Source organism: Cervus canadensis, chromosome 21 (genome assembly GCF_019320065.1).
Source record: "Cervus canadensis isolate Bull #8, Minnesota chromosome 21, ASM1932006v1, whole genome shotgun sequence".
NCBI classification, from domain to species: Eukaryota; Metazoa; Chordata; class Mammalia; order Artiodactyla; family Cervidae; genus Cervus; species Cervus canadensis.
This window is the reverse complement of record NC_057406.1, coordinates 30309710-30381798: the sequence shown is the minus strand read 5'-3', so window position 1 is coordinate 30381798 and position 72089 is coordinate 30309710. Positions and strand designations below refer to the sequence as shown.

Genomic DNA, 72089 nt, shown 5'->3' with positions numbered 1-72089 from the left:
AAGAAACAAAAGACCTATACATAGAAAACTTTAAAACACTGATGAAAGAAATCAAAGAGGACACAAACAGATGGAGAAACATACCGTGTTCATGGATTGGAAGAATCAATATTGTCAAAATGGCTATACTACCCAAAGCAATCTATAGATTCAATGCAATCCCTATCAAGCTACCAACGGTATTTTTCACAGAACTAGAACAAATAATTTCACAATTTGTATGGAAATACAAAAAACCTCAAATAGCCAAAGTAATCTTGAGAAAGAAGAATGGAACTGGAGGAATCAACCTGCCTGACTTCAGACTCTACTACAAAGCCACAGTTATCAAGACAGTATGGTACTGGCACAAAGACAGAAATATAGATCAATGGAACATAATAGAAAGCCCAAAGATAAATCCACGAACCTATGGACACCTTATCTTTGACAAAGGAGGCAAGGATATACAATGGAAAAAAGACAACCTCTTTAACAAGTGGTGCTGGGAAAACTGGTCAACCACTTGTGAAAGAATGAAGCTAGAACACTTTCTAACACCATACACAAAAATAAACTCAAAATGGATTAAAGATCTAAATGTAAAGCCAGAAACTATAAAACTCCTAGAGGAGAACATAGGCAAAACACTCTCCAAAATTTATTATATAAATATTCTAAAATAATTAGAAATAAAGTAACCTTACTAATGGCAACAAAAATATCAAGTGCCTAGGAATAAATCTAACAAAAGAGAAGCAAGCCTACTGGAGAAAATAATATATAATGTTTATTGAAAGACATTAGAGAGTATGTAAATTAAAGGAAAGATATATAAATGATTCAGAAGATTCAATATGATAAAGATGTGAAGTGTCACCAAATTGATCTGAAGAATTAGTACTTTCCTAATAAAAATACCAAATGGCAACCCACTCCAGTACTATTGCCTGGAAAATCCCATGGACGGGGGAGCCTGGTAGGCTGCAGTCCATGGGGTAGCAAAGAGTTGGACACGAGTGAGCAACTTCATTTTTTCATTTCAGGATTTTTTTTTTTTTACTTATTTGATAAGATGGTTAAAATTTACATGGCAGAGAAATGGTTGAAAAATAAGCCAACTTGCTTCTAAATAAAATAAAGTTAATAAACTCATTCTATTTGTAAATAAAACAATATAAAGCTATGGTAACAAAGACTGAATATTGATGCAGTGCTATAAAAAGAACAGTAGAACAATATAATAAGCCTCCAAAAGATCTCATGTATATAGATGAATTATAAGAGAATGAGATTGTATATCAGAGGAGAAAGTATAGACCTTCAATAAAAGAGTTAAGGGCAATAAATTTGTCTCCTTACTGTCATGATAACAAAAGGGTGGGTAAAAGTCACTGTTAAAAAAAAATCACTCTGTAAAAGAACAAAGTTAGAGGACTACACTATCTGACTTCAAGACTTACTACTTAAAGCTACAATAATTGAGAGAGTATTGTATTGGTGTCAAAATAGACAAATGGACCAATGGAACGAGATGGAGTTGACAAATGGATGCACAGATCTATATGGTAAATTGATTTATGACAAAGCTGCCAAGGTTTCTAATGAAGAAAAGACAATCTTTTCAACAAAGGGTGCAGAAACAATAGGACCTTTGTATTAAAAAAAAAAAAAAAAAGAATGAACTTCAATCCTTAATTTTGCATCATAAGCAACAATTAACTCAAAATGGACCATAGACCTATTTAAAACCTAAATCTATAAATCTTCTAGAAAAAAAATTGTAGGAAAGAAACTTTGGGACCCTGGGTTAGGCTATAATTTATTAAATATAACTCCAAATACACAATACATAGAACAAACTGATACACTGGACTTCATCAAAATTAAAAATGCCTATTCTTTGAAAGAGAATAGAATAAAAAGGCAAGCCAAAGACATGTTTCCAGGCACTTACAACTCCCAAAACTTGATAATAAGAATTTAAATGTCATTAAAAATGTATAAATTTGAACAAACACTATAAAAATATATATACGCAAAGGATACATTAAAAGATGCTCAACATTACTGTCCACTGCTGCTGCTGCTTTGTCATATCAGCCGTGTCCAACTCAGTGCGACCCCATAGATGGCAGCCCACCAGGCTTCCGTCCCTGGGCACTAGGGACATGAAAGTTAGAGATATGTAAAGATACCACTATGCATCTATTAAAACATAAAAAAAGTCTTAAAACTGACCATGTCGAGTGTTGGCAAGGATGTGATGCCTGGAACTCTCACATACTACTGCTACAAATGCAAAATGACACAACCACTTTGGAAAATAATTTAGCATTTTAAATTAAATGATGCTTGCTCCTTGGAAGAAAAGCTATGACCAACCTAGACAGCATATTAAAAAGCAGAGACATTACTTTGCCAACAAATATCCATCCAGTCAAAGCTACGGTTATTCCAGTAGGCATGTATAGATATGAGAGTTGGACTATGAAGAAAGCTGAGCACCAAAGGGTTGATGCTTTTGAGCTGTGGTGTTGGAGAAGACTCTTGAGAGTCCCTTGGACTGCAAGGAGATCCAACCAGTCAATTCTGAAGGAAATCAGTCCTGAATATTCATTGGAAGGACTGATGCTGAAGCTGAAACTCCAATACTTTTCCACCCGATGCAAAGAACTGACTCATTTGAAAAGATCCTGATGCTGGGAAAGATTGAAGGCAGGAGGAGAAGGGGAAAACAGAGGATGAGATGGTTGGATGGCATCACCGACTCGATCGACATGAGTTTGAGTAAACTCCAGGGGTAGGTGATGGACAGGGAAGCCTGGTGTACTGTGGTCCATGAGGTCACAAAGAGTCGGACATGACTGAGTGATTGAACTGAATTCAATAAAATTAAACATATATCTATCATATGATTAAGGCATTCCACTCCTAGGTATTTATCCACGAGAAATAAAAGCATGTATCTAAACAAAAACATATGCACAAATGTTCATAGCATCTTCATGTGTTATAGCTAAAAACTAGATACAACCCAAATGTGCATCAACAATTGAATGAATGAATAATTTGTAGTAAAAACATCCAATTGAATTCTATTCAGCCAAAGAAAAAATGAACTTGTTATATACCATAACAGTAGATAAATCTCAAATTAATTATGCTGAATGAAACAAACCAAACAAAAAAGAGTACATGCTGTACGATTCCATTTTTATGAAAGCCTAGAAAATACAAAATAATCTACAGTATAGCAAGAAGGTCAGTGCTTGCCTGGGAATAGAGGAGGTTGGAACAGGATGCAAGGGACAGATTACAAAAAGTATAAGGGAATTTAAGGTGTTTTAGTATATTTATCTTGCCTGGAAAATCCCATGGACTGAGGAGCCTGGTAGGCTGCAGTCCATGGGGTCGTGAAGAGTCGGACACAACTGAACGACTTCACTTTCACTTTTCACTTTCATGCATTGGAGAAGGAAATGGCAGCCTGCTCCAGTGTTTTTGCCTGGAGAACCCCAGGGATGGGGGAGCCTGGTGGGCTGCCGTCTATGGGGTCGCACAGAGTTGGACACGACTGAAGTGACTTAGCAGCAGCAGCAGCAGTATATTTATTATCCTGATTTTGTTTATGATTTCCATATGTGCATATGTTAAAATTTACCAAATCATACTCTGCATTAGTTTTCTTTTTGGCTGCATGGGGCCTTTATTGCAGTTCACGGGCTCTGTTGCTCCACAGCGTGTGGGATCTTAGTTTCTGGACCAAGGATTAAACCCATGTCCTCCCCTGCGTTGCCAGGCAGATTCTTAACCACTGGACCACCGAGTAGGTCCCCTGTGTAAGTTTTCTATTGTTGCATAACAAATTGTCAAAAACCTAGTGGCTTAACATGACACTAATTTAATATTTCACCATTTCCATGGGTCAGAAGTCCTAGTCAAAGTATGGGTTAACTGGGTCAAGATCTCACCAGGCTTAAATCAAGGTGTCAGCTATAACTGTTATCTCATTGAAAAACTGGGGTCTAAGAATTCAGTGCCTTGTGGTTTCAGGATTAAGGTCTCTGTTTTCTTACTGGTTGTCAACCAGGGGTTCTCTTAGCTCCTAGAGACTGAGAGTTCTAGTCATGTGACCCTTTCACACATAGATACTTACTTCTTCAAAGCAATCAGGAGAATCTCCCTCCAGTCTATCCTGATAGAGTCTTCTATAACACAATCTCAGCATGATGATCTCATCGTATTCACAGGTCCTGCCCAAGCTCAAGGGAGGATTTTTAGTCAGCTGGGCTGCCATAACTAAATGCCATAGATTGGATGGCTTAAACAACAGAAATTATTTTCTCATAGTACCAGAGCCTGGGAAGTCCAAGATCAGGGCTGATTTGGTTCCTGATGAGAGCTCTCTTCCTGGCTTGCAGATGGTTGCTTTTTTATTATGTCTTAACTTAGCTTTTCTCCTCTCTCTTTCTTCCTGTTTCTCCTAAGGCCACTAATCCCACTAGAAGGTTCGCATCCTTAGGGCCTAACTGAATACTAATTACTCCCAAGGGGCCCATCTCCAAATACCATCACATTAGGGGTTAGAACTTCAACATATGAATTTTGTGGAGACACATTCAGCCCATAACAGAGGGTATTATATAGGGTTTGTACACTAAGAAGTGGAATCTTGGAGCCATCAGAGAGGGCTGTCTACTACATATTTTCTAAATACACACAGTTTATGTCAACAGAAGACATCAATATAAAAAAAGAAGAAATTATATAAGGGGAAGAAAATTAGATTAACCTCAGACTTTTTGAAGTAATGTTTTATTACTTAATACAAAATCGTGCAATACAAAATATAGAGCAATATTTTAGATACTCAAAGAAAATTATGTGAGCTACAGATTTTATACCTCATAAAACTCATATTCAAATATAAAGGGCACAAGCAAATTTTTATCAACATGCAACAACTCAGGGAATATTGTTTCTATTTGCTTCATTAGAAATCTACTACAGACTGTACTTTAGACAACCAAAATGAATAGAAAATTATCAGCATTAGAGCAGATAATGCGTATTAAATATATACAGTAGTTACTTGTAGAACTGACAGTGAGAAAAAAAAGAGAGTATAATATATAAAGTCAGTGAAGTTATAAAAATATTGGGTTTAATGTATAAAACATATTCAAAAAATGGTTTTAAAATCCTTAGCAATTTTTAATCATAATGGTTTTAGTATGCTATTTTAAGACTATTCTCTTTGTAACATAGGATAAAGTAATAGGGTAAATATGGGAAATTCTAATTTTACTTTCTCCTGTATTCGTGAGAACTGGGATACTTGATGTGGGAGAGAGTGGTTACAGTTAAGTAAAAACAAATAAACATAACCCACCATATGCATGCGTGCATGCTCAGTCGCTTCAATCCTGTCTGACTCTTTGCTACGTTATGGACTATAGCCTGCCAGGCTCCTCTGTCCATGGGATTCTCCAGGCAAGAATACTGGAGTGGGTTGCCATGTCCTCCTCCAGGGGATCTGCCTGACCCAGGGATCCAACCTGTGTCTCTTATGTTTTCTGCATTGGCAGATGGGTTCTTTACCACTAGTGCCACCTGGGAAGCCCACTAGATGCCAGGAGCACTCCCAAGTTGTGACAATCAAAGATTGCTAAAATGAGGGGTAGGCGAAATTACTCCTAGTTAAGATTAATTGATCTAGAAAAAGCACATGCTACTTCTGATATTTTCCTACTGCCTAGAATTTAGCTGTACAGTAGCCCAACAACGTAACAAGCTGGATAGCCATGCCCATCTAAAAGTTGGGAATTCTACTGTAAGAAAGAGAGGGAGAGAATGAATGTTTGGGGGCAACCAGTAGTCTCTACATCTGTTTCAGGCATGTGCACCATCAAATTTCTGAAGTCCCATTTCATGTCTGAGATGCCAGCTCAGAATACACAATGGGGTTGGCTTTGGAGAGGAGAGAACAAGGGTGGTCACCAGGAGGAATTTCTGGGGTCCTTAGCCAGAATTCAAAATCTATATATAGTACATGATTCAAAACAGAAGAAAGAAAAAAGAGAACGCTGATTAGAGATCTGAGGGAATCCCAGTTTGCCACCCATAGCCCAACCCTTGAAGTGAAGAATTAGATCAGTTTTATATAAGAGTTTTTAAAAATTCAAACTGCAACAAAGTTGGCCTGGCTTTTCCTTAAGCCTCCCAGAACAAAACCAAAAATGAAATACCACACCCGCACAGACCTTCCCACACCTGAATTTTAAGTGGAAATATATTGACATGATTTTCTAAACTAGTGTATGTAAATGTGTATGCACACACATATGTCTATGTGTATATACACTCGGGGCTTCCTCGGTGGCTCAGTGGTAAAGAACCTGCCTGCAATGCAGGAGACACAGGAGATACCAGTTCGATCCCTGGGTCAGGAAGATCCCATGAGGCGGCATGGCAACCCACTCCAGTATTCTTGCCTGAAGACCCCACAGCAGAGGAACCTGGTGTACTAGTCCATAGGGTCACAGAGTCGGACATGACTGAAGTGACTGAGTACACACACACATTCACACTCACATAAAAAGATATCCTACTTTTCTTCCCTTCTTCACAGAGGGTCTTCTGGCTACATGATCCTGCCAAGGCAATCAAAAGAGTCAGTTGTACACAATTCCTTGTGTAGGATCTAGTTCCTTACCAATGAGCTCAGGCATCTCCCCAAATGACGTGACAATTAGGCTCTACACCCTAGTGATCACACAGCCTTGGTTTCCCATTCCTATAAGGAAATTCTCGGGGGAGGGGGAACACACCTATACTCCTCCATACAACAGCATTTGTTAGGCTTGAGACAGTCTAAATCTAAACTCAGGGAGAAAAAAATTCTAACTTTGCAAAGACAGAGTTCAAACAATTTATATTATTAAAGAAAAACCTTAACACTGCAATTTGAAGTTACCACATTTGGTCTCCTCACTGAATTTCAGAGTTTCTCTAAGAGGAACCCCTGGAGAAGGAAATGGCAACCCACTCCAGTATTCTTGCCTGGAGAATCCCATGGACATAGATCCATAGTATTACAAAGAGTCAGATATGACTGAAGCAACTTAGGACCAATGGACTAAGAGTAAGAGGGTGGGGGCAACTGATTTTTTGTATCTGCACTGGGAAGAGCTCTCCACAAAGGCAAATTCCTCCATCCCCACCAGAAGATGAACAAGAATCACTACTCCCCAGCTGAAAAGTTCTCCAACCACCACACTGAAATCCAAAAGCTATGGAGCACTCGACATTTTAGAATGAGGCTTCTGTTGAACAAATAGAATTTGGTCACACAGGTTTGCCAAAATGCCATGTGGTTTGTGCGTTCCTAATACCTCAAGTGTCCCCAAGCAGATTTTTAAACATACAAGTTATTCCTTCAAAATGCCAAGATTCCATGGGAACATTATCCTCTGTTTTAAAAATAAAGTTTAAAGTTATTAGAAAAGGAAGTATTCATCAGTCAATGGTGAGTAGCCAGATTCACAGCTCACAGCAATATGTGATACAGTTTTAATCTCCTCTGTGGAGACAGATATTAGAGGCCCCTTGAAGACACAGGCTTTTAGGCTCAGTCAGTAAAGAATCTGCCTGCAATGCAGGTGACCTCCTGCAATGCAGGAGACCAGGGTTCAATCCATGGGTCAGGAAGATCCCCTGGAGAAGGAAGTGGCAATCCACTGCAGTATTCTTCCCTGGAGAATTCCATGGACAGAGGAGTTGGGTAGGCTATAGCCCTTGGAGTCGCAAAAAGACACGACTGAGCAAGTAACGCTTTCACTTTTTTTCACTTTCTATATTAAAGCCATGCTCTTGAGTCTCTTTGTCATTTTAACAAAAAGTTTCAAAGCACTGAACTACCTTATTTAATTGTCACTAAAATTATTCCAATTATAACCGCGTAGGTTCCTCTGGGGCCTTCCTGGGACAGACCCCTCCCCTGGGTCCTCTGCCTGCCTCTTGTTTGTAGAAGAGATTTAGTATACTAGTCCTCCTCTAAATCACAAAAGCCTGGATCCATAATTAATGATTAAAAGGAGGTGAACATGTAGTGATTAAAAAAAAAAGAAGTAAGATAGGCCAGGGAAACTGGTAACCATCTAAACAGTAAGTCAGCCACATGACAGTCACAGAATCTTTCAGTTCAGTTCGGTTCAGTCGCTCAGTCGTGTCCGACTCTTTGCGACCCCATGAATCGCAGCATGCCAGGCCTCCCTGTCCATCACCAACTCCTGGAGTTTACTCAAACTCATGCCCATCGAGTCGGTGATGCCATCCAGCCATCTTATCCTCTGTCATCCCCTTATCCTCCTGCCCCCAATCCCTCCCTAACATACAACATTCAGAAAACTAAGATCATGGCATCTGGTCCCATCACTTCATGGGAAATAGATGGGGAAACAGTGGAAACAGTGTCAGACTTTATTTTTTGGGCTCCAAAATCACTGCAGATGGTGACTGCAGCCGTGAAATTTAAAAGACGCTTACTCCTTGGAAGGAAAGTTATGACCAACCTAGATAGCATATTAAAAAGCAGAGACATTACTTTGCCAACAAAGGTCCATCTAGTCAAGGCTATGGTTTTTCCAGTGGTCATGTATGGATGTGAGAGTTGGACTGTGAAGAAAGCTAAGCACTGAAAAATTGATGCTTTTGAACTGTGGTGTTGGAGAAAACTCTTGAGAGTCCCTTGGACTGCATGGAGATCCAACCAGTCCATCCTAAAGGAGATCAGTCCTGGGTGTTCATTGGATGGACTAATGCTGAAGCTGAAACTCCAATACTTTGGCCACCTCATGGGAAGAGTTGACTCATTGGAAAAGACCCTGATGCTGGGAGGGATTGGGGGCAGGAGGAGAAGGGGACGACAGAGGATGAGATGGCTAGATGGCATCACCGACTCGATGGACATGGGTTTGGGTAAACTCCGGGAGTTGGTGATGGACAGGGAGGCCTGGTGTGCTATGATTCATGGGGTCGCAAAGAGTCGGACAAAACTGAGTGACTGAACTGAACTGAACTGAAAGTACACAGAAGACAGTATCTGGTGCACACTCGAGTTGTTCTACAGCGACTGAAGAGAAAGTCGCTCAGTTGTTTCTGACTCTTTGCGACCCCATATACTGTAACCCACCAGGCTCCTCTGTCCATGAGATTCTCCAGGCAAGAATACTGGACTGGGTAGCCATTCCCTTCTCCAGAGCATCTTCACAACCCAGGGATCGGACCCGAGCCTCCTGCGTTACAGGCAGATTCTTTACCAACCGAGCCACGGCAGATACTAAAGCCTCCACCAAACGGAAGAAGTTGACTCCATGATGACCATGCGCACGTAGCCCCCAGACTCACTGGAGTCTGAGAATTAATAATGTGAACCCCTGTGACACTGGCCTGTTTCCTCACCATCAACCAATCAGAGAACTGTGCACGAACTGATCACATACCCTGCAACTCCCTCCACCACCTTGCTTTAAAAATGCTACCCTGAAACCTGTTGGGGAGTTTGGGCTTTATGAGGGTTCATTGCCCCCCACTCCTTGTATGACACCTGCAATGCACATGGCACTTTCCTTCACCACAACCTGGTGTAAGCAGATTGGCTTTACTTCTTCTGGCCCCACGTTTGGTTGGGTAGTGACTAAATCATTCCAGTGAGGAGCATTGTTTCTTGTCCAAAGAAAAGAAACGTAATTTCTTTGGTCCTGTCTGCTTCTCCCTCCTCCCAGTTCACAAATTCAGGCTAGCTCTGGGAGTGCGCTGGGCAGATACTCACAGAGGTGTTTGGGGGTTCCCTGGTAGCTCAGATGGCAAAGAATCTGCCTGCAATGCAGGAGACCTGGGTTCGATCCCTCAGTCAGGAAGATCCCCTGGAGAAGGGAATGACTACCCGCTCCAGTATTCTTGCCTGGAGAATTCCACAGACCAGGGAGACTGGCGGGCTACAGTCCGTGGGGTTGCAAAGAGTTGGACAAGACTGAGCGACTAATACTTTGACTTTTTTTCCACTTTCATGGAGGTGTTTCAAATGCTGCGATAAGCATGAGAATTGAAAATTCTTTTCCCCAGTAGAATATCATTAGGAAAATTCCAGACCAAAAGGAGACAAGGAAGTGAATGTTTATAGAGTGCAACCAATGTGGAAGATAGAACTTTGCTCCTTTGTAAGTTAAGTTTGAATCAGCCTGCTTTTATCCTGGGAGTAGATTGAGAAAGAGAGAAAGGGAACTCATCATTGTTGAGTATCGACCGTGTGCTGGCACTTCCTAGCCTGTGTCTCAGTGAATCCTCACGTGGGCATCGTTATCCTCATTTTATATACATGTCCATGTATCTGGCATGCAAGAAAGTGCCCAAATCATACCCAGACCTATGTATTGTAATTGTAAAGATAACTGTATCTCACTGATAAAACTTGTGTTCCCTGGTCTGTAGCCACATCCTCAGTAGTGGAAGGAGCCCTGAAAATTACCCTTCTCTGCAGCAGCTAAAATCAGATCGGCTCATCACTTAAAGCTATTGAAAATGATCCAGATAAACCCCACAATCTAAAAATACAATGAAAAAAAAAAAAAAACCCATCCATTTCTAGCTCTTTTTCCATGTCTCTTGAATTTTGAGTGTGAAATGTTTGGTTTAAAAACAGCTTCATCAAGCCAAGTTAAAAAAGAATGTCCAAGCAAAGTTTTGGTTCAGCACAATTACAGGGTGTTTTTGTTCAATCTTTACAAGGTTTTCATAGATATTTTTAAGAAATGGGGAAAAAAAGGTTACATGAAAAAGTTTGTTCCCCAGGCTGAAACATGGACTTGTGGATACAGGATAGTTGAACAGGAAAATTATTCTTGGAGAAAAGAGCTGAGAAAGAAAATATTCCATATTAAGGCAAATTGAGTGGGAGGGTAATTAGGTGAGACTGAGACCAAGGTCATGTCAGGTTAGACAGCCTCACTCTTTCATCCTTAAGGGAGTTGTGCCTAGGATGTGACAAGGATTGTTTATGACAGGTAATGCTTCAAGTCACATATATGCAACCACACCCCAAAAAGAGATTCCTCCCACTGCCAACTAATAGTTTTACATACACTTCAATGCATGGAATCCAAGACAATCTTTTACCGTTTACTAAAAGTGTTTCTTACTGAAGGGTATTCCAACTTCCATATAAGATCACCTTATTTCCAGTGTTTGCTTCAAGGTTTGGCTTAGATGGTAAAGAATCTGCCTGCAATGTGGAGACCTGGGTTTGATTCCTGGGTTGGGAAGATCCCCTGGAGAAGGGAATGGCAACCCACTCCAGTATTCTGCCTGGAGAATCCCATGGACAGAGGACCTGGTGGGCTACAGTCCATGGGGTCACAACGAGTTGGACACGCTGAGCGACTAACATATATATATATGCCGCAGTGCACATTTTCGCACTTTTTTACACCAGGAAACTATGACTTTAGTATTCTGGCTTGTCACTGGTAATACAGTAGGAATTTTTAAGCATCAATCTTAACTTAGTCATTGATTCATTGGTAGAATAACATAAAGCAGAAGAACAAGGGACGGGGTTGATGTGGAGAAATGGATGAATGGGTTATTACTGCCATCTGGTGGCAAAGATGCAAAAATACAGGCAATACGTTCAGTTCAGTTCAGTTCCGTTCAGTTGCTCAGTCCTGTCCCACTTTTTGCGACCCCATGGATGCAGAACTCCAGGCCTCCTGTCCGTCACCAAATCCCGAAGTTTACTCAAACTCATGTCCATTGAGTCAGTGATGCCATCCAACCGTATCATCCTCTATCGTCTCCTTCTCCTCCCGCCTTCAATCTTCAACAGCATCAGGGTCTTTTCCAATGAGTCAGTTCTTCACATCACGTGGCCAAAGTATTGGAATTTCAGCTTCACCATCAGTCCTTCCTATGAATATTCAGGACTGATCTCCTTTAGGATGGACTGGTTTGATCTCCTTGAAGTCCAAGAGACTCTCAAGAGTCTTCTCCAACACCACAGTTCAAAACCATCAGTTCTTTGGCGCTCAGCTTTCTTTGTAGTTCAACTCTCACATCCATACATGACTACTGGAAAAACCAAAGCCTTGACTAGACGGACCTTTGTTGGCAAAGTAATGTTCCTGCTTTTTAATATGCTGTCTAGGTTGGTCATAGCTTTTCTTCTAAGGAGTAAGCCTCTTTTAATTTCATGGTTGCAGTCAGCATCTGCAGTGATTTTGGAGCCCAGAAAAATAAAGTCTGCCACTGTTTCCAGTGTTTTCACATCTATTTCCCATGAAGTGATGGGACCAGATGCCATGATCTTAGTTTTCTGAATGTTGAGCTTTAAGCCAACTTTTTCACTCTCCTCTTTCACTTTCATCAAGAGGTTCTTTAGTTCTTCTTCACTTTCTGCCATAAGGGTGGTGTCATCTGCATATCTGAGGTTATTGATATTTCTCCCGGCAATCTGGATTCCAGCTTGTGCTTCATCCAGCCCAGTGTTTCGCATGATGTGCTCTGCATATAAGCTAAATTAGCAGGGTGACAATATGCAGCCTTGACATACTCCTTTCCCTATTTGGAACAAGTCTGTTGTTCCATGTCCAGCTCTAACTGTTGCTTCCTGAGCTGCATACAGGTTTCTCAGGAGGCAGGTCAGGTGGTCTGGTATTCCCATATCTTTCAGAATTTTCCACAGTTTGTTGTGATCCACACAGTCAAAGATTTTGGTATAGTCAATAAAGTAGAAATAGATGTTTTTCTGGAACTCTCTTGCTTTTTTGAAGATCTAATGGATGTTGGCAATTTGGTCTCTGGTTCCTCTGCCTTTTCTAAAACTAGTTTGAACATCTGGAAGTTCACAGTTCACATACTCTTGAAGCCTGGCTTGGAGAATTTTGAGCATGTGAGAAGAGTGCAATTGTGTGGTAGTTTGAGCATTCCTTGGCATTGCCTTTCTTTGGGACTGGAACGAAAACTGACCTTTTCCAGTCCTGTGGCCACAGCTGAGTTTTCTAATTTTGCTGGCATATTGAGTGCAGCACTTGCACAGAGTCATCTTTTAGGATTTGAAATAGCTCAACTTGAATTCCATCACCTCCACTAGCTTTGTTCGTAGTGATGTTTCCTAAAGCCCACTTGACTTCACAAATTCCAGGATGTCTGGTTCTAGGTGAGTAATCACACCATCATGATTATCTTCACATGTCGTAAAGATCTCTTTTGTATAGTTCTTCTGTGTATTCTTGCCACCTCTTCTTAGTATCTTCTGCTTCTGTTAGGTCTATACCATTTCTGTCCTTTATTGAGATCATCTTTGCATGAAATGTTCCCTTGGTATCTCTTATTTTCTTGAAGAGAGCTCTAGTCCTTCCCACTCTATTGTTTTCCTCTATTTCTTTGCATTGATCACTGAGGAAGGCTTTCTTATCTCTCCTTGCTATTCTTTGGAACTCTGCATTCAAATGGATATATTTTTCCTTTTCTCCTTTGCTTTTCAAGTCTCTTCTTTTCACAGCCTTTTGTAAGGCCTCCTCCAACAGCCATTTTGCCTTTTTGCATTTCTTTTTTGGGGGATGGTCTTGATCCCTGTCTCCTGTACAATGTCACGAACCTCCATCCATAGTTCATCAGGCACTCTGTCTATTAGATCTAGTCCCTTAAATCTATTTCTCACTTCCACTGTATAAATTGTAAGGAATTTTACTTAGGTTATACCTGAATGGTCTAGTGGTTTTCCCCACTTTCTTCAATTTCAGTTTGAATTTGACAATAAGGAGTTCATGATCTGAGCCACAGTCAGCTCCCAGTCTTGTTTTTGCTGACTGTATAGAGCTTCTCCATCTTTGGCTGCAAAAAATATAATCAATTTGATTTCAGCATTGACCATCTGGTGATGTCCACGTGTAGAGTCTTCTCTTGTGTTGTTGGAAGAGGATGTTTGCTATGACTAGTGTGTTTTTTGGCAAAACTCTGTTAGCCTTTGCCCTGCTTCATTCTGTACTCCAAGGCCAAATTTGCCTGTTACTCCAGGTGTTTCTTGACTTCCTACTTTTGCATTTCAGTCGCCTATAATGAAAAGGACATCTTTTTTGGGTGTTAGTTCTAGAAGGTCTTGTAGGTCTTCATAGAACCGTTCAACTTCAGCTTCTTCAGCATTACCGTTCGGGGCATAGACTTGGATTACCCTGATATTGAATGGTTTGCCTTGGAAACAAACAGAGATCATTGTGTCATTTTTGAGATTGCATCCAAATGCTGCATTTCAGACTCTTTCGTTGACTATGATGGCTACTCCATTTCTTCTAAGGGATTCTTGCCCGTAATAGTAGATATAATGGTCATCTGAGTTAAATTCACCCATTCTAGTCCATTTTAGTTTGCTGATTCATAAAATGTCAATGTTCACTCTTGCCATCTCCTGTTCGATCACTTCCAACTTGCCTTGATTCATGGACCTAACATTCCAGGTTCCTATGCAATATTGCTCTTTACAGCATTGGACCTTGCTTCCATCACCAGTCACATCCACAGCTGGGTGTTGTTTTTGCTTTGGCTCCATCTCTTCATTTTTTTTGGAGTTAATTCTCCACTGATCTCCAGTAGCATAGTGGGCACCTACAGACCTGGGGAGTCCATCTTTCATGTCCTATCTTTTTGCCTTTTCATACTTTTCATGGGGTTCTCAAGGCAAGAATACTGAAGGGGTTTGCCATTCCCTTCTCCAGTGGACCACATTTTGTCAGAACTCTCCACCATGACCCTTTCGTCTTGGGTGGCCCCACACGGCATAGCTCATAGTTTCATTGAGTTAGACAAGGCTGTGGTCTCTGTGATTAGATTGGTTAGTTTTCTGTGATTGTGGTTTTCAGTCTGTCTGCCCTCTCTGATAGAGAAGGATAAGAGGCTTATGGAAGCTTCCTGATGGGAGAGACTGACTGAGGGGGGAAATGGGTGTTGTTCTGATGGGCGGGGCCATGCTCAGTAAATCTTTAATCCAATTTTCTGTTGATGGCTGGAGCTGTGTTCCCTCCCTGCCATTTACTTCGGGCCCAACTATGGTGGAGGTGATGAAGATAATGGCGACCTCTTTCAAAGGTCCCATACGTGCAGTGCTACACTCAATGCCCCCAACCCTGCAGCAGGCCACCAGTGACCCACGCCTCCACTGGACACTCACAGGCAAATCTGAGCCAGTCTCTTGTGGGGTCACTGCTCCTTTCTCCTGGGTCCTGGTGCACAAGATTCTGTTTGTGCCCTCTAAGGGTCTATTTCCCAGTCCTGTGTGAGTTCTGGCAGCGCTGTGGTGGGGTTAATGGTGACCTCCTCCAAGAGGGCTTATGCCATACCCAAGTCTGCTGCACCCAGAGCCCCTGCCCCTGCGACAGTCCACTGCTGACCTGTACCTCCACAAGAGATGCTTAAACACAGCAACACATTGGAGAGATCAAAATAGGACTCATTCATTTGGGAAATGCACTGTTGTACAGACTGCAAAGAAAATATTTAATTGCCAGATACTTTTGTGTCACTTATTTGACCCATACCAGTTGGAATGTCAACTGTTCTAACTCACTTTTTTTTCCTCGATATCCAGGAACATAAAAGTGTGTGGGTTTTTGGACCTAAAGACCACAGAAAAGATTTAAGAATCATTGCATCCATTTCCCATTCCTGTGGAACACTGCCCCCCAAAGTTTTCATCTAGAACTTAAAGTTGATAGATGTTCTATTAAGGGAGTGCAGCTTTCAAAGGGGGACACCTTGTCGTCTATTTGCATATCTCAGGTTCTTATGGTATGTTTCCTAGGCAGTTGTCAACATGATAAAATCAGGTAAAATTCAGGATACCATTGTTTCAACAGGGGGGACTTAATGTGTCTGATAATGGCTTGGCAGGGAGATTTGACTGCCAAGGATAGCTAAACATCCTTTTATGCCAAACCTCTATCCTACACTAAGCAACATCATCTCCTGCGACACAGTATGCAAATTCTGTTCAGGAAATCCACCTTCTTTCACTGAACACTTGCACAACTTGTTTGTTTTTGCCTTCATCACGCCTTCTTTTCTTTCCACCTCTATTTCCTTCCACTCTGTCTTAGATAACTACCTGGCTCTTGGCCAAATTTCAAAATGGATCACCTCGAAAATGCTTTAAAGATGATTTATTTACATGTGGTTCTGATTGCTACAATTATCATTGGGGATGTTTCTTGCGATGCGTTAGACACTCTTTTAAACATTTTATGCATATATTACTATTATTATTCCCAAATTCTCAGAAAGACTTGGGGAATTGTTATCCCTGTTTAAGAATCAACAAATCTTTGGGTAAGAGCAGTTAAGAATTGACCCACACCTACACAGAAAGTGAGTGGAGGAAGAGTAGAGAAACCAGATTTGGAAGCAAGTTCAGTCTAGTTTAAAGATTAAACTTATTCCTTCTTTCATAATCATTCCATCAACTCTATCTGTGCACCCACACACACATATACACAAATATGCATACACACACAGAGTTTGGTAAAAATGATACAATTATATATTGGCATACAGTGTATTGGAGAAGGACATGGCAACCCACTCCAGTACTCTTGCCTGGAAAAAATCCCATGGACGGAGGGGTCTGTTAGGCTATAGTCCATGGGGTCGCGAAGAATCAATACGACTGAGTGACTTTAGTTTCACTTTTCACTTTCATGCATTGGAAAAGGAAATGGCAACCCACTCCAGTGTTCTTGCCTGGAGAATCCCAGGGACGGGGGAGCCTGGTGGGCTGTTGTCTACGGGGGCGCACAGTGTCGGACATGACTGAAGCGACGCAGCAGCAGCAGCAGCATACAGTATATTGTTGTTGTTGTTTATTCGCTAAGTTGTGTCTGGCTCTTTGTGACCCCATGGACTGTAGCCCACCAGGCTCCTCTGTCCATGGGATTTCCCAGACAAGAATACAGCTGTGGTGTGCTATTTCCTTCTCCAGGGGATCTTCCTGACCCAAGGATCAAATATGTGTCTCCTACTTGGCAGGCAGATTCTTTTCACCACTGAGGCACCTGGGAAGCCCACTAACAATATATTTATTTATTTATCTATCTATCTATTTATTTATCTATTTGTTTATTTATTTATTTATTCTCAAATCATGCATTTGAAATTGCATTCATTTACCTCAACAGAATCTGAATGATTTTAAATTAGAAATAATACCTAACATTTTCTTTTAGCAGCTCCAGAGAGGGCACATTGGCAAGTTGTATGGTCTTTTGATTCAGAGAGTGGATTCTAAGGTCATGCTATATTCTGCCACCATCTGACCATCTGGATGGGACTGAAAAAGGTGCTTGACATCAGACCCTCAATTTGGTAACTTGGAAATGTTCATAAGGCTTTTGAAAATTAGATGTGATTGTCTAGGAAAAGAGTTTATGCGTTATGCCTGTCACATGTCCATCATATATTAAAGGTGAGTTTTTATTTCTGCCTCTTCTACACACTGCCTATTGCATTCAGATGGTTGATTAACTGTTTTCAGTGATACAGCCATTTTTCTTCACAACAGTAAAAGAGAAGAGTTATTATACAATGTTTGATGACTCGAGTGGTAACAGAATAACAGGACAAAGCTCCTTGCACAGGCTATAAATCTTGTAAGGTCTGGAGAGATGGATATTGGAAAAGCAGAGGGTACCAGACTCCTGAATTAATCTAGCCTGGCAACAGGCATATGGAAAGTTCTAAATGTGAAAATGGTAAATTTTTTTAGTTTCCTTCTCAAGGCCTGCCAAAGACTGTCATCCTCCTTGTTCATCTCTAGTAAATCATAGTATCTAACTCAGTTCCTCTAAATGTTGGCTTTTTCTAGGACTTTTCCCTAAAATAGAAATACAAAAAGGCATTCCAGCACAAAAACTGTTAAGCTATGTAAATCACAGAAATTATATTCAAAATAAATTTAAGTTTTCTAGTTTTGTCAGAGAAATAAAATAGCAATCACTGGGAGGAAAGTCTAATATTCCTGGGAAAATAAAGTGCTTTTAAGAAGGAGAGCAGTCATCTCTCATTCTAGGAAATGACAGAATTTTTTGTTAATTATGGTTTAAAGTTTTATAAAAGTTGTATGTAGTTCTATACGTGTATATATCATGTATACACATCACATAAAAATAGTCTAAGTTGATAACATTTCTTAAACCACTGCCCCACTGCCATGGCACTGATATCTTAAGAATCCCCATTTCTGCCATGATCATGGCAAGAGTTACACACTTCAGGGACCTTGCATTAAGATTAGGAAAGAACCCAAATTCTTTCATTGTTAATCCAGCAAATCCACTTCTAGAAATCAATCCCAATACACTACCAAGATAAAAAATACATTTGCTCAAGATTATTCATTGCAAAAACAAAAAACAAAGAGAACAAACAAAAAAGGAAAGGTGAGGGAAGAAATCATTTTCCCTGCTAGACTTAGGTCAGAAACCTCAGAGAGAAGAGACTTGAGATTCAAAAGCCAGTGATGGCTGCCATGGTGCTACTTTTAAAGAAGCTGGAGGCTGTTAACACCATATGCCATTTATCTCATTTGCTTCCCCACATCACATTCTTTGAACATATACACTGTTAACAAGTTCGTGTGCCTGAGGCACACTGCCGTCAAACAAACTGAAACGTTGGAGTTTGAAGCAGAGAAAAGTTTTTTGTAAGGCCTTCCAAGGAGACAAGGTGACTCATGCCCTGAAAAGCTTCCGGCTCCCCGAAGTGTGTGCGAAGTCGCTTCAGTCATGTCCGACTCTGTGCAACCCCATGGACAGAGTGTGCAACCCCATGGACTCTAATCTGCCAGGCTCCTCTGTCCATGGGTTTCTCCAGACGAGAACACTGGAGTGGGTGCCTTGCCCCTCCTCCAGGGGATCTTTCTAACCCAGGGATCAAACTCGCGTCCCTTACATCTCCTGCATTGGCAGGCAGGTTCTTTACAACTGGCGCCAACCCTGAAGGGTTTCAACAAAGCGTTTTAAAGGGCAGGTGAGGGGAAGTGTCACAGGGCAGGTGATCAGCTTACACACAATTCTCTGACTGATGGTGAGGCAGCAGAGTGCTGTCACGGAGTGTAACATGATCAGTCCCTAGGCTCCAGGAGGCCTGGGGCTATGCGCTTAGTTAACATCTCCCATTTGGTGGGAAGGGTTTTCATATCTGCAAAACAACTCAGGAAATTTGTATCAAATACTGTTATCCAGGTACTTCAGAGAGGAGCTAAAGCAGAAAATATGGGGCAAGTCCTGTGCCAGGAAGGCCCCAAGAGGTTCTGCTCAGTTACAAGTTTGCCAAGCCCTGAGCTAGACCCAGGGATTGCATCACTGAGGAAAGCAGGCTTAGGATCTCAGGACAGAGTATTACACCCTTGTCTATCAGGATTCAGTTGTCCAGTGATCTTCAGTGAGAAGCCCGGCAAAGGGCTTTCCTAGGCTCACCTTTCTCAGCTTCTTTTGCCAATAATCTTTCCCTCCATACCCCTGTAAGCCCTATTTTAAAGCTTACAGAATCCATAAGAGATTAGTACATGAAACAAAGGATAGGAGACAAATATCTCCAGAGGCCAGAACTCTTTACTCTGCAGAATTTCTGATGTACAGTGATGAAACAAACAAAATCCTCAAACATTTAGTTGTCTAAACAGGACAAAATAGCTCAATAAAAGTGTCCCATCCACTTCACCATCACTACTGTAGGCACTTTTGCTCAAAGATAGACAAGTCAAGGTTGGCCTTGCCTATTTCTATTTTGTCTAGTACAGAAAATAATTCATGTTATGACAAATGGCAGCATCAAAGAATGGACTGAATGAAGTCTGCTTTATTTCATACATAGAAATTAATGCATATAAAGTAAGTGGACTGATTAAAAACTGAAAAGTTTTGGTGTGTGCAAAACTGGCATCAAAATGAAAGGAACTTAGACAAAATGGTCCCACTTAACAGACAGGACACAATATACAGGTGCCATGAAATGAACAAATTAAGAATATTTTATCAGAATGTATACAAAACTTCTCCTAGTTTTAAAATTAATGAGTAATTAAAATACTAATACAGAAAAGAGACTTAAAATACCATTTTAATTCTGTTATAAAACCATGTAACCATTGGTATATTTTTTCTTGTTTAAGACAACTATTTTAATTTTTTTGAATAGGTAATAAAGGTGTTTGGTTAAAAAAATAGGAAACAGAACTTCCCTGCTGGCGCAGTGGATAGAAGTCTGTTTGCTCATGCCTGGAGCTCATGCTCTGCAAGAAGAAAAGCCACAGCAATGAGAAGCCCACGTACCACGATGAAGAGTAGCTCCCATCACCATAACTAGAGAAAGCCTGCAGGCAGCAACTAAGAACCTACACAGCCAAAAATAAATAAATAAGGTTTTTAAAGAAAAGGACACAGTAGGAAAGTGGATCTCCTCCCCACTCCTTATCACCTCTGTCTCACTTTCAGAAGCAAGCAGTGAACCCGGATGCTTGAGTGTCCAAGGGAAGCAAGCAGTGCAGACGGGTTTTGGGTGGGTAGGGCTGGTATCGGAATGCTAAGTCGCTTCGGTTGTGTTAGACTCTTTGCGACCCGATGGACTGTAGCCCACCAGGCTCCTCTGTCCATGGGATTCTCCAGGTAAGAATACTGGAATAGGTTGCCATTTCTTCCTGCAGGGGATCTTCCTGACCCAGAGGTAGAATCCACGCCTCTTAGGTCTCCAGCATTGGCAGGCAGACTCTTTACCCTTGTAGCCACAGGGGAAGCCCCCGCTGTATTGGCTGTTAAAAGTCAACACCTGTTCTGATTGGTCAGTCAGCATCCCCGACTGAGTACAAGTATGTGTACACGTGTAAAATCTTATTTTACAAATGTAGCACACTTTGTATCAATTGCTCTGCTTACTTAATTTATGTGTGATTTTCCACATACGTTAATATAGACAGCTTCTTGTCCTTTCAGTGTATTAGCTCTACTCTTCAGAATGTCCCAATTTATAGATGCGTAAACCTAGACAGCTTATTAAAAAGCAGAGACATTACTTTGCCGACAAAGGTCTGTATAGTCAAAGCTATGGTTTTTCCAATAGTCATGTATGGATGTGAGAGTTGGACCATAAAGAAAGCTTAGCACCAAAGAATTGATCCTTTTGAACTGTGGTGTTGGAGAAGACTCTTGGGAGTCCCTTGGACTGCAAGGAGATCAAACCAGTCAATACTAAAGGAAATCAACCCTGAATACTCATTGGAAGGACTGATGCTAAAGCTGAAGCTCCAATACTTTGGCCACCTGATGGAAAAGACCCTGATGCTGGAAAAGATTGAAGTCAGGAGGAGAAGGGGAGGACAGAGGATGAGATAGTTGGATGGCATCACAGACTCAATGGACATGAGTTTGAGCAAACTCTGCGAGGCAGTGAAGGACAGGGAAGCATGGTGTGCTGCAGTCCACGGGGTTGCAAAGACTCGAACACAACTGACTGAACAACAACAAATCCAAAGTTTAGAAAGATTAAGCAATTTCCCTAAAACCACAAAATTAGCAAGTGACAGAGTCCTGATTGAACCAAATCTGCCTCAGTTCAAAAACTCAACCTCTTAGCAACACTTTACAATTTTAAATTCATTAAAAGCAATAATAAATAAAACATAAATAAAGAGAAAAAGACAAATTGTTAGCACTACTGCTGCGTTTTACTGTTCCCTTAGCTTCTAGTCATTGATTTCATGGGGATAACAAGAGGTGAGAGATGGGGGATGAGGGAGGTCAGACTGAAATAGAGAACATGTTGGGTGTTCCCACAGCAGTTCTAGCAAATTTCCACCAGGTGGCAGTATTTAAGAACATTACTGAAAACCACCAGGAGGGCAGCTATTGCTGCTATGAGATTGAATGTCAAACAAGATTATTTAAACTTTGGCCCACATTTGCTTTTCCAGTAAACTTTTTTGTTGTCCTTGGAAAAATTCAGGAGCTAAAGTTTTACCATTTCCAGTAACGAAGGGTTCACCCTTCAACTTGCTGATGTAGAATTTTGGCTTTAACAAATTACAGTAAATTTGGTTAACCTGATTCTGAGAATTCTGTGTAAGGTCCTTGAAATTGCTCCAAATACCAATTCCCCCTCTGGAATTTTGTTGGCTATGCGACAAAGTGATATTTAGAAAGCTGTTAATCTATATGGTGTCTAAATGCCTGGGAGATGTCAGGAAATGCTGACATGGCCCAGGAATCATTGGTAATAACTCTGCCTGGAAAGAAGAATATCTTTTTCCTAACAGTTAAGGTCTTTTACAAGCTTCCCCACATTTGTCTTTTCTCATCACTTGGCAACACTCAACCCCTGACCCAGTCTAATAAGCCATTTGCCTTCTTGTAGACATCACATCACTGTTGCTCCCACTACCATACTTTGCACCCACTTTTCCTGTTTAAAAAATTCCTTGCTGGGACCTCCCCGGCGGTCCAGTGGTTAACACTCCATGCTTCATCTGCAGGGACTGTATTTTCAATCCTTGTTGTGCATGCTGCATGGCCCAGCCAAAATAATAATAATGATGATGATTCTTGAGTCATTCTTTTTTTTTTTTTTTTTCATGTTTATTTGGCTGCCTTGGATCTTAGCTGTGGCACGTGGGATTTTTTCTTGGGGAATGTGTACTCTCTAGTTGTGGCAGGAGGGCTCAGGAGTTGAGGTCCTTGGGCTTAGTTGCTGGGCATGTGGGATCTTAGTTTCCTTTCCAGAGATCAAGCCTGCATTCCCTGCATTCCAAGGCAAATTCTTAACCACTGGACCACCAGGGGAGTTCCTCTTGCTTCATTCTTTCTCAATTAAGGTAGCTACTGAGAGACAAAGAAATTGTTTTTTCACCTCCCAGATCAGTAAACAAAGAATATTGCCCACCATCAAGCTATGGGGGAATTTGGAGGGGAGTTTGGGTTGGAGAAAAGCAGGATATGGGGCCAAAATATTTAAGATACATATCTAAGGAATCATTTCAATGAACGCAGACTTTTGTATCTTCCCATACACAATAAGCGGCTTTCCTGGTGCCTTAGTGGTAAAGAATCTGCCTGTCAGTATAGGAGACGTGGGTTTGATCCCTGTGTTGGAAAGATCCCCTGGAGAAGGATTCTTGCCTGGTGTATTCTTGCCTGGGAAATACCAAAGACTAAGAAACTGGGGTTGCAAAGAGTCGGACACCACTGAGTGACTGAACTGAACTGAACTGAGAAGCCTGGTGGGCTACAGTCCAAGAGGTCAAAAAGAGTCGTACATAACTGAGCGACTAAACAACAACAAACATGCTAAAGATCATTAATTTGAGATTTCTGGCTTTTGCAATTAGCAGTAATCTTTTGTGGTTCAACTGCATGTTTTTGCTTTGTTTTTCAGCAAAAACTCCTATATTTCCTGGTTCTTCTCTTACCTCTTCAGAACAGTTCCTCAGAGCTATCTGAGAGGCTGTCAACCAGGTTAGAATCTTCAGGAAGTCCCCCCAATAAAGCATAACTCACAACTTTTAGGTCATGCATTTTTCTTCAGTCAACACTCCCTTGCTTCAAAAGTTCTCTTCAAAAAAAAAAAATCTAGGCATTTTCTTGACTGATTTTCTGTTGCTTTTTGCATCTTCACTCAGGACTTATGAAACTAATTTTCCTGTAATAATTTATGTATTTCATATATGTTTAATTATTCAAGTCAGCATTTACTTAGTACACACAAAAAGCCATTCTGAGATTTTTATATTTCCAAAGAGTCATCTGTGGCCAGTTTGATTTCTCATATTAAATATTTTTAGAATATACATTCCTCTTAGAATTGGGGCTTCTTCCATAAAGAGTAATTTACGTTTGCAAGGCACTCTAAATCAAATGTGCATAATATTCACATTTTCCTTTTTTCTTTCTTTACTATTTTGTGTGCAAATTAATATTGCAGTATAATACACCTGCAGAAATACATGTAAATCACAGACATAGAAATGATAATTCTCAAAGTAAACATACTGCATAACAAAATCTAGATCTAGAGATTGAGCATTCTCAGAATCAGAAGTCCCATAGAGACCTTGTGGACAAGAATGTTGTCTGCCACATTAGTAGGTGAAGAATGTTGTCTGCCACATTAATAAGTGAAGAATCTAGTACAAGATCCTTAAGTCATCAGCCCTACAGCCATCCTAACTGTGTACCCCGAGGGGATTCAGGAAGGAAAAAAGCAGGACACTGGCCCTGTACAGTTAAAGTGCATCAAAAGAATGATTTCAATGAGCCCAGACTCTTGCGTCTTCCATACACAGAAATGCACTAAGTTCATTAACTTGAGATGTCTGATTTTCCTTAATTAACAGTGATCTTTTGAAGTTTTGTTAGGGGAAGCACACTGATTGAAACTGCCCACCCTGACCAGGCACCATAGTAACCATTTGCATGAGTCGTTTTATGACAGGAGATCCTGATAAGGAATACGGAACTAATAAGCCTCCACCAACCGGAAGAGTTTGGGAAAGGTCAAAAGGAGACACCGCGTTGTCTGTCCACTTCCCAGAATCCCTCTCGCTAGCATCCATCTTGGCTGAGCGATGCGTGCGCCACCAGGAAAGACTCTGAATTAGAATGATTGGCCAGGGACCACCCGGAAACTAATCCCATCACCATAAAACCCGAGACTGAGAGCCACGCGGCAGAGCAGTTCTCCTGGGTTCCCTTACCCTCCTGCTCTCCACCCGGGTGCCCTTTCCCAATAAAATCTCTTGCTTTGTCAGCACGCGTCTCCTCGGACAATTCATTTCCGAGTGTTAGACAAGAGCCCAGTTTTGGGCTCTGGAAGGGGTCCCCCTTCCTGCGACAGTTTGACTACCTGGGATATATTCTAGCTCGTTCTTTACCTCTTTGTAACAGTCCACCTGAGCTACTTGAGAGGCTGTCTCCTGGGTTTAAGTCTTCAGGATGTCCACCCAGTAATGAATCTCAACTTTTAGGTTGCGCATATTTTTCAGTGAGCAGCATCTTGCAGTCAAAACTCTTCCTAACAACCATCCTGCCTGACTTCTACCACCATAAATTCACATCTAACTTTAAGAAGCATAAATAATCCAGCACACTTGTAATAGATGGAAACATAAATATATTTAGAATAAATATATCTAACTAGTGGTTGTACTTCATCTCCATTATTTATGTCAACCTTCTCGATAACTCTATGAGTTATGTCCTCCCATTTTCCTAATTTTCAGATAAAGAAACTAAATATTAGAACAAAGACAGCATTTTCTTAAGGCCACCCAGACAGTTAATGGAAAAAGTGTAATTGTAAGCAACATTGTAAAGCAGTTATCCTCCAATTAAGGATAAATAAAATTTTAAAATAACATAGTAATAGCATAGGGAGAGATGAAAACAAACTATATCCATCGAATATTTACTGAATGGTTACTGTGCACCAGGAATGAGGGGATGCAACCACGAACAGTACAGATTCTTGTTCTGTCCTCTTACAGGTTTATATCCTTGCAACTAGAACTCTAAGAGGATGCCCTAAGATAACATTTCCTCCTCATGCTGGTGGAACATCCAAAGTAGAGACACCAGTCTCAGGTTGCCCTGATAGACTTCAAGCATTCACTTGAGCTCAGAAGGATTTTGAAAGCTTTGTAAACATTCGTTCCCCAGCCTGCTCTAAACCTGAGCCTAGAAAGAGAGGTTAGGACCACAAAAGAAGTGTGCTAAAACACCTCAAAGACAAAGATGGAAATGAAGGAGGATGAGGAAGAGGAGGAAAAAAGTAGCAGCAGCAACAGCAAGAGGGCCTGAAGCTCCCATATATTCATATAATCTTCATTCATCTGAGCACTTAAAAGAAATGAATCATTAAATGGTTTTCTATGATATGCCTTCATTGTTTTAGCCCTGAAAATACAGAGATGGAAGATGGGCTTCTAGAAGTTCGAGCTCACGGATAAATTAACAGAATCTGCATGTTGGTGAGTAACTGTAGAGCGTCACACCTGTTCAGAAAGCCTTTTACCGGCTCAGGGGCACCCGTGATGTGGCCACACGGATACATGTGCAAGGTAAGGAGCAGTAAGAGAGATGCTGCCCCCATCTTTGGGGTTTAGAAAAGTTTCCCAGAATTTTAGACCAGGAATTATTATTTCTCTCTTCAGTTCAGTTCAGTTCAGTTCAGTCGCTCAGTCATGTCCGACTCTTTGCGACCCCATGCAGCACACCTGGCCTCCCTGTCCATCGCCAACTCCCAGAGTTTACTCAAGCTCATGTCCATTGAGTCAGTGATGCCATCCGGCCATCTCCTCCTCTGTCGTCCCCTTCTCCTCTTGGTTGCAGTTTTAGAGAATATGCCGCACATATTTTATCTAATTTGGGCTTCACCCACAAAACGATGCTATGCTTGTACCCATTTTACAGGTGAGAAATGTTCAGAGAGGTTACATTGCCCATGCACTTTGACATAGCTAACAATGGGAGAGCCTGGATTCAAACCCAGACAGTCTGTATACTTGTGATCACCACCTTCATTGACTCCTTTATTCGCCTGTCACCTTCATCAAAGCATTTGGCATTGAAATATATCTTTGTGCCCTGTTTAAATGTAAGCCTGCATCTTAACCGTTTAAAACATCTAATTTTTTTGACAGAAAACAACAAAATTCTGTAAAGCAATTATCTTTCAATAAAAAGATAAATTAAAAAACATAATTAAAGCAACAAAATTAAAAAAATAAAAAACACCCCCCCAAAAAAAAAAACCCCACTTACTTTTATACTGATATAGTGGGAAATTGAGAATTTTCCTCAATTTTTGATTATTTAAAAAAAAAAAGTTTTGGAGCTCCAGTAGAGTAAATGATGCCTGGTGGACTTGCAAATATAAACAACCAAAAAATAAACAAAATAGGCAAAGCAACAGTTTTTAGACATTGGAAAAGAGGCATAACAAGACCATGATCCAGAAAAAAAAAAAAAAAGAGGAAAGAAGATGAGCCTTAAATTGAGCCTATTGTTTACCTGACTTTCTTCCTGGAAACATTTTTTGATCACAGCATTAGCAGGAGTCCACACAAAGCACTAACATCTCACTGGATTCAAGTAACAGGGATTCCAAAGCTTAAGGTGACTGAAATATGTGGGACCCATGTAAGATTCGTGGTCAGCAAAGAACAACTGCCAAGAAATGTAACTGGATGATTCCCAGAACCCAAATGGGATTTGATGTTGTTCAGTTGCTCAGTCATGCCAACTCTTTGCGACCCCATGGACTGCAGCACGCTAGGCTCCTCTGTCCTTCACTATCTCCTGGAGTTTTCTCAAACTCATGCCCATTGAGTTGGTGATGCTATTTAATCATCTCATTCTCTGCTGCCCCCTTCACCTTTTACCTTAAATCTTTCCCAGAATCAAGGTCTTTTCCAATGAGTCAGCTCTTCACATCAGGTGGCCAAAATATTGGAGCTTCAACTTTAGCATAAGTCCTCCCAGTGAATATTCAGGCTTGATTTCCTTTAGGATTGTTGGTTTGATCATCTTGCTGTCCAAGGGACTCTCAAATGAGATTTGGTATTCAATTTTGATCAGCCATTGTGTAGAAATCTTACTGAAGGCCCAGGGTCTCAGTACATGCCCTAGAAATCTAACACCTTGTTAAGACATGTAATATTTTTTTAACCCTTTCTAATATTCAGTTCAGTCTTCCATTGGTGTCTGACTCTTTGCAACCCCATGGACTGCAGCATGCCAGGCTTACCTGTCCATCACCACCAACTCCTTGAGCTTGTTCAAACTCATGTCCATCAAGTCAGTGATGCCATCCAACCACCATATCCTATATCATCCCCTTCTCCTGCCTTCAATCTTTCCCAGCATCAGGATCTTTTCCAATGAGTCAGTTCTTCACATCAGGTGGTCAACGTACTGGGGCTTCAGCTTCAGGATCAGTCCTTCCAATGAATATTCAGGACTGATTTCTTTAGAATCAACTGGTTGGATCTCCTTGCAGTCCAAGGGACTCTCAAGAGTCTTCTCCAACACTTCTCCAACAGTTCAAAAGCATCAATTCTTCAGCACTCAGCTTTCTTTATAGTCCAACTCGCACATCCATACATGCCTACTGGAAAAACCATAGCTTTGACTAGACGGACCTTTGTTGGTAAAGTAATGCCTCTGCCTTTTATTTATTTATTATTTTTATGTCTCTGCTTTTTAATATGCTATCTAGGTCGGTCATAGCTTTTCTTCTGAGGAGCAAGCATCTTTTTAATTTCATGGCTACAGTCGCTATCTCCAGTGATTTTGGAGCCCCAAAAAATAAAGTCTGTCATTATTTCCATTGTTTCCCCATCTATTTGCCATGAAGTGATGGGACCACATGCCATGATCTTAGTTTTCTGAATGTTGAGCTTTAAGCCAGCTTTTTCACTCTCCTCTTTCACTTTCATCAAGAGGCTCTTTAGTTCTTCTTTGCTTTCTGCGTAAGGGTGGTGTCATCTGCATATCTGAGGTTGTTGCTTTTTCTCCTGGCAATCTTGATTCCAGTTTGTGCTTCATCCAGCCTGGCATTTCACATGATGTACTCTGCATATAAATTAAATAAGTTAAATAAACAGGGTGAAAATATACAGCCTTGGCATACTCCTTTCCTGATTTGGAACCAGTCTGTTGTTCCATGTCCAGTTCTAACTGTTGCTTCTTTGTCAGGGAATGTTTAACAGGAGGATTCCTGTGTGCTGTTTCCTATCTCTCTTGAGCCCTCTGTTCCTTATCAGTTCCTGTCAGGAACGAGAGGAGTGGCAAGCCACTCCCAGGACTGAGATCATAGAGATGGGATGCTTGCATAGGATGTCCTTCATTAGCTTTTCCATTTGGTGAAAGGGATTATTTACGACCCTCTTTTGATATGGATTGCCTTGTGGCCTTATGGCTTCTATTGCTCCTCATTTCCCTGGTAACTTGTAAAGTCTGGTCTTTTGATCTTTATGTGAAGAAGCTACCTTGTAATATGGTATATATACTCACACAGAATTCAATAAATCACCCTTGTGCCACCAGAGACTTGGGTCCCCGTGTCCTTCTTTCTCTCTCTCTATCTGTCTGGCTGATTCCTGGAGCACGAAGGCCTGCCAAGCTCATTTTCCTGCCCGGGCTTCCAAGACCTCTCAAGACTTCTTGAGAGAGCGCCCCGCGCCTATGTAAGTGGTACAATCTCAGTCCAAGGGCTTTATTGGTTTTCTGCATAACCCAGGGAATATTAGCCTCTTTCCTTCTTTCACTTTCTTATCATCAACTCCGGACCACCAGGTTCCGGTCCATTAAAGGACCCCAACACTTCTTGACCTGGAAGTTCTCAGGAGGCAGGTTCACAGATTTCTCAGGAGGCAGGTAAGGTGGTCTGGTATTTCCATCTCTTTAAGAATTCTCCACAATTTGTTGTGATCCACACAGTCAAAGGCTTTGGCATAGTCAATGAAGCAGAAGTAGATGTTTTCTGGAGCTCTCTTGCTTTTTCTATGATCCAACAGATGTTGGCAGTTTGATATCTGGTTCCGCTGCCTTTTCTAAAACCAGCTTGAACATCTGGAAGTTATCAGTTCATGTACTGTTGAAGCCTGGCTTGGAGAATTTTGAGCATTACTTTGCTAACATGTGAGATGAGGGCAATTGTGTGGTAGTTTGAACATTCTTTGACATTGCCTTTCTTTGGGATTGGAATGAAAACTTACCTTTTCCATTCCTGTGGCCAATGCTGAGTTTTCCAAATTTGCTGGCATATTGAGTGCAGCACTTGCACAGAGTCATCTGGAATTCCACCACCTCCACTAGCTTTGTTCATAGTGATGTTTCCTAAGGCCCACTTGACTTTGCATTCCAGGATGTCTGGCTCTGGGTGAGTGAGCACACCATCATGGTTATCTGGGTCATGAAGATCTTTTTTATATAGTTCTGGGTATTCTTGCCAGCTCTTCTTAATATCTTCTGCTTCTGTTAGGTCCATACCATTTCTGTCCTTCATTGTGCCCATCTTTGCATGAAATGTTCCCTTGGTATCTCTAATTTTTTTGAAGAGATCTCTAGTGTTTCCCATTTTATTGTTTTCCTCTTATTTCTTTGCAATGATCACTGAGAAAGGTTTTCTTATCTCTCCTTGCTATTCTTTGGAACTCTGCATTCAAATGGGTATATCTTTCCTTTTCTCCTTTGCCTTTACCTTCTCTTCTTTTTTCAGCTATTGCCTCCGCTGACAGCCATTTTGCCTTTTTGCATTTCTTTTTCTTGGGGATGGTCTTAATCACTGTTTCCTGCACGATGTCATGAACCTCTATCGATAGTTCTTCAGGCACTCTATCAGATCTAATCCCTTAAATCTGTTTGTCACTTCCACTGTATAATTGTAAGGGATTTGATTTAGGTCATACCTGAATGGTCTAGTGGTTTTCACTACTTTCTTCAATATCAGTTTGAATTTGGCATTAAGGAATTCATGATCTGAGCCACAGTCAGCTCCCAGTCTTGTTTTTGCTAACTGTATAGAGCTTCTCCATCTTTGGCTGCAAAGAATAGAATCAAACTGATTTCCGTATTGACCACCTAGAGATGTCCATGTGTTGAGTCATCTCTTGTGCTGTTAGACGTGAGTGTTTGCTATGACCAGTGCGTTCTCTTGGGAAAACTCTGTTTGCCTTTGCCCTGTTTTATTTTGTACTCCAAGGCCAAATTTGCCTGTTAATCCAGGTATCTCGACTTTCTACTTTTGCATTCCAGTCCCCTATAATGAAAAGGACAACTTTTTTGAGTGTTAGTTCTAGAAGGTCTTTCTAGTATTAGGCACTATTTATATATAAAAAAGTAAGACGTGAAATAAGATGACGTGACAGTATATTATCGATTAACCAGAAACTGCTTGATATTTTCTTCCATTTCTGACTTTGCTATGATTTTGCTGCCTCCTTAGATCATCACCCTTCTTCATTAAATACTATTAGATGATTGTCTCAAGGTCAATAGCATCAGTTCACTATTGATGATATTGCCAAGATTACGTTGGGCCATTCAAAGCAATCATTGTGACATCTAACATACACAAGTCTTAATAAATAAATAAATACTAGTTCCCTTATGCTATACTCCCAAATAGCACCCCCCTCTTTTTTTTTTTTTTTCATTTAATGAGCAATGTCAGGTTTCTGGATTTTAGGTGTTGCTTTTGGTGCACCTGTTTTTCTTAATTAGATGTTTTGTTTGTTTGTTGGCCACACCATGTGGGATCTTAATTCCCCAACCAGGGATTGAACCCTTGTCCTCTGCAATGGAAGCATGCAGTCTTAATCACTGGACAGCCAGATAAGTCTCTGTACCTGTTTTTCTGCAATTTGTTTTTTCAGTTTTGTTTTGTTTTTTATTTTTCTTTCTTTTCTTTCTTTCTTTTTTTTCTCTATCAGCTAGTATCAGAGAAAACAAAATGAGATTTTTTAAAAGGCTTTTTAAATTTTAAATGCAGATGAGAAAATTACTTCTTACCCTATTTTTGCTTTGGAGTGAAAGGTAAACACAGCTGCAGGAAAACCAATTTCAAAAACCCATTAAGAAAACTGATTACAGCCAGATGGATGAGTGGTAGAAATAAATTCTTTTGCGGTACACAAGAGCACTGCAGAAAGTTGCATTTTAACCTGCCCTAGATAAGCAAGAAGACATAATAACTAACTTAAATACACATTCCATGCCAAAATGCCTGACGCATGTGCTCTTTGCAACAGTTCTACTCTATAAGTGAAAGACATTATTCAAGTCTATCAACATTGCCTAGAAACCTTGGTAAAGCTTGATGTATTTAAAGTATATATAGAGAATGCATTATGTTTATTTTTTAGTTAAAGAAATTATCTGTGGACATTGCACAAATTGTTCAATATAAAGAAATGTATATATTTTAAAAACAGTGAGATGCATATAAAATCTAGTGAAACCTGAATGAGTAGTTTAATTTTTGTAGTTTCATTTATAGAAGTGTACCAATCTCAATGTATTGGTTTTAACAATGTACAAAGGTTAAATCAGATGTTAATCAGAAGAAACTGAGTGATGAAGATATGGGAGCTTTCCAAGTGATTCTGCAACATTTTGTGAGTCTAAAATTATTTCAAAATAAGAAGATTTTAAAAATCAGCTATAGTTTTGATATTTTGGTGTTGAAACAAATATAAGGTTAATGTGGCTAAAAAAAAAAGAACAAAAGAATGTGTCAGTAAGGACCCTTTCTTTGGTCAGTGATTTGTTTACCTGAAAAATTCCAGAGGAGTGGTTCAAATGCTATCATCTGTTTTTTTCTCTTGCCTATCATCCCCCAATTCTTATTTCTCTTGGTTGGTTCTAGTTTCAGACAGACTCTTCTCTTGAGCAGTTCTAATGGATCCTAGGAGAGGATGGGGTGAGAACAGGACAGAGAACTCCAGGCTAGTTTTACAAGGTAAATAGTTGCTAAGTGGAAAAAAACAAATGTCCACTTCAGTAGATGAGGAGAGATACAGAAAGTTAAACAAACAACTCCCTCAAAACCACCTTCTCCACAAATATTCAAAAGATATATATCTTAACTAATAGTCAAAATTACATAAATTTACAACATATTCCATTTTCATACAACAAACTGGAAAAAAAAATTAAGTAAGACACACAAGGGCTGGGAAGCATAAAAGGGCACAAGCCTTCCAGAAAACAGTACATTCATAATTTGCTAATTTCATTTTCAGTGATTGTAAGGAAAGAACTAAAAACATGCATAATGACTATGTATAAGAGGTATTTATGCAAGATTTTTTTTCATAGTGAAAGACATATGCCTCAAAATATGGTTATAAATGAATAAGAACTTGATATTTCTGAATGACTGAATATTTGTAAACTTCCAGATTTCTTGTAATATTTAAAGTAATATTTTTGAAAAGACACAAGTACATATAAATCTGTATTTTAAGAATGATCTTCAAATTTTAAAACAGTTTGCTTACTAGCTGTCTTCTCTTGGTCAGAATATTAACTTCTCTCTGTCTCAGTTATCTCATTTGTAGAATGAGGATAATAAGAGTGCAATATAAGCTTGAAATCAGGATTAAGTTTGTTACTACTAGTAAAATAAGTATTAAATTGTTGTTAATTTGTGTAATTGCATGTATTACATGCTTCTTTGATGTATTACATGTCTGGCACATAGTACTTTTTACAATAAATGAAAGGTTTTTAATTATATAAAACAAACTCCTTGATGAATATTGATTTATAGAACTCTAAGAAAACATTAGGGGACTCCAGGGTTTCCCAATTAAATATCTCACTTTGTGCATGTGTATTAGTCAGTCAATTGTGTGCAACTCTTTGCAACCCCATGGACTGTAGCCCCCTAGGCTCCTCTGTCCATGAAATTCTCCAGGCAAGAATACTGGAGTGGGTTGCCATTCCCTTCTCCAGCGGATCTTCCCAACCCAGGAGACAAACCCAGGTCTTCTGCATTGCAGGCAGATTCTTTTACCTTCTAAACCACCAGGGAAGCCTGATAACACTTTGCACCTTACAAATGGATGTGCTTTAAAGAAGTATATCGTTGTTTATATTTTAATGAGTGCAAAGAAAGAAGGGAAGGAGCAGGTAAGCTTTAGAAGAATTCAAGAATTTAGGAAGACAACACAGTTGCATCTGTACTGGGCATGACAAGGAAGGGGCAGGGGACCATTTATTTCATTATTAGTACAAGCATTTTCATTCCATTTAATTATTTATCTATCTTTTATTTGCTAAAAGATCATGATATCCAGTACCATCACTTCATGGCGAATAGATGGGGGAAAAGTGGAAACAGTGACAGTTTTTATTTTCTTGGGCTCCAAAATCCTGCAGACAGTGACTGCAGCCATGAAATTAACAGAAACTTGCTCCTTGAAAGGAAAACTATGACGAACCTAGACAGTGTATTAAAAAGCAGAGACATCACTTTACCAACAAAAGTCCATACAGTCAAACCTATGCTTTTTCCAGTAGTCATATACAGATGTGAGGGTTGGACCATAAAGAAGGCTGAGCCAAAGAATAATGCTTTTGAATGATGGTGCTGGAGAAGACTCTTGAGGGTCCCTTGGACAGCAAGGAGATCAAACCAGTCAATTCTAATGGAAATCAACCCTGAATATTCATTGGAAGGACTGATGCTGAAGCTGAAGCTCCAGAACTTTGGCCACCTGATGTGAAGAGTCGACTCATTGGAAAAGACTCTGATGCTGGGAAAGATTAAAGGCAGGAGGAGAACGGGGCAACCAAGGATGAGATGGTCGGATGGCATCATTGACTCAATGGACATGAGTCTGAGCAAATTCCAGGAGATAGTAGAGGACAGGGTGCCTGGCATGCTGCAGTTCATTGGGTCACAAAGAGTCGGACAGGACTTAGAGAGTGAACAACAACAAAAGATGGCCAGAATGCAGAAAAACTACTTATCATCTTCAGGGTTTCTAAAATAGGAAAAGAAACCATCAAGAAAACCCGTGGCAGCACAAACAGTAAGAGGTCATGATTCCAGGAATGGGAAATGTGGATGGAGGACTTTCAGACAATGAAGACCTTGGCAATGCCCTTAAGGGCATGTGGAAGCAGCGCCCAGGCAAATTCAAGGGCAGCTCCTTGTAAGCTGAAGGAACTTCCTGCTTTCTGATTGGCTGTGCTGGAGTTGGCCAGCCTGAAATTTCACCTTCAGGCAAAAGTTGTGACCTTTTATCTGGTGTATAATTCACTCTGTGTGAATATTTTCATCTCAGTATCAAGTTAACGGGAGTGAACCTTTACCAAGGCAGGACTCACCAGAGGCGCCTTTCAGAGATTTATCCCCCTCCCCCAACAGAAGGGCAAAAAGACATTTTTCCATGAGTGGGACATGGTTAGTCAAAAAGGTATCACTGACGTTTTTCAGACACCCAGAGAAAACATCCTCCAAGGCCAAGGGAAGTAAAAATGCATGCCTGATTTTTAGTTAGAGTCCAGGAACTTGTCACCAACGACACTACTTCTAAATGTCTAATGCCGGGAGCCAACACACGAGACCCTACCCCTAACAAGGCCGTAAGGGAGAAAACCTGACCGGCAAGGCGGATCAGGTTCCCAGGGGTTTTCAAAAAGGCCAGCTCACGAGATCCCACCCATGACAAGGTCACGAGGAGAAAGCCTGACAGGCAAGGCAGATCAGGTTTTCAGGGATTTTGAAAAGCTGCCCCCGGCTCTCACCTTAAAGATGATATCTGTCTTTCTGATGCCTGCCTCAATGGACTACTCCCTAATTTCTCTGACACAGGCAGGCAGGCCTTCCCCGATCTCTTACCAAATAAGAATAAATTTAGAACTTTAATCAATAAGTTTCCCAGGTGGTGGTATTTTATGAGATTATTCAGGGTGAAAGGAGTGTTTTAATTTAAACTCCTTTGCTGGTAGTTTGTTAGCCAAATGCATTTATGCGCTTGGTACTAATATGTATGATTGCTTATAATATCCTAATCATAAAATAGCATAAAGAACATGATTATATAAAAGCCCTAATAGACACAGAGCATTTTTGAGGGGTGAAGGAGTCCTATTAGAAAACATAAGAAAATTATTCTATAGGTGGTTATTGGGTTGTGATTTGCTTGCTGTGTTTTGCTTGCTGTGTTTTGCTTGCTGTATTTTTGCCTTTAATGTGCTAAGGTTGTGTTATAAAAACCATTGTTAATATAGTTAAAGATCTAGAGAAATAAGAACTTAGCCCTAGTGTGGTAACAATGAGATGGTTGTTAATTGTCAGCCAGGAGTGCTAGGCAGAAGCTGCCTCACTGAAGCCGCAGAGTCTGTATGGATTAAACTTCTTAGATAAATGCAACTGACAACTTTTGCAGAAAGATTAATTTTTGTATTAACAAGAATATAATTCTACTCTGTACTATTTCCCTATGACCCTGTTACCTTTCAGTTAAGGTCACCATAAAAACGGAAAATAGGCTTACAATCACCTGACCTGCATGAAATGTTAATAGCCTCAAGGCCAGAAGATCATGTGCTAAAAATTACTATAGAATTAGAAAGCAAAAAAATCCTGCTTTTCCTAAAAATCAAAATGATGTAATGCTAATCCTGTGTAATCATGAGTAAGCATCTTGTACTTTGAAAACGTTCTGTGAAAGGGTATAAAACCAATTGTCAAAAAGTAAAAACACAGACTTGGTCCTATCAAGGCTGGTCTCACGTGTCTTCTCTCTCTCGCCGACGCCGTTCATCCTGAGGGTACCCCTCTGGATCCTGTCGAGGCTGGACCCCAGCAGCCTAACACTCAGATGTACCAAGGGACCCTATGCTGGTTAGAACTAACCAGTTCATACCCAACTAGGTTCAAATATAGGTCATTTCAAGACTACTAGTATAACTTAGAATATCATTACGTTCCTTTAAAAAGGAACAGCTAGAAGATGGCGGAGGAATAGGATGGGGAGACCACTTTCTCCCCCACAAATTCATCGAAAGAACATTTGAACGCTAAGTAAATTCCACAAAACAACTTCTGAATGCTGGCAGAGGACATCAGGCACCCAGAAAGGCAGCCCATTGTCTTTGGAAGGAGGTAGGAAAAAATATAAAGATAAAAAAAGAAGCAAAAGAGTTAGGGATGGAGATCCGTCCCAGGAAGGGAGTTTTAAAAAATAGAGAAGTTTCCAAACACCAGGAAACACTCTCACCGGTGAGTCTGTGGCGAGCCTTGGAGCCTCAGAGGGCAACATAACCAGGAGGAAAAATAAAAAAATAATTAAAACCCACAGATTACGTGCCTAAGGGCAACTCCCAGCAGAGAAGCAGCGCAGACACTCGCATCTGCCACTAGCAAGCAGAGACTGGTCAGGGAGGCGCGGGCTGCATCCTTAGGGTAAGGACCAGGCATGAATGCCCCGAGGGCAATCTGAGGGAACTAACTTGAGATAGCAACTCAGACTGGGATATCTATTCTGTGAAAAGCCCTAATCTAAGACACCACCAGGCCCGCTCACAGAACAAAGGACTGAGCAGAGCTGGCCGGCTGTGGACCGGCCCACCCCCGGCCAGAGACAGGCAGGCGAGGGCAGCCAGAGCCAGAAAGGGGGCAATTGCGGCCCCAGAGAGGCATCATCTACCAAACTGCAAGCAGGCTTCGTTGCTAACCAAGACTTCCTGGGATTCTGGACAGTCGACATCCGCCAGGGGGGTCGCAGCCAGAGATCAGCTCCCCAGAAGAGACACACCGCACACCTGAGAATGCACGCCCGCTGTGCACCCAGAAAACCGAGCGGCTGGGACGGGGGAGGAGAGAAGATGCAGCCCCCAACTTGGGGCGACCGCGCTCGCCAAGCACCTGGTCACCTGAGCGGCTCAGAGCTGGGAAGGGCACAAAACGCAGGCCCCACCAAGTCTGTGCCTCTGTGGAGTACGGGAGAACCTGAACCTGAGCAGCTTAGACCTAGGAAGTGCACGCAACCCAGGGCCCACTTTAGATAGTTCCCCTGCAGAGCAACCTGGAGCCTGAGCCTTGTAGATGGGGAAAGCACGCACGCCGTGAGCGGGGCAAACCCAGGGTGGCCGAGCGCTTCCCACACACGCCAGTGATATCAGTGATGTGTGTATGCAGTGTTCCTCCCTCCTCACAGCACGACTGAACAAGTGAGCCTACAAAAGTGACCACCACCGCCCCCTTGTGTCAGGGCGGAAATTAGACACTGAAGAGACCAGCAAACAGAAGCTGAAATAAAGAGGCAACCACTTTGGAAGTGACAGGTGCAAAAGATTAAAACCCTGCAGTTAGCACCGACTACATGGAAAAGGGCCTAGAGATCTTGAGAAGTATAAGCCAGATCAAGGAACTATCTGAAACTGAACTGACCCCACTGTCCACAACAACACCAGAGAAAGTCCTAGATATAGTTTTACTATTATCATTTTTTTAATTAAAAATTTTTTTTTAAATTTTAAGTCCTCTATTACTCCTTTAATTTTCATTTTTATAACCTACTCTTACTTTGAAAAAAAAAAGACCCTATTTTTAAAGCAAACTTCACATATATATATATTTTATAATTTTTGTGACTTTGTTTTTTTCTTTAATATTGTATTTTTGAGAATCCAACCTCTACTCTAGGTTTTTAATCTTTGCTTTTTGGTATTTGTTATCAATTTTGTACCTTTAAGAACCCAATCTTCAGTACCCATTTTTACTTGGGAGTGAGATTACTGGCTGGATTGCTCTCTCCCCCTTTTGACTCTCCTTTTTCTCCACCAGGTCGCCTCTAGCTCCTCCCTCCCCTTCTCTTCTCTACCCAACTCTGTGAATCTCTTTGTGTGTTCCAGGTTGTGGAGAACACTTAGGGAACTGATTACTGGCTAGATCTGTCTCTCTCCTTTTGATTCCCCCTTTTATCCTCCTGGCCACCTCTGTCTCCTTCCTCCCTCTTCTCTTCTCTGTGTAACTCTGTGAACATCTCTGAGGGATCCAGACTGTGGAGAGCACATAGGGAAGTGATTACTGGCTAGCTTGCTTTTGCCCCTTTTGATTCCCCCTCTTCTCCTCCTGGTCACCTCTATCTCCCTCCTGCCTCTTCTCTTCTCCATGTAACTCTGTGAACCTCTCCGGGTGTCCCTCACTGTGGAGAAACTTTTCATCATTAAGATAGATGTTTTATTATCAGTGCCATATAGATGGAGAAGTCTTAAGGCTACTGTTAGAATAAGACTGAAAACCAGAGGCAGGAGGCTTAAGTCCAAATGCTGAGAACACCAGAGAACTCCTGACTCCAGGGAACATTAATCAATAGGAACTCATCAAACGCCTCCATACCTACACTGAAACCAACCACCACCCAAGAGCCAACAAGTTTCAGAGCAAGACATACCACGCAAATTCTCCAGCAACACAGGAACATAGCCCTGAGCTTCAATATACAGGCTGCCCAAAGTCACACCAAACCCACTGACATCTCAAAACTCATTACTGGACACTTCATTGCACTCCAGAGAGAAGAAATCCAGCTCCACCCACCAGAACACTGACACAAGCTTCCCTAACCAGGAAACCTTGACAAACCACCCGTCCAACCTCGCCCACAGCGAGGAACCTCCACAATAAAGAGGAACCACAAACTGCCAGAATATGGAAAGGCTACCCCAAACACAGCAACATAAACAAGATGAAAAGGCAGAGAAATACCCAGCAGGTAAAGGAACAGGATAAATGCCCACCAAACCAAACAAAAGAGGAAGAGATAGGGAGTCTACCTGATAAAAAATTCTGAATAATCATAGTGAAAATGATCCAAAATCTTGAAAACAAAATGAGCCACAGATAAATAGCCTGGGGATAAGGATCGAGATGATGCAGGAAAGGTTTAACCAGGACCTAGAAGAAATAAAAAAGAGTCAATATACAATGAATAATGCAATAAATGAGATCAAAAACACTCTGGAGGGAACCAACAATAGAATAAGAGGCAGAAGATAGGATAAGTGAGGGAGAAGATAGAATGGTAGAAATAAATGAAACAGAGAGGAAAAAAGAAAAAAGAATTAAAAGAAATGAGGACAACCTCAGAGATCTCTGGGACAATGTTAAACACCCCAACATTCAAATCATAGGAGTCCCAGAAGAAGAAGACAAAAAGAAAGACCATGAGAAAATACTTGAGGAGATAGTAGTTGAAAACTTCCCTAAAATTGGGAAGGAAATAATCAACCGAGTCCAAGAAACCCAGAGAGTTCCAAACAGGATAAACCTAAGGCAAAACACCCCAAGATACATATTAATCAAATTAACAAAGATTAAACACAAAGAACAAATATTAAAAGCAGCAAGGGGAAAACAACAAATAACACACAAGGGGATTCCCATAAGGATAATAGCTGATCTTTCAATAGAAACCCTTCAGGCCAGAAGGGAATGGCAGGACATACTTAAAGTGAGGAAAGAAAATAGCCTACAGCCCAGATTACTGTACCCAGCAAGGATCTCTTTCAAGTATGAAGGAGAAATCAAAAGCTTTACAGACAAGCAAAAGTTGGGAGAATTCAGCACCACCAAACCAGTTCTCCAACAAATGCTAAAGGATCTTCTCTAGACAGGAAACACAGAAAGGGTGTATAAACTCAAACCCAAAACAATAAAGTAAATAGCAACGGGATCATACTTATCAATAATTACCTTAAATGTAAATGGGTTGAATGCCCCAACCAAAAGACAAAGACTGGATGAAAGGATACAAAAACAAGACCCCTATATATGTTGCCTACAAGAGACCCACCTCAAAACAAGGGACACATACAGACTGAAAGTGAAGGGCTGGAAAAAGATATTCCATGCAAATAGAGACCAAAAGAAAGCAGGAGTAGCAATACTCATATCAGATAAAATAGACTTTAAAACAAAGGCTGTGAAAAGAGACAAGGAAGGACACTACATAATAATCAAAGGATCAATCCAAGAAGAAGATATAATAATTAAAATATACATACACCCAACATAGGAGCACCGTAATATGTAAGACAAATGCTAACAAGTATGAAAGGGGAAATTAACAATAACACAATAACAGTGGGAGACTTTAATACCCCACTCACACCTATGGATAGATCAACTAAAAAGAAAATTAACAAGGAAACACAACTTTAAATGCTACAATAGATCAATTAGACCTAATTGATATCTATAGGCCATTTCACCCCAAAACAATGAATTTCACCATTTCAATTTCTCAAGCACACATGGAACCTTCTCCAGGATAGATTACATCCTGGGCCATAAATCTAGCCTTGGTAAATTCAAAAAAATTGAATCTTTTCTGACTGCAATGCAGTAATATTAGATGTCAATTACTGGAGAAAAAATTATTAAAAACTCCAACATATGGAGGCTGAACAACACGCTGCTGAATAACCAACAAATCACAGAAGAAATAAAAAAAGAAGCCAAAATATGCATAGAAATGAACAAAAATGAAAACACAACAACCCAAAACAGTGCTAAGGGGAAGGTTCATAGCAAAACAGGCTTATCTCAAGAAACAAGAAAAAGTCAAATAAATAACCTAACTCTACACCTAAAGCAACTAGAAAAGGAAGAACTCTGGGGTTAGTAGAAGGAAAGAAATCTTAAAAATTAGGGCAGAAATAAATGCAAAAGAAACAAAAGAGACCATAGCAAAAATCAACAAAGCCAAAAGCTGGTTCTTTGAGAAGATAAATAAAATTGACAAACCATTAGCCAGACTCAAGAAACAAAGGGAGAAAAATCAAATCAACAAAATTAGAAATGAAAATGGAGAGATCACAACAGACAACACAGAAATACAAAGGATCATAAGAGACTACTCGGAGGAGGCAATGGCACCCCGCTCCAGTACTCTTGCCTGGAAAATCCCATGGATGGAAGAGTCTGGTAGGATGCAGTCCATGGGGTCGCTAAGAGTCAGACACAACTGAGTGACTTCACTTTCACTTTTCACTTTCATGCCTTGGAGAAGGAAATGGCAACCCACTCCAGTGTTCTTGCCTGGAGAATCCCAGGGACGGGGGAGTCTGGTGGGCTTCCGTGTATGGGGGCGCACAGAGTCCGACACGACTGAAGCGACTTAGCAGCAGCAGCAGCAGCAGCAGCAAGAGACTACTATCAGCAACTATATGCCAATAAAATGGACAACTTGGAAGAAATGGAAAATTCTTAGAAAAGTACAACTTTCCAAAACTGAACCAGGAAGAAATAGAAACTCTTAACAGACCCATCACAAACACGGAAATTGGAACGGTAATCAGAAATCTTCCAGCAAACAAAAGCCCAGGACCAGACAGCTTCAGAGCTGAATTCTACTAAAAATTTAGAGAAGAGCTAACACCTGTCCTACTCAAACTCTTTCAGAAAATTGCAGAGGAAGGTAAACTTCCAAACTCATTCTAAGAGGCCACCATCACCCTAATACCAAAACCTGACAAAGATGCCACAAAAACAGAAAACTACAGGCCAATATCACTGATGAACATAGATGCAAAAATCCTTAACAAAATTCTAGCAAACAGAATCCAACAACATATTAAAAAGATCATACATCATGACCAAGTGGGCTTTATCCCAGGGATGCAGGGATTCTTCAATATCCGCAAATCAATCAATGTAATACACCACATTAACAAATTGAAAAATAAAAACCATATGACTACCTCAATAGGTGCAGAGAAAGCTTTTGACAAAATTCAACATCCATTTATGATCAAAACCCTCCAGAAAGCAGGAATAGAAGGAACATACCTCAACATAATAAAAGCTATATATGACAAACCCACAGCAAACATTATCCTCAATGGTGAAAAATTGAAAGCATTTCCCCTAAAGTCAAGAACACGACAAGGGAGCCCACTCTCATGACCACTATTCAACATAGTTTTGGAAGTTTTGGCCACAGCAATCAGAGCAGAAAAAGAAATAAAAGGAATCCAGATTGGAAAAGAAGAAGTAAAACTCTCACTGTTTGCAGATGACATGATCCTCTACATAGAAAACCCTAAAGACTCCACCAGAAAATTATTAGAGCTAATCAATGAATATAGTAAAGTTTCAGGATATAAAATCAACACACAGAAATCCCTTGCATTCCTATACACTAACAATGAGAAAAAAGAAAGAGAAATTAAGGAAACAATTCCATTCACCATTGCAACGAAAAGAAAAAAATATTTAGGAATATATCTACCTAAAGAAACAAAAGACCTTTACATAGAAAACTGTAAAACACTGGTGAAAGAAATCAAAGAGGACACAAACAGATGGAGAAATATATCGTGTTCATGGATTGAAAGAATCAATATAGAGAAAATGACTATACTACCCAAAACAATCTATAGATTCAATGCAATCTCTATCAAGCTACTAATGGTATTTTTTACAGAGCTAGAACAAATAATTTCACAATTTGTATGGAAATACAAAAAATGTCAAAAAGCCAAAGCAATCTTAGAAAGAAGAATGGAACTGGAGGAATCAACCTGCCTGACTTTAGTCTCTACTACAAAGCCACAGTCATCAAGACAGTATGGCACTGGCACAAAGACAGAAATATAGATCAATAGAAGAAAATAGAAAGCCCAGAGATAAATCCACACACCTATGGAGACCTTATCTTTGGCAAAGGAGGCCAGAATATACAATGGAGAAAAGACAATCTCTTTAACAAGTGGCGCTGTGAAAGCTGGTCAACCACTTGTAAAAGAATGAAACTAGAACACTTTCTAACACCATACACAAAAGTAAACTCAAAATGGATTAAAGATCTAAACATAAGATCAGAAACTATAAAACTCCTAGAGGAGAACATAGGCAAAACACTCTCCGACATAAACCACAGCAAGATCCTCTATGACCCACCTCCCAGAATATTGGAAATAAAAGCAAAAATAAACAAATGGGACCTAATTAAAATGAAAAGCTTCTGCACAACAAAGGAAACTATAAGCAAGGTGAAAAGACAGCCCTCAGATTGGGAGAAAATAATAGCAAATGAAGCAACTGACAAAGAATTAATCTCAAAAATATACAAGCAGCTCCTGCAGCTCAATTCCAGAAAAATAAACGACCCAATCAAAAAATGGGCCAAAGAACTAAACAGACATTTCTCCAAAGAAGACATACAGATGGCTAACAAACACATGAAAAGATGCTCAACATCACTCATTATCAGAGAAATGCAAATCAAAACCACAATGAGGTACCATCTCACGCCAGTCAGAATGGCTGCTATCCAAAAGTCTATAAGCAATAAATGCTGGAGAGGGTGTGGAGAAAAGGGAACCCTCTTACATTGTTGGTGTGAATGCAAACTAGTACAGCCGCTATGGAGAACAGTGTGGAGATTCCTCAAAAAACTGGAAATAGAACTGCCATATGACCCAGCAATCCCACTGCTGGGCATACACACCAAGGAAACCAGAACTGAAGGAGACACATGTACCCCAATGTTCATCACAGCACTGTTTATAATAGCCAGGACATGGAAGCAACCTAGATATCCATCGGGAGACAATGGATAAGAAAGCTGTGGTACATATACACAATGGATTATTACTCAGCCATTGAAAAGAATACATTTGAATCAGTTCTAATGAGGTGGATGAAACTGGAGCCTATTATACAGAGGGAAGTAAGCCAGAAAGAAAGACACCAATACAGTATACTAACGCATATATGTGGAATTTAAAAAGATGGTAATGATAACCCTGTATGCGAGACAGCAAAAGAGACACAGAGGTATAGAACAGTCTTTTGGACTCTGTGGGAAAGGGCGAGGGTGGGATGATTTGGGAGAATGGCATTGAAACATGTATATTATCATATGTGAAACAAATCGCCAGTCCAGGTTTGATGCATGATACAGGGTGTTCAGGGCTGGTGCACTGGGATGACCCAGGCGGATGGGATGGGGAGGGAGGTGCGAGGGAGGTTCAGGATGGGGAACACATGTACACCCGTGGCAGATTCATGTCAATGTATGGCAAAACCAATACAATATTGTAAGTAAATAGCCTCCAATTAAAATAAATAAATTTATATTTTTAAAAATAATTAAAAAAAAAAAAAAGAAACAGCTTATATGTACACAGAAAAGTCACTCCAAGTTACAATTATTCAGTAAATGGTCAGACAATGAAACTTTCATTTCTCTTCTTTTCCCACAGGCATTGATTTCTCTCCCTGGCCACATCTGTTTCTTGTAGTTAGAGATAACCAGCAACATCAGTTCTTCATTTTATAAGCAAATGCTGCTAGTACAGTTTCAACTTGAATGACAACCCACCCACTAGAAACTCAGCTTCAAGAAATTTAAGTATTGGAAACATGCTTAAGAGATGGGAAATAAAAAAAAATGACTCTCTCTCTATATATATATACATATATACATGCATATAATGTATGTGTGTATTTGTGTGTGTGTAAAAGAGTCTGAATCAAGTCTGAATCTTAAATCCTTGCTCATATTGTACCCCAAGTTTAATAAGTATCTAGCTATGAGAGACACAGGTGTCTTTCAGATACTATGTTATTTGTATATAAAAAGATGAAAAAAACCTCAAGTAATTTATAATTCTAATAAGATTAACCTGGTTTCATAACCACAGAAGAACAAAAACAGAAAAAAAATAGAACTGAAAGGATTCCCACAGGCAGGCACACAGACAGTGGCAAGACCAAAGTGCTTTCTGGTTCTATTTTTAGCTAACAGAGTAACTTGAGGCCAGTCACTCAGACTCTGGGTATTCATTTGGATGACATGATGTCAAGGTTTCTATTCCATTCTAAAGTTCTATGAATTTGGCTTTAGAAACAGTTGATAATCTGGTGACAGGGCTTCCTAGGTGGCTCAGTGGTAAAGAATCTGCCTGCCAATGCAGAAGATGCAGGGACTCAGGTTCAATCCCTGGGTTGGGAAGATCCCCTGGAGGAGAAAATGGCAACCTACTACAGTGTTCTTGCCTGGAGAATCCCATGGACAGAGGAGCCTGGCAGGCTACAGTCCATAGGGTTGCAGAGTCAGACACAATTAAAGCAACTTAGCACACATGCACATAAGGGATAAGAGTTAGTAGCTCAATCGTATCTGACTCTTTGAGACCCCGTGGATTGTAGCCCGCCAGGCTCCTCTGTCCATGGGATTCTCCTGGCAAGAATACTGGAGTGGGTTGCCATTTCCTCCTCCAGGGGTTCTTCCTGACCCAGAGATTGAACCTGGGTCTCCCACATTGCAGGCAGATTCCTTACCACCAGGGAAGCCCTTAGCACACATGCACATAGCTGAGAAATAACTTTTCCTTCACCCTCTTAAGGCTCCCTGGCTGGGTCTGAAAAGTAAATTGACAAAAACAGGTTAACAAGAGAAAAGCATTTATTGAATCATTAAAATTTTGTTTAAAGCATTTAATTAAATTTTATTAAACTTTTACACATACATGGGAACCCTCACAAAAAGAAACCCCAAAGAATTGACCAGAGGAGAGAAGTTTTATAACTTTTAGACCAAGAAACAATAAATTTGTGAAGAATTTGACAAGACAGGGATTTGGGCTAGTGGTAGTAGATAGTGAAAAAGTGGTTAGAAAGTTAAAGGTTAGCTTAACAAAAGTTTGTTTATACACATTTTCCTTCTTCCTGGTAAAGGAAGGGTACCTATCACAGGGGAGATCTATCACCTGCTCTCAGGGAAGACGGGTGATATAGGGGGAGGGGAGGTCAGAGAAAACTTATTAATCCTACTGTTTCCTCAACCCCTTCAGTTTAAGATATTCAAGATGCCAAGGTACCGTATTTTGAGGGTGGCGTGTCCTGAATCCTGCCAAAGGATTTTATTATATGAATCATTGTATATAAAATTGTCTTTCACACTTCATACATAAAAAGATCACTGGTCTGGTTATACAATTCTCAAAAATCTTCGAGGCAGGTGGTGTGTCCCCTCCTGGCACTGAGAGCTGCAGATGGAGAACTCAGTTTGATCAATCAGATTAGTAACTGACTGTGGAGGGAGGGGATGGAGATATGGTAGAAGAGCTACAACCTCTTATTTTTTCTCGTCCCATCTCCTTACCAAAGACACGCAGTAGCAGGGCTGACAAGAAGGGGGAAAACTAGGAAGATACTTAGAAATCTATAGCAATGTAGATTGACTGTTTTTGGAAAACAGAAGAGAAGGATCTACGGTGGCTTCTAGATTTCTTGTCAGAGTGAGTCACTGGTCTTATTTCAAACTTGGATTCAAGATGAACATAATACTACTTTTGAGGTTACAGTGGCTCAGAAAGTAAAGAACCGGCCTGCAATGCAGCAGACCCAGGTTTGATCCCTGGATCAGGAAGATCCTCTGGAGAAGGGAAGGAAATGGCACTCCACTCCAATACTCTTTTCTGGAAAATCCCATGGACAGAGAAGCCTGAAGGGATATAGTCCATGGGGTGGCAGAGTCAGACATGACTGAGCAGCTAACACTTTCACTTTCTTTCACCAAATCCTTTTTATCCCTGATCATCTTGTTTCAGTTTGTAAGTAGACTGTGTCTTCATGGGCACTAAGGTCCACACTAACTGGCCTCTGTAATCCTGGAGTTTGAGGTTTATCAATTTTTCTAGCCACATTCTTTCTTAGGGGCTCTTTTCTTTGCATCTTTTTATTGTATTTTAGCCAAATCTCTATTACCACTTATCACACTGAATTGTAATTGGAAGAGTTGGCCTACCTATCTCCTTGGAACTGGGAGCACCTCAGTGAGCACAGTGTTACACTTGTCTTTGTACTTCCCACACTTGCCACTGAGATGAAATTAAAGAATAGGATTAATGGCCATCTACACAAAATAAATAACACTAGCAAAAAAGAAAAAGGAAAAAACTCCCTTTCAAATGCAAGGGGTTTCTGAGATTGCTGTACCTGAAAACATATTAATAAACACATACAACTGAATCCAAATCTTTGGGAAACTTTCACCTGCTTAATCATTCATTCACTCACTCATTCATTCACTCATTCACCAACACTGAGGTACCAGGCACAGGGCTGGGTGTTGGAGACACAGACTGAATGGACACATGAAGCCTTGGAGTCGCTCAGGGACTAAGAGAAACTGCATTTCACTCACTAGTGGCCCAATTATATGCCCTTGAGACCATACAGATTGGTAGAGAAGTTTAAAATGCAGGCACTAGGCCTTACTGACTTCACAGGCAAGTGTATGTGTGTGCGCGCACACACGCTCAGTTGTGTCTCTTTGTGACCCCGTGGACTGTAGCCTGCCAGGTTTCTCTGTCCAAGGAATTTTCCAGGCAAGAATACTGGGGTGGGTTGCCATTTCCACTTCCTCCTCCAAGGCACCTTTCCAACCCAGAGATCAAACCTGCCTCTCTTGCATCTCCTGCATCAGCAGACGAATTCTTTACCGATGAGCCACCAGTAGGTAGTTACTGCCTATTTGCTGAGTTAAGGTGGGGAAAACCCTTCCATCAAATGAACTCCAGAAGCAGGAGGATTATTCCAGAGAAACTACACACACCAGCAGCATCTCAGCTTAGAAGAGTGGTCCTCTAAAGTTGACCTGGAATGCCAAAGAGAAATTTACTTCTACTGGGACTAAATTTATCCAATCAAGAGCGTGAGAGTCCAGAAGGGCTGAAGATGGCCAGGTTTCAGAAATAACGCAGCCTCTGTGTGCAAGAGTCTTTAAGTCCGGAGGCTAGCAGAGATCGCGGCCGCCTTAGCGGCCAGAAGGTGACCTCCTCAATTGGGCCGAGGGAGGGCGTGGGCGCACCGGAGCCCTTGTCCTTGAAGAGGATTGAACGAGCCGGGGGGAGGGGTGGGCGGTGCTCGGGTTTCCAATCACAATAGAGGAAGCTCGGAGGCGGCCAAGGGGCGGGCCCGCCTGCTCTTCCTCCCTCCTTGCTGATCCTGCGCCGGAGGAGACGCACGCTGCTGACCTCGTCTTCTTCGTGCAGCCCTCACCACTGTCTGGAGAACTTTCTTTCCCCTGGTAGGTTTCAGCTGGGACCCTGCATCCTGGCTCTGCGGAAAGACCTGGTGGGACTTGTGCAGCAAGACTCAGCGGGCGAAGGACCAGGAAGGACATCTGAGCTCGCGGGCCTGGAGCCCTGAGCATCCGGATCGGGTTGGGGCGGGGGCCCTGTCCCGGGGCTGGGGGACCCGGCGGAGCCGAGGGCCTCCGCCCGATCTCCGGGCTGTGTCGGCCGCCTATCGGAGCTCGCGGCCAGTCTGTGCCCTCCCGGGGGACGGATTTGTCGCATTTGCCGCTACATCCCGGTCCTGCGTGTCCTTGATGGGTTCATGGCGGCCGCATCACCCTCGGTGCCTGCTGGCGGGCGCCCGGACACGTGCCGGAGGAGTCGGGGCAGGGAGAAGGGGCCAGGCGACCCGTGAAGCTGGGGGATGAGGGGGCTGTTGGCGCCCACGACCTCGGGCCTGGATAAACGCCCGGCTTTTCGGGGATGAGAGTGAAGGATGATCTTGGCCCTGCCCTTAGCCTCTCCCCAGCCCTTCCCGGAGCGATGGGCCGGCTCGTTTCTGGCCTTTTTTTCCTTGATGCTTCGGATGCTGTTTATTTACCGGCTTTGGGTGTTGAGAGTTTAGAAAGGCCTAGACTTTTCCACGCTAGAGACCTTCTCTGGGGAGATCCGTGGTGGCTGCCTCCCCTGGTGACCTGAGCTCAGCGCTGCGGCGCGAAGAGGAAGAGGTTGCCCGTGGGCGGTCGGCACTGCGGGCTGGAGGGATGGAGTGGGGGAGGGGAGAGCCGGCTCTCAGCCGAGGAATTGCAGGGCAAAAATTGGCTGTTTAGAAGGTTAGAATCGAGATAGTCTGAAAAGTGGAGCTTTGTTCTGAACTAAAGGCACGGATTCTTTTCTAGTGATTTATATCCACAGAAGGGGCAGGAGCTTGGGGATGAAAAGGACCAAGTATCGATTATTTTTACCCTGTTTTTCATTTTTTGTCCTTACAAGCCGCCACTGATCTTGAAACAGGCCTGTGTATGATATAAAACATTTTCTTGTCATTTCTTACAACCCTATTAAAGAACCCCTGTTAAAGAAAAAAAAATTTAAATCACATTTCTGTAGAAAGATCTGAAAGAAAATCTGTATTGGCTCAAGCCTCTACAATGTCATATCTGAAATTCCCCAGATAGTTTAAAAGGTCTATCTGAACGACTAATCTGTATTTCTAGAGCAGTCTTTCTGGATTTTTGTTTTCCACCGCTTTGCTGGATCCTCTATACCTAGAAGATCTTAAACCAACTAGTGAAAATACCGTGATGAAGAGAAACTTAGCCTTTGTATCTCAGTTCAGCAGGAGAGGCAGCATTCATTCTTCGGATTCTGCTCAACTGCTCAAAATGCAGGACGTGTAAATTTCACTGCAAGGTCATCTATTTGTGGAAACATTTGCACCATTGTATATTTCTTTTTTTCTCTAGCATCCAGGAGAAAACTGCCAATGTACTTTGGAAAGGCAAAATAATCTCCCAGCATAGACCCTAATGATTGGTGGGGAATAGTTTTTTGGGGGGGGGAAATAGCTATAGAACGAAACAGTTGCTAAACAGTTGTCTCCAAATTCAAGTACTTTATTCCAACTAGGAGTCTTACTGACTCTTACCTAATATATACAATTACTCAACCAGGTTTTGTTACTTAGTCCTTTGCAGATGAGAAACAAAAAACCAGACTGGGAAGCGCAGGGGTACAATTTGAAAGAGGGACCTTGCCCTGCCACGTGGCTGTCTGCAGCAAAGGAAAAGGCAGACACAAATAGTAGACATTTTAATGGGTTATAATTATAAATGATACTTAATTTTGAAGAGAGGGCTTTTAAAAAAATATCATCTGAATCCTATCTTTAAGAAGGCAGGTTGATACACCAAGTTTCACCATTTGTTTTATTTATCCAGAAAACTCACCTGATAACCTGATGAGAGAAATACAGTTGGTGTTACTTGTATAAATGCTTCCTAACAGTTTCCTTCTTTTTTAAAAAAAAAAACTTTATTTATTTATTTTTACTTTTTCTTTAATGGCTGGAAAGAAGCTGACTCAAAGGCTGGTGTTTTCCTTATGTGGTCCCTTTGGGGGGAAATGTATTAAGTATCTACCCACCTTCCAGTAAGCTTCCAAGGCACACTAAAAGGAATTCAGAGTAATAATTTTTACAGATTTTGTGCAAACATATTTGTCACTATTTTATCATTATTGTATTTATTGAAGCACACATTGTATGTCCAGTACACTGACAAATTTTAAGTGAGACCTCAGTAGAAGAAGAAAATAGACAAACCAGTTGGTCCCTATCTTCTAAGAGTGATAATAACCATTGATAGTAGAAATTTTATTCAAATTATATTCATAAGTAGCTCTTCTTTTAGACCAAGTTTAATATGGGTTAATACTGGGCCCTAACTTAAATAAATATTCTGTAGGGAGCATGGAAACCAATCAGCTAATCTAAATGTTGTTTATCCAGGAAATGAATAGCCACAAGACAATTATTACAGCTTTGTTAAATACAACTAGATAGTCATAGGCTGAAGAGAAGAACGCAAACTCTAAAGGGCTTCATGGAGATTTTTGTCTTGAAATTTTTGTTAGTGGGTCACATTTTTTCTTTTTCTTTTTTTTTAAAGAAACTGTGTTCTGGAATACCATTAGGCTCATTTTAAAATGTATTTGGATTCAAACTTGCAACACTAACATTACAAGTTTCCCTTCCTGTTTCTCAAGTGGATACATGTATCATATTTTGATTATTTTCTTTCAGGGCACAATGGCAACTCTTAAGGACAAACTGATTGCACCAGTTGCCGAAGAAGAGGGAACAACCCCAAACAATAAGATCACTGTAGTGGGTGTTGGACAAGTTGGTATGGCATGTGCCATCAGCATTCTGGGAAAGGTACTTTTCAAGAACTCCATACGTGATAGGTAGTTTCATCATGTATATGCAGTCTCTTTAGGCTTTTGAGAATTTGATTGTATCTTTAAAAGGTTTTTTTTTCCCGTGAAAATTTTAAAATAAGTTGTAGACCTGGTGATGCTTTATCTTTAAACACATTAGCAAATATTTCCTGAGAGAATGACATTCTTATCTGATACAATAGACTTACTGTACTCAATAATACTGATTAAACACTATTATTTACTATACAGTACCCAGATTATAGTTCTCCAGTTATCAGAATCATACCTTTTCTCCCCTAGTCCAAGATCATATTATTGTATACTTTTCATGTCTCTTTATTCTTCCTTAATCTGGAACTTAGCCCTTCTTCATCTCTCATGTTACTGGTCAGTTTGAAGAGACATCAGTTTTGTAGGATGCCCCTCGATTAATGTTGGTCTGATGTTTGTAACTGAGTTCAGGTTATATTTGGGGGTGGCATTATGACCAGGTGATGGCCTGTCCTCACAGTGCGTTACATCAGGAGGTGTGTAATGTTATCTTGCCTCGTTATCGGCACAGTTGCTTTTTGAGGTCATGGAAATATCCTATATTATTCCCCTCAAGCCTTCACTCAGTTGTTTAATTTTAATGTAATTTCAAATTTACAGAAAATTTGCAAGAGTATTTTTTAAAAAGTAAAACTTCCGTATTCACTTCACCCAGATTTACCAGTTCTTAATGTATTTCTGTTTGTGTGTGCACACAAATGTGTGCCTGTGTGTATGAGTGTATGCATGTGTGTGCATGTATGCATGCACATGTGCATATGGGGCTTTTTTCTGAACCCTTTGAGAATAAATGCAGACATGGCCTTCCTTCTATCTGAGTACTTTTCCTCAGAATAGGACATATTCTAACATAATCAGTTATCAACATCAGAAGCTTTAATACTGATAACATGCTTCTAGCACCTTCCGCTCCTCTAGATTATATTTCCCCACATACCTCCATAGACTTTTAGTTTGCCTCCTCTCTAATTACTTCATTGTTTTCTGAAGGCTGTTTTAAATGTTTTTTATGGGGATCCCCTGCCTCAAAAAATGTTGCTGGGCCTTCGGTAGAACACACTGTCTTTTTGTATTGTATGCGAAGGCTGCTGGAATAACTCCTAGGCAAGCATATTTCTGTCTATAAAATTTAAATTCTAAAGGATCAAATTCTGAATCTTCACTGAGGAAAGAATCATCAAAGAAATCAACTAAAATGTGTAGTGCACGCCAATGAAAGTTTTATTCTTTTGCATTTTTCCTGGCTAGTTTAATTGACTAGGTTCCCCTAATTTAGGAGAAGAGCTGCTCCCCAAGTTACAGGGGAAATAAATAACCACAATTTAATGTTTACCATGCATACCAATAAAAATGGAAAAAAATATTCCAGCTTACTTTTCTTTTAAAATATTTATTGTGTAACATATTTTAAGTGTTTTGTTTAAAATGCTTTATTTAAACAGTAATCTCAATAAATGGAAACTGTTCATATCCTGTTTCCAGATACGGTAGTTGAGGCTTGACTAGATTAAGTGGCCGCCTGCCTATTATCACACAGTTGGTGATGGTTGAGCTGTATTTGAGCCCGGGACTCTGAACTCTTAACCACAGTAACTCTGGCATTTCTTTTTATTCTATGCTAGTGTTGGGCAATTAAAGACAATTTTTTTTTTAATTGAAGTATAGTTGGTTTACAATATTGTGCTAGTTTGAAGTGTACAGCAAGCTGATTCAGTTATACGTATGTATATGTATATGTATATTCTTTTCCAGGTTCTTTCTCATCATAGAGTATTACAAGATAATTGAGAACAGTTCACAGGTCCTACAGTATTGTGTATGTGTTAATCCCAGACTCCTGATAATTTCTCTCTCCCTGCCCCAAACATAAATGTATTAATAAAATAGTAAAGATTTTTCATTCCTTAAGCTAAACTCAAAATTTGGACGTTTTAGGAAATTAGCAATATATCTGAGCTATCGTTATTCTCTGAGAACCTCTCTGATTGTTTTAATTGTAAATGCAAAGTCCTCTTTGATAAATAATTTAATTGACTCTCTCTGCTGTTATATAATACTTTGGCCCAATTCAAGTGCTTGAGAACCAACCAGGCCCCTAGCACAGTAGGAATCTTTCAGCTGAGCTTCTGAGAAGGAAGGACTGCCTTGTTCAAGGACCATTTTACTAATTAAAAATGTTTAAATCTTCTTGTAACGGGGAAGGATTAGAGTCAAAGTTGTTATTACTATTTGGTAAGGATTATAAGCCCCATTCCTTTAATAATAAAGATACCCAAAAGAGAGAGAGAAAGAAAGGGAACTAGCCAATTCTATTTTGTTAAGTATATATTACTTTATTCCTCTACAAAGTTTCTAGGGAATGTTGTCATCACTATACTACTGGTGGAAAAACACAAACTCAGAACGATTAAGTGCCTTAATTAAGATCTCAGAGATCTTACATCCCCGGTGTGGTTTTCAGAGGATACACAATGCTTTGGCCCAGAAAGGGGATGAGCTAGGGCATCAGACTGGTTGAGAAGGTTCGTACCTTGACTGGGCCCATGGAGGTACCTGAGTCCAACCTCCACCATGACAAAGATGCTAATGTTTTCTGCTTCTCTTGCCCATTTTCCACATCCTAATTGCCAACATGGAAACCATTGTATAAAAATAGCTCCCCTGCTTAGAACTGCATACATAAATGAAATACAGGGAGGATCTTTCCCTGCGTGTCTCTCAGAGCAAGACAGGGTGCACACCTCCAGGGGGTACCATTCGGAATGTTGTGGATTCCTTCCAGTGCTATGCGGTGGCTGGTGCCCACCTCTGACTTCATCTCTTACCTTCTCCCCTCTTCAAAGCACTAAGATCATCACGGCTTCAGTATTAGCCACTCAGTCATATCCAACTCTTTGTGACCCCATGGACTGTAGCCCACCAGGCTCCTCTGTCCATGGAATTCTCCAGGCAAGAATACTGGAGTGGGTTGCCATTTCCTTCTCCAGGGGATCTTCCCAACCCAGGGATCGAACCTGGGTCTGCTACTTTGCAGGCAGATTATTAAATGCAAATTCCCTGAGCTACCAGGGAAGCCTATAGCTTAAACCCTTTTATTTTTAAAAAGCATTTTAAAAATTATTGTATTTATTTGGCTGTGTCTGGTCTTAGCTGCAGCCTGCAGGATCTTTTGTGGTTGGCGTAGGCTCTCTGGTTATGGCACACAGGTTCTGGATTGCACGGGCTCAGCAGTTGCGGTGCTTGAGCTTAGTGGCTCTGTGGCATGTGGGAATCTTAGTTCCCCAGCCAGGGATCGAACCTGCACCCCCTGCATGGGAGGCAGATTCTTAACTACCAGGGAAGTCCCTTAAACCCTTTTAGAACTTGATTTCCCTTCCTCTGGAATGACTGCCTTGGATCATCAGAGTTAACTCCCTCCTATCATTCATATCAGGCCTTTGCGGACAGGTCTTCCTTAATCATCCAATACCAAGTAAGCTTCCTTCCATTTCCTTTAACTTCACTCTGCCTTGCGCTGCTTATAGCATTTCCATGATCAGAACCATCTTAAATTGTTTGCTTCACTCCTCTCCCCTTCCTGGTACATTCCATGAGAGCAGGAACCTTGTCAGATTTGTTCATTACTATATTCCTCACTAGTAGAATAATGCCTGGCACGTTGAGTAGTGAACATGTATTAAATAATGGATATTCCTCTTACTAAGAAACAGCACTTATATCTGGTCAAATTTTAATCAGAGCTTTTCCTTTTTCCTGGTTTCTCCTGTCACCCCTACCAATCATAAGGTGTCTGCTTTGGCTGCCAAGACCCCATCACGTTGTCAAGGTCATATAGAGCTTCCATGTGATTATTCTGCCCTTAGCCTCTGACCAGCTGTTTTTGGTTTGAGTGTCTGTCAGTCAACTGTAGTCACATTCTTCTATAAACACAGCATACAGAGCAATGTAATTACAGACATACTGCAAAGTAGTTTTTGCACTGCAAGACTTGGCCTAAAAGTGAAACTTAATTAGAATTTGGTGTTTGTACAAGAATAGACAGGCTAATGGAACAGACTCAAAACCCAGAAACAAAACCAAAGAATATTTAATACAAAGGGACATGCCAGAGAAGAAAACCAAATTATTGAATAAGCGGTGGTTGTCCATTTAGCTATTTGGAAAAAGTTATACCTTTTCCTCCCACAAAATGTCATGCAGACTAAACACTTGAATATAAAAATGCAGAATGCAGCCATCAAATATTAAAGTACTGGTAGCACAGTTGGATGTGACTTAGCAACTAAAAAGCAACAAAAACAATAGTTTGCTAGCTCAGGGACCAAGAGGTAGGTTGTGGCTATGTCTGGTCCACATAGGACTTAGATTAAGAGATAATAATTTTTTTTTTTTTTTTTTTTTTGGCCAAGCCGTCCAGCATTCCGGATCTTAGTTTCTCCACCAGGATTTGAACCTGTGTCCACTATAGTGGAAGTACAGAGTCTTAACCACTGAACCACCAGGAAAGTCCAAAGTGACGATTTTTGTCTTATGTTAAACAGGCTATCAACAAATGTTGTTCTTGGCTTCTAACTGACCTTGTTCCTCAATAAGTTAGTGCTTTTGCAGTTAATCTAAGCCTTGATGTATTGATCATTTTAAAATATGCAGCTTAAGTGGAATATACATGTGGTAAATTCATTGGCTAGTATACACTAGGTGAATACAGAAAGATTTATTTAAGTCCAAGTGTCAGTACTTAGTCACACATCTTCTGTTTGCCTGCCTCCCACTGGGAGGATATTCAGTCGCATAAATGCAGCTAAATTCAGCGCTGCAATTATTTTCTCCAAGTGTTGGATCTCTTCCTTCCTTGCCAGCTGACTATGCACTTCTCCGCCAATTCTCTACCCACAGAGACAAAACAGAGATCTGAGATCCTGTGACATCCTTTTCCACTTAAGCCCCAAATTGTTGTGCCCCTTGACTTCAACAGCACACATGTGATGTCCCCAAAATAAGAGTGACATCCCCAGTACTTGGCACCTGAAAGGAATGGTTATGAAGTTCTCTGGAATGAATTTAGGGCTCCAGAAACAAGCAAGAGCTTTGTGTGATCTTGCAAAGGAACGAAACCATTTTAAGTGTTAAAAACATGTGTAAGTGAAAAGGGGTGAACATTAATGCCTGCATTTGACATACATGGAAGGAGAAAATACTTCACAGGGAAGCCTGGCGTGCTGCAGTCCATGGGGTCACAAAGAGTCGAACATGACTCCGTGGCTGAGCAACAACAAAGCAACCCCAGTTCATAAAAGGGTCCTTTGAAGTTGGCAAGTGAAATCAACTGCTTGGAACTAAGAATGCATTCAGTCACAGGGAAGTTTGAGTCTCAGAGAAACCCTCCCAAGCAAGCCTATTGTAGCTCCCTGCTTCAGGCCAGCCGACACTGGTTTTCTAGAAACAGGTGACAGTCTTTATTCCTAGGCTCCGACCTGGAGCAGGACCTGTTTTGCTGGCAAGTTAACTGGGTCGAGTTTTCTTATTGGCCACCTCTTCTCTCTTTCTCTGCCTTTCCCTCTGCTGCTCAGAGCCTTCCTGACCCTTCCCAATTCCACATGGATTATTCTATCTTAGCCTTCAAAGCACTTTCTGAACCTGAGTTACGTCATACTTTTCCCCCTTTACATAACTTATCAAACTATCCTTCACATATTAGGTGAATTATTTTGCTAAGAGCCTGAAAGAGCAATAAAGGCCAGGATTTGGGTGATAGGTCAATTGGAAGGGTTAATTGCTTTTTAAAAGAGTTCGTAGGGACTTCCCTGGTGATCCAGTGGTTAAGACCCCATGCTCCCAAGGTAGGAGGCATGGGTTTGACTCCTGGTCGGGGAACTAAGATCCCACACGCTACAGGACATGGTCAAAAATATGATTAAAAAAAAGAAATAGAATTTGTAAATTACGAGTTTTCAGAAGACAACTGACTCACTTATTTTTTAAGTTTTTGGGCCATGTTGCATGACACGCAAGGTTTTAGTTGCCTGACCGGGGATCAAACCTGTGCCTTCTGCATTGGAGGCCTGGAGTCTTAAAGACAACTGATGTTAAAAGCTGAAAGGTTATTTAAACGCAACTATATCTCTTGATGCGAAGAGCCGATTCACTAGAAAAGACTCTGATGCTGGGAAAGATTGAAGGCAAAAGGAGAAGGGGGTGGTAGAGAATTAGGTGGTTAGATGGCATCACTGACTTAATGCACGTGAATCTGAGCAAACTGCGGGAGATGGTGAAGGACAGGAAAGCCTGACATGCTTTAGTCTGTGGGGTCACAGAGTCAGACACAACTGAACAACAACAGATCAACAGCTCCCTTTTCCTGAGGAGAAAAGATTGAGGACTTGCTGAAAAGCAGACAGGATAGTTGATTGAGGGTATTACTTGGGATGGATGGCACAAGATGACAATCGGAATAGAAAATAAGAAAACATTGACACTGGCCAAGTTTGCCTTGAAAGCGTATGGAGAATTCACTAGCCCTGTAGCCCTGTGCTCCTGACTCTTATCTTTCATCAGCAGGATGTTCAAATTAGTCAGAGCCAACCTGAGGGTTCCTAGCTTCAACCAGGGCTTCAAAGCCTGCTCTGAAGTGAACTGAGCCTCTTGTTTTAAATGAAATCTGCCCTCTCTAAATCCCTCCAAACTAGGAGTGACCTTCAGGATGGACACAATGCCCAAGACTGTTTCTAGGTCTTTGTGAGTCTATTTTTTTGCCTTCACCCTCCTTTAATGTGAAGACTTGAGCACCCTGAGGCCACTGTTGAACCACAATACTTGCATGTTTACAGATTCTTAAAACAATTATATCAAGCTCACTGAATGTCCATTGAGTACTAGAGGTGAAATTCTTTAAAACAAAAATGGTATCAAATATTAATAGTTCATTATTCAAAATGTTTCATCATCAAATTGTTGAAAGCACACCTAACTCCATGGTAAAAATTCTTCCCTAGGTTTTTAGACATTGGGCATTTCCATTTCAAGGGTCTTTGACTTAAATACTGTGAACTGAGGTGTCCTTGAGTGGCTTGGAGTCCTAACAGCTCTTTTTGTGTTTATAGTCCCTGACTGATGAGCTTGCTCTTGTGGATGTTTTGGAAGATAAACTCAAGGGAGAAATGATGGACCTGCAGCATGGGAGCTTATTCCTTCAGACACCAAAAATTGTGGCAGACAAAGGTAGGCTCCTTTCATGACCAAAGTGATCAAATAATAAATTGATACCCTCACTCCCTGAGAGAAAACAGGTTTTCCCATCCCGGTGAATCTAATGTCAGCAGTTTCTTGTTTCCTTCTGGGTCCAATTCATCCTCAGGGACAATCATAATTGTTATCTCTGTAAACCCTCCCCCTTGTGCCTTGCACATATACAGTGTGCAAGGCACAAGGAAATTGGATCCAAATGCTTACTTACACATACCTGAGAACAGGGATGTTTTAGATCCGAAAAAATGTTTGCACAAAATAATTTGAGTGCCTCAAGAATCTAAATAAATTTGTATTCTAGCCATCTTTGTTCTGGATTAATGCATTTATGCAGTAATATGGCTGTGCCTACAGATATAGTAATGTCCAGCCTCCAAAATAATTTCTAACAATACTACTAATCCTGCTACTACTAATAATAATAGTGTGTGTGTCAATCACTCAGTCATGTCCAACTCTTTGCCGCCACATGGACCCCTCCATAACCCCCAGGCTCTTCTGTCCACGGGATTACCCAGGCAAGAATACTGGAGTGGGTTGCCATTCCATTCTCCAGGGGATCTTCCCAACCCAGGGATCGAACCTAGGTCTCCTACATTGCGGGCAGATTCTTTACCATCTGAGTCACAGGGCAAGTCCTCTGCTAATGATCGCTGTTACTTATTGAATTATTAGCATTCTGGGTATTGTGAAACTTGTTGCATGTCTCATCTTCACTGCAGCCCTGTGAAAAGTGGGTCTTATTACCTCCATTTTATGGAAGAGGAAGCTGATAAATTAGTAACTGTCAAAAGTCACATAGCAACATGGTTTAATTCTATGAGTCATCCATAAGTATTGAGTCTAAAGACCACATCCAATCAAAATGTCTATGATTTGAGAAAAGGATTCACTTGCTTGGGGTAAAAAATAAAATACTCTCTAGAGAAACTCACTGCTAAAAACAATAAGCTTCTTTAAAATACTGAGTATTAGAAATTAAATTCTAGCCAAGAACAAACACTTGAGTGCCTTCTTTAGCCTTCATAAATTGAATTAACATTACAAGTTGACAGTAGCTTCCAATTGCTTTTTTGTTGGATGACTGCCAGTTGAACTTTGCACTCACTGTTTATACTTTGTATTATTCCTGACAATCCAATATTCTCTAAAGCCAATACAATTTTGAATCTGTTAACAAGAAACATAATTTAGGGCCGTCTTTGTTTCCTGGGTTCATTTTCTGAGCTAGTGTTATGGTCAGAATGGTTCCACATGGCTCAAGGAGGAAGAAGAACACCATGGAACACTGGTGTTGCAACTCAACGTTACACAGAAAATGTAATTCTCACATAAATATTCCATGAGCTTATTGTATGTTTGGGTTCCTAGAGCATCTCACATGGCATGTTTTGATGCAGAGTTGTATGTAAAGTCCTTTTCTCCTCTCCTTCAAGATTACTCTGTCACTGCCAATTCCAAGATCGTGGTGGTAACTGCAGGAGTTCGCCAGCAAGAGGGGGAGAGTCGCCTGAATTTGGTGCAAAGGAACGTTAACGTCTTCAAGTTCATCATTCCTCAGATTGTCAAGTACAGTCCTGACTGCATCATCATTGTGGTTTCCAACCCAGGTATCATTGTGATGTCTTAAGGATCAGTTCTGTTCAATTCATTACTTTGGGATTTTTTTTTTTTCTTTTCCTTTTTTTTTTTTAACTTATAAAAAATCTTTTCTGGTGTTTGGCCTAAGCAATTCACGTGTCTTCCGTTAATTGGCTACAGAGAATGATGTTTGCAAAACCCCTGGCACATTCCCAGGCCACATGCGGAAGAATGTGAGAAGAGCTTTATATAAAGCAGTTTCATCTCCTTATTTTATCTGGGTTTGTTGGAAAGTCTAAAAGCTTTAAAAATTTTCTATTAAGATTATCCTGGGATACAAAATGAGGCATTTGAATGTGGCTCCAGATTGGAAGGAATATTTTAGCATATTTGACCTTCTGTTTTCCAGAAAATGCACTTTAGTCTTCTTATTTCTAAAATTCTTGAAAATTAAGTTGACTGATTTTTTTTTTTAAGGAGTTAAAGCCATTGATTAGTCTAGGTTTAAAGATGGAAAATAGCCTGTTGATGGACAAATACACGTTTAACACCAAATGTTGTAACTTAAAATTTCTGATTAGAAAGAACTGTATTCTTTCAGCCCAAAGAGTCAGAATTCACTGTTTCACACTTCTTTTGCCTATAATTTGCCACCAAGCTTACTTTTTATTGGTAAGCACAGTAGATAAATATGTTGTTAAATGGTAAAGCTGATTACCTCTGATACTTCACGTAGAGAAACATTGTGAGAGCCAGGAAAATCCTTAAATTTTATGGGATATTGAGAGTTGGGAGCCAGCAAGACCATCTTGGCTTGGAGTTTCCCAGTCAACCTTGTATCTAAAATTTCTCATAAATAGAGAGTGGCAAATAGATGTAGGGCATGAGTGACAAACAGCAGGCACAAATGAAGTTGCTACATCCTGTGCTTAAGGCAGACATTATTAACTGGTTATACAACTTTTCCAGGTATAGCTTCAAAGTCTTAAGTCTCCAGGGAGTCACTCCTACTGAGTCAGTGTTGCCAAGGAAGAGGTTATGATATCCAGGCCAAAATGACCTTAAAATATCTCAGCCAGGGTCTGTATATGAGAGTGGGGGTGGAGACTTGCCTTCTTGGTGTGCACATTTTCCTGCTTTTTACAGCTTAGCCTGTATAAATGCTCTGATCTTCTCCAGCCCGGCAGGTTTTACCTCTGTACCACACCAGAATAAAGGCTCTGTCATTAAATTCTTTCTGTTAAATACTAGAAAATGCAAATACCCTGTATTATAATAATTGTTTACTGAAAACTGTCTTGTTCCCAAAGGTAACTTAGCAGCGTGCCTTGGTTGTTTAGTAACCTATAGCTTTTGATTTCTAAAAACAGTTGTTACAATCCTAGAATATTAGAATTGGAAGAAACTTAAGTGATGATCCATATTCAGCCCTTTTTTTCTTTCTTTCCATATATAGTAAATTAATGTGCAAGACTCATATATTCTTGTTTCCAATGATAATGTAAATTAAAACTGCAATATTGCATTTTTCATGTTTTACAATCTCTTGACTATACAGCTTAAAAGTTTTTCTTACCTTTCTAACGCCCGTGGTCCCTAATTATGAAGTCAAGTATTTATATCTTTCTGGCCACATCTCATTTGGGGGATGAGGCAGGGGGGAGAGGAGAAAACCAGGACGCCGCTGATTAACATAGCAGTTGACATCAGTTTTGATGTGCTTACATATATTATTTTTAAAAATTTTAGTGGATATTCTCACATACGTTACCTGGAAACTAAGTGGATTACCCAAGCACCGTGTGATTGGGAGTGGATGTAATCTGGATTCTGCTAGATTTCGCTATCTTATGGCTGAAAAACTTGGCATTCATCCCAGCAGCTGCCATGGATGGATTTTGGGAGAACATGGCGACTCAAGCGGTAAAAAACAAAACAAAACATGGATAGTGTTTGCTGTGTCCTTAGGATATTGTTTCTGCCATTCTGAATTTTTTGTTTTTACATTGTAGTTTATATTTTCACATACTTCACATTACAGATAAGTAATTGTGAGAGAATACTTTGATACTGACTGGGTAAATTCCTGATTCCTTATCAGTTTTTTGCCTCATAAGTTTAGTATCCACTAATGATTCTTAGTTAAATATTATTTAGATAATAATGGTTTAAAAATGGTTATTACTGTGATAGTTTTGAAACATTCTAATTCCATCATTTCATCTTAAACATTGAATATTATACATTGAATAGGCTTATTGTATAAAACTGTAATAATCCAAGACACAATGATAATATTGGTTTTATTAAATCCACTTCTGCCCAATATGCAAGGGGCTATTTTCTCCCTAAAGGTTAAGGTGTAAATTTTTCTTGGAAAAATTTGTAGTGTAATTCTGGAAGAGTGAACTTTGGTACAGTAAGAACTGGGTCTTAAAAATACTACTTAGTTTTTTAAAATATAAGCAGGCAGAAAGTTCAGAATTCCTCAAACTCAGGGTTTAAGATAGTCCCAAACTAGAATCCCTCACGATTTCACAAACCCACAGAAAGGGAAGAATTTCATAACGCCTGTAAGTCTGACACAGCAATTCTGTTTGCATCGAAGTGGTTGAAAGGTAAAAGGTCAGATTTGACGGCAAATGTTAGTCCCTGGGGGGGAGTGTATGGGAGTGAATTGTCATTGGAGCAGTTAGTGGATAACTTGCATCAAGGGTGAAATCTGAACTAAGAGAAGGGAAGATTTTTTTTTTTTTTTTTTAAATAATGTCAGAGGTAAAATGCCTATCTCTCCCCCACTCCCAATAGTGGCTGTTTGGAGCGGAGTGAATGTGGCAGGCGTTTCTCTCCAGGAACTGAATCCAGAAATGGGAACAGACAATGATAGTGAAAATTGGAAGGAAGTGCATAAGATGGTGGTTGAGAGGTAAGCAGGGGTAGGGGGTTTAAGATTTAGGACAATTAATATCATCTTAGATAAAATCGGGAACACTTTCCATGGCTGCCTATTCAGATAGACTTTTTCCAAAATTTTTTTTCTCCTTTTAAAAAAATTTACTCTTTTTTTGTTTGTTTGTTTGAGAGAGAGTGGTTTTTTTTTTTTTTCTTTTTCTTTTCATTTTTTAATTATTTTTTTTCTTTTAGATAGACTCAGCATAGCAAATATGCAGCTATTATCTTCTGAAAGAGGCAAGACTAACTTATGCTGGTCAAACTTGCTATGCTGGTGCCCCTAGGGAAAGCAAATATTTTTCCAGAGAAATTCTGTTGTAATAGGAGTGAAACATGGAATTCACAGATGACAAAGTTGGCTCATTTAGAAAAGTAAACCTAGGCACTGTTGTGTCATAATTGACTAAAATGATACTTACTGATTAATTGTTAATAGTTTTCAAGCTATTAGCAATCAATAGCTTGAACATTGATTCAGTGTCTCTCCACACCCAACCAAGGATGTCCCCTTTCCCCTGTTTTTTAAAACTGCCTTTTGTGACTAACCATTCTCTCTATGACCCTCATGTTTATCATAAAATAAGGTATCATTTTGGACCAGAGTAAAGACTGTGGGCTTAGACTGAAATTATGGGTCTTTTGACACTAACTGTATAATATTGGGAAGCCATTTAACCTTTAAACTGAATCTCAGTTTTCTCCTCTGCAAAGTCTTAAGGTGTTTATATTATAAGTCTAACTGGTTTCTCAAATATGTCGTTTCATTTAGTTCAATTTTAATGACTTTTTTCCCCTAAGAATTTGGCCTGTGTATGGAGAAAAAGGATCTTTAAAAAGTTGAAATAATTCATAGGATTTCATTAAGATAAACCCAATGTAACTCACCCAAGGTCTTTTAATTTGTGATAGATTGCATTAAGTCCCATTTTTCTAGTACTCAGTTACTCCTGCTACCTAATTCTCAAATAAAAGTGCCTTTGTGGGTTCAGAGCTGTATATAATTTGCGCTCAGAAAGTTGTCTGCAAGGTTTTGACATCACTTTGCTCTTAAAAGTTAGTTGGTCATAGTATTTTAGGTGACAGTGATTAGTTGCCTCAAAGGGACCTGAAAATCAAGGTGTAGTTTGTCCTTTGAATGTGAATGTGAAGGTTCTTTTACTTACATTGTTCCCAGATTTTATTAATCTCTTTGGAAATATTTGTGTTTATAAATAAGAAGATTGGTTGCAAAATGTATATGCTACCACTGTGACTTTATAAATGGCCATTTATACAAAAAACTACTTAAATTTGTCAAAGCATCTACATAGTACCTACCATGTAGTTTTAAAGTTTTAAATATTTTACTTAATATATTAACTCATTTAACAAACTTATGAAGTAGATGCCATTGTTACCCTTATTTTACAGAAGTGGACCCTGAGATAGGTAGTTCTTAGGGTGACAGAGTTGAGACAACAGGAATCAAACCACCAGAGCATCTGGTTAGTTACCAAAGCATCTGGTAATTATCTCCTTTATGATTTTTTTTTCTTAGTGCCTATGAAGTCATCAAGCTAAAAGGATATACCAACTGGGCTATTGGATTAAGTGTGGCTGATCTTATTGAATCCATGTTGAAAAATCTATCCAGGATTCACCCAGTGTCAACAATGGTGAAGGTAAACTGTTACAAAATATTAGGTGGTTTCTCGTCGAGTATTCCTTAAGTAGGTGAATTTTAAGAACGATGAGATAATGTCTCAGTCCACAGTTATTTTTCATCTCAAAGTTTTATGGAAACTTTACTCATTTCTATCAGAAGCTTAGGCCAAAAGAGCAAAAGTTTATAGAAGCTGAGACATCAAATGCGTTTTTATAATTCTCCTTTGTATAATGTGGCAAATTAAATATTAACTCTGAGTCTTATTCAGCATATTCTTAGATGATCATTTGAATAAGTTTAATAGTTTCATTTCAAGTTGGTGTATTATAGACTATAGCTTGGCTTTGATGTATGTAGCAACTGATGCCTTAGCAAATTGAGTTTAATTCAGAAGCTATGTAACAGTTAAGTAGAAATTGATTATTTTTAAATAAAACTGAGATAACTGACTCATTTTCTGCAAGCCAACAGCAGGAGTGAAAAAGTAAGGGAAAATGCAGTAGACTGAAAGAAACAAGAGGTAAATATAGAAGTATTGGGGGATAAAGCATGTATCAGATGTTTTGAGGGTTTTTTTGTTATTGTTGTTTGGCTTTTTGACACTATAGCAAAAAAAAATTAAAAGTAAGTATGGCAAAACTGGATAATTGCCCCAGTCCATATATAAAAATTTGTTTATTGCCTCCATTTTGGTATATGTACAAAAACTTTCAGAGCTAATTTAAGAAAATATTAAATTAAAAAAAAGAAAAGAAAATATTAAGCTGACTTGATTAATATACTAAAATAATTACATAATTAAATTGATCCTGTGAGTAAATTACTTCGTACAAACCAGTACAGTGTTTGGGGAATTGCTTGATTTTTTTTTTTTCAGCAGTTCTTGAGTATTCCAAGAATCTTGCCTTTGTGTGACTTCCAGTTACTTTCCTGGACTTTGTAGGTCAACTACTACCTGGAATCTTCTTAACTAAAGAGTTTTCAGGATGTTTAAAATTTCATGAAAAAAAAAAAAAAGCCCAATAAGAACCACATTTGAATGTGATTTAATTTGAAGACATATAAGCAGAGAGGTGTCAATAAGTTTGATAAAGTACTTTAAAAATTCTAGTTTTATCATAGAGTCTATTTGTATATTCTATGTGCAAAATCAAATTTGAAATACAAATATTAGAGATAGATAGGACTGTCAGTGATAAAAACTAGAGGAGTTTATGCTTATCAAATTTCCTGTAATTCGTCCTGTTCAACCCCAGGACCTGTGGTCGTTTCTACCTTTGGTTTCATTTCTTAATCTTGTGCTTTTCTTGTTCTGTCAGGGCATGTATGGCATTGAGAATGAAGTCTTCCTGAGCCTTCCATGTGTGCTGAATGCTCGGGGGTTAACCAGCGTTATCAACCAGAAGCTGAAGGATGAAGAGGTTGCCCAACTCAAGAAGAGTGCAGATACCCTCTGGGGCATCCAGAAGGACCTAAAGGACCTGTGACTTCTGGCTGCGAGGCTGTAGAAACTTAAAACTACGATTTGATTAACCACAAGCCTTTAGTTTGCGTCCATGTACATGGAGCACAGTTCGCTTTTGTCTTCCTAAGTCTGAATCTGGGCTCCCAGAATCAAAGCCCATGCTTGCTATTAAAGCTTGCAAGATGAGTCCTTGAACAAATAAAATAAACCACCTAGCGTAGTGTGCTCCTGTCTCTCGAATTCTTTAATTTCTGAAAGATTTCCATCTGTTTCTTTGTTTTTTAAATAATTCTTCCCCCATATCATAAATTTCCTTAAATTCTGTCATCTACATTTCATCCTGTACTTCTTCCACCAAACAGCACTACAATTCTTTGTCACAACATGTGCTGTGATTTTGTTGTCCTAAGAATGTTACCATTTTTTTGTTTCATGTATTTTAAATTTATTGGGCTGTGTCAGGTCTTAACCGTGACATGCAGGATCATTATTGCGTCATGTGGGGTCTTTCAGCACAGCACATAGACGCTAGTTGTGGCTCACTGGTCTAACTGCTCCATGGCATGTGGGATCTTAGTTCCCCCACCAGGGATTGAACCTGCATTTCCTGCATTACATGGCAAATTCTTAACCATTGGACTGCCCGGGAAGTCTCAAGGATTTTGGGGTTTTTTTTTTTTTTTTTTTTAAGAGTTTAGTTTAACAGCAAAATTGATGCAGAGGTTTCCCATAAACACTTTCCCCTGTGTTTATAGGAAATCTGTCTATGAATATATGTATATGAACACATATTCGTAGCATCCCCTGTTATTAGTATCACTCAGAGTGGTGTATTTGTTATGTTATGGTCAATGAACCAACATTGCTATGACATCCAAAGCCCATCATTTACATTACGGTTCAGTCTTGGTATGCATTCTGTGGGCTTGTACAAATGTAAAGTGACATGTACCCAGTATTTTCATGGCCCTAAAAATCCTGAGGGTACCATTTTAGGTTTACCAGTGAAGAAAGAACTAGAACCAATGGATGACATTTACAAAGAAGTCCATTTTATTGCTCTCAAAGGAAAAGCCTCTAAAATGACTTTCTAAAGTTGGGATTCACTTTGTTACAGTTGGTTCAATTTGATAATGAAAAATGAAAATGGGCTGAATTATTCACATCCAGGCTACTGGGAGACAGCTTAATACAGGGGTTAAGAGGGGGCCTTAAAAAAAAAAAAAGGGGGGGGGCCTTAATGCAGACTTCCTTTAAAAAATAGAGTCTACTTTACATGTAATATCTAGGGGTCAGTTGTGGTAGTGTTAAAAGCATGGGATTTATTATCACGTAAACCTGGATTTCATTGATTAACTGCAATTTGGGGCAAGTTACCTTCTTAACCACCTCTAAGCCTCAATTTTCTCACCTATGAAGTAGTGGTAATAATGGTACCTCTTCAATATGGTGTATGAATTAAATGAGAAAATGTAAAACTTAAAGCACAATGCTTGAGTCTAATAGTATTTTAGTGCTTACTGTTATAAGTGATTTCAGTTCAGTCGCTCAGTCGTGTCTGACTCTTTGTGACCCCATGAACTGCAGCATGCCAGGCCTCCCTGTCCATCACCAACTCCCAGAGTTCACCCAAACTCATGTCCATTGAGTTGGTGATGCCATCCAACCATCTCATCCTCTGTCATCCCCTCCTCCTGCCTTCAATCTTTCCCAGCATCAGGGTCTTTTCAAATGAGTCAGCTCTTTGCATCAGGTGGCCAAAGCGATTTACATATATATAATATATGTGAGTTAAATAAATCATCCTAAGCTGGCTTAAAACTCAGCATTCAGAAGATTATGGCATCTGGTCCCATCACTTCATGGCAAATAAATGGGGAAAAAATAGAAACAGTGACAGACTTCTGGGGTCCAAAATCACCGCAGACGGTGACTACAGCCGTGAAATTAAAAGACACTTGCTCCTTGGGAGAAGAGCTATGACAAACGTAGGCAGCACATTAAAAAGCAGAGATGTTACTTTGCCAACATTGGTTCGTCTAGTCAAAACTATGGTTTTTTCCAGTAGTCATGTACAGATGTGAGTTGGACAATAAAGCAAGCTGAGCCCAGAAGAACTGATGCTTTTGAACTGGTGTTGGAAGTAGACTCCTGGAGTCCCTTGGACTGAAAGGAGATTCAACCAGTCCGTCCTAAAGGAAATCAGTTCTGAATATTCATTGGAAGGACTGATGCTGAAGCTGAAGCTCCAATACTTTGGCCACCTGATGTGAAGAACTGACTCATTTGGAAAGACCCTGATGCTAGGAAAGATTGAAGCCAGAAAGAGAAGGGGATGACAGAGGATGAGATGGTTGGATGGCATCACTGACTCGATGGACATGAATTTGAGTAAGCTCTGGGAGCTGGTGATGGACAGGGATGCATGGCGTGCTGCAGTCCATGAAGTTGCAAAGAGTCAGACACGACTGAGCGACTGAACTGAGCCATAGGGTAGTGTTTCTGCACCTTGGCACTGTAATTTGCGACTGGAATATACTGTATTGTGGGAAGGTCTTCCCTGGTAGCTCATTCAGTAAAGAATCTGCCTGCAGTGCAGGAGACCCAGTTCGATCCTGGGTCGGGAAGATCCCCGGAGAAGGAAATGGCAAGCCACCCCAGTATCCTTGCCTGGAAGAACCTATGGACAGAGAGCCTGGTGGGCTGCAGTCCATGGGTTGTAAACAGTTGGGCACGACTGAGCAACTAATACACAGTGCATCATAGCATGTTTGCTAGCGTCTCTGGCATCTATCCGCTTGATGCCAGTTACATACACCTCTCCCCAGTTTTGTCAACCCAAAATGTCTGCAGACATACCAGATTTCTCCTGGGAGCAAAATCACTCCTGGTTGAGAACCACTGCTCTAAAGTATTTGAATCCTCATTTTGCAGATAAAACTGAAACAGACACACAGGTCACACAGCTGCTAGGTAGCGAAAGGTTGTTGCTGAACCACGAAAGACGCCAGGATTCTTGGCCTCCGGAGGAGAAGAATTCAATCCGGGGCCAGAGACAAGGCTTGATCGCTCAGAGCTTTTGTGCAATAGAGTTATATTAAAGTATAAAAGGGATAGAGAAAGCTTCTGAAATAGACATCACAAGGGGGCAGAAAGAGTATCCCCTTACTAATGTTAGCTATGGAATTATATACTTTTTAATTACCTATTACAGTGAGTCAAAAGAATGTCTGGAGGTTGTAAAGACCTTACTAGACCCACTCCCATAATTTACATTTTAAGATAACAGGATTAGCCAGGTTTTTTCCAGAAACTGTTCTCAAGCAGGATGCATTATTGTTTTACAATCCTAAGGAATGTAGAGGGAAAAAAAGTTTGTCCTTTCCTCCTTGAGAATTCCAGACTCCACTCTCCTTGGGGACCCCTGGACTTCTTATCAACCTGCCTAGGAATTGACTCTCTTGGTAGCAGAGTTGAGGTTCAACTCAAGCACCACAGCTCCTTAATCTGTCCTGTGCTACTATTGCTGTAAATACTAACACTTATTGTTACATTTTTGTATCTTTAATATAAAATAATGTCAAAATCACTGTTTCATTTAGTGTTCCAGCATATTATGAGGATGTTCTTTTTTTAATTTGGTGTAATTATCAGTTTGCATGTGTTCACTATTCTTGCATCCTGCTTACAATGTCTAACTTACAATGTTACTCCAACTTACAATGTCTTTTTTTGTTTTTGTTTTTGACTTTCAACATTAACATTTTATTATGCAGGGACATCAAATGTCACTTAAAATTTACATACATTTGAAGAAATTAACAAGTTATATGTATCTGTACCTGGCTCAAGATATCAACCTTAAAACTTCTCAGAATTTTTACAGAAAGGGAGTCTAAACCACAGGTACTAAGTATACTTCTCAGGTCACATTTTTTAAATGACTCAGTCTGCTGAACTGAACAGGATGCTATACTCAACATTTTGCAACACCTATAAAGGGAAAGAAACTGAAAAAAAATACCTGAATTACTATGCTATACGAAGCTCAACACAGTACTGTAAATCAACCGTACTTCAATTTTTAAAAATGACAATCTTAGGATGATAATCATATCTAGCTAGATGTAAGGAGAAAGGTTATTTTAATTTGTAATTCATTGTTTTGATTTATTCGTGAATACTAAATTTACAACAAGCCAATGGTTTCCAAGCTTGCACTTCATAGACCGGTTTAAAATCTTTTAAACTTTGTCAGGGATAGAAATGAGTCTTTGTGTGGAGGGAGATCGGTGCCTCAACATAGCCAGATAAAGACATGGAGGGGAAAAAAAAGACCATGTATTCTTACCATTATACAGAAGAACAGATATTTTAATGCCAAAAGAAGGAAAACATCGCAATCACATTTATCAGCTGTCCTGCACCATGAGCAGAAAAGCAAAACCCTTGCTCTGGAGGAGCCAACAGCTGGAAGAAGTCTGGGTCTTTGGAGTTTATGGAGCTGCTCTTCCAGCTAGACTGCCTGCTTCCAACTTGCTTTTGCCTGAGGAGGAAACAAACGCCTATGCTGATATTTTGGGTGTGTGTCTCAGCAGCCAAATTTAACTTAGTAACACATTCTGTAAGACTTTATTGGGAAAATTACCATAAGGCAAAGCACCTGCTAGCAAATAACTGTTTTTAAAAATTTATTTGTTTATTTCTGGCAGCACTGGGTCTTCGTTGCTGTGTGTGGGCTTTCTCCACTTGCAGCGAGCAGGGACTACTCTCTAGTTGCAGTGCATGGGCTTCTCATTGTCGTGGCTTCTCTTGTTGTGGTGCATGGGCTCTAGGGCTCGTGGGCTTCAGTAGTTGGGGTGCAGGGGCCAGCTGCCCTGAGGCATGTGGAATCTTCCCAGAGCAGGGATCAAACCCATGTCCCCTGCATTCTGGACTTCCGGAAAGTCCAGAAAATAACCTCTTATCTAATGGAGGAGATAGTCGTGAATGATAAATAGCAAAACAAGGTGCAGTAAAATCAAGAAAAAATTGAGTCTTCACTTGTGCAGTCAGAGCTCTTTGGTTATTTCCTTATTCTCTGGGGAAATGAAAAATGGAATTGCTAAGATTCCTTAGGAATAGAGTAGATCACCAGTGAGCCCCTGACTAGTTAATATATAGACTCAGAAAGACCCTGATGCTGGGAAAGATTGAAGGCAGGAGGAGAAGGGGAGGACAGAGGATGAGATGGTTGGATGCCATCACCGACTCAATGGACATGAGTTTGAGTAAACTCCGGGAGTTGGTGATGGACAGGGAGGCCTGGCGTGCTGCAGTCCGTGGGGTCACAAAGAGTCGGACGTGACTGAGGGACTGAACTGACCTGAACTGATTCCACAGATCAGTATCGAAAATGCAAAACTCATGGACTGTTTGGGACCGACATTGATCAAGAAAGCTAATTTTGTCTCATATAATGTTAACATTGGAAATGACCTTGGCTCAAGCATTTCTCGAGTCACAGAGACCCATGTGCTAATCTGATTTACCTAAATGTGACCAAGCTGGTTTACGGAGCTGATCTATTGGTTAGTGATCTTTC

General features: G+C 40.3%; 1 protein-coding gene across 1 annotated transcript; it reads left to right on the top strand.

Annotated features, from left to right (window-relative positions):
- The first annotated feature begins 48478 nt into the window (after nt 1–48478).
- Nucleotides 48479–66730, top strand: LDHB (lactate dehydrogenase B). The gene is made up of 8 exons (XM_043440864.1): nt 48479–48634; nt 51427–51561; nt 58718–58835; nt 60299–60472; nt 62193–62366; nt 63252–63369; nt 64933–65056; nt 66360–66730. Exons 2-8 carry the CDS (start codon nt 51433–51435, stop codon nt 66525–66527), a joined length of 1005 nt encoding a protein of 334 aa, XP_043296799.1. The 5' UTR covers nt 48479–48634; nt 51427–51432; the 3' UTR covers nt 66528–66730.
- The last annotated feature ends 5359 nt before the right edge of the window (nt 66731–72089 follow it).

Excerpts from the sequence above, each read along its gene's own strand:
- LDHB (XM_043440864.1), top strand. The coding sequence starts at position 51,433 with ATGGCAACTCTTAAGGACAAACTGATTGCACCAGTTGCCGAAGAAGAG. Across the intron at positions 51,562-58,717 it reads CCATCAGCATTCTGGGAAAG|TCCCTGACTGATGAGCTTGC; the intron begins GTACTTTTCAAG and ends TTGTGTTTATAG. Across the intron at positions 63,370-64,932 it reads CATAAGATGGTGGTTGAGAG|TGCCTATGAAGTCATCAAGC; the intron begins GTAAGCAGGGGT and ends TTTTTTTCTTAG.